Genomic DNA, 67,313 nt, shown 5'->3' with positions numbered 1-67,313 from the left:
TGGACTGCAAGAAGATCAAACCTATCCATTCTGAAGGAAATCAGCCCTGAGTGCTCACTGGAAGGACAGATCCTGAAGCTGAGGCTCCAATACTTTGGCCACCTCATGAGAAGAGAAGACTCCCTGGAAAAGACCCTGATGTTGGGAAAGATGGAGGGCACAAGGAGAAGGGGATGACAGAGGACGAGATGGTTGGACAGTGTTATAGAAGCGACCAGCATGAGTTTGACCAAACTGCGGGAGGCAGTGGAAGACAGAAGTGCCTGGCGTGCTCTGGTCCATGGGGTCACAAAGAGTCGGACACGACTAAACGACTAAACAACAACATTCTGACTTGCCCAGAATTAAGGTCCCAAGGAAACGACGGAGGCTGTGCTCGCACAAAGGACATAGCAAGAGGAAGAACCTTGCTGGATCAGGGCCCATTCATTACCCTTCCAATCTGGCATCCTGTTCTCCTGTGGGAAGCCTGCACCCTGGATGATGCCTCTGACAGGAATGGAAGCATTGTGGCTTTTGGCCATTGATCGCTTTGCCCACCATGAATTTGTCTAATCCTGTCTTAAAGTCAGTGCTTTTTTTTTTCTGGGGGCATTCAAGGGTACGCAGTACCAGCCCCATTTTCCCCCTAGAAGAAAAGCACTGCTTTAAGCCATCAAAGTTGGTGAACATCACTGCCTCCTGGGGAGGGAACAGGGGTGCCAACTCAATACAATATTCAATAAAATGACATGACACAGCACGCACACCATCTGAATGGCAATGCCCATCAACGGGGGGGGGGGGACACCTCAAGTATTTTACTGGAGGGCTGAAGGGACCTCTAGGAATTGGCTCCTATGTGGTGGGAGTTCCATGGTTCTGTAAGGGAAAAGGGCATATTTTTATTTATACAGTTCCAACAATGCAGTGCTTAATAATAATAATAACAATAATAATAAATTTTATTTATACCCCGCCCTCCCCAGCCAGAGCCATGCTCAGGCCAGCTAATATCAATAAAATTTCAGTAAAAACATAATAAGGAAAAAAAGAAAAAGGAAAAAAAAACCCCCAGTATAAATACAGGTTAAAATGCAATTTAAAATGCAGCCTCATTTTAAAAGTCGAAACCATAAGGGGAGGGAAACATAAGGGTCAGACTGAGTCCAAACCAAAGGCCAGGAGGAACAGCTCTGTCTTGCAGGCCCTGCGGAAAGATGTCAAGTCCCGCAGGGCCCTAGTCTCTTGTGACAGAGCTTCAATAAATGCTTACTCTTGTCTGCCCTGAATCTTATGGCATTTGGCTTCATTTGGGTCAGTGTTATGAGAGGGGTCGGGGGAACTTTTTCCCACTTTCTTCATGCCTTGCCCAATTTTATAAACTTTTATCGTGCTGCTGCTTACTCGCCTTTTCTCAAAACTTGAAAGCTCCCAGTGTGGGAACTGAGTTACTCCATCCCTTTGGTCATTTTGATTGGCATTCACTGCATTGTTGGGGGTTTTAACTGCATATTCACCTTCCATCCAAAATGCAAATGTATCCTATGCTTACGGTAGTTGTGAAATGCTATCATTTGATGTGCTCTTTTCTCAAACAAATGTCACACCCTGGGATGCCCTTCCTAGCTTGGCTCCAAGCAAAGTGTGAACACCTTTGTATGGGGCAAAAAATATTCCCACCCCTGGTATGTACACAAACAGAAATGACTCTGGTGCTAATTAAGCCATGTTCATGTGAACAGCTGGCGAAAACACTCTGAAACACAATGGAAATGATGGAGAATTCAGAAGTTTCTACAAACACCCAGCTATCCATCCCCCAAACATGTTCACAGTTCAAGGAATACTTCAGTCAGGCAAAAGTCCTGCATTTGGCTTCTGGGCCAGAGGCCGCCTTTAACTTCTCAGAACTGCGTTCAGAACTGGGCCTGAGGTCACCCAGAATTCCCCAGCACTCCAGTTACCAATAACTCTTCAGAACTGTGTGGCAAAGTGACAAAGTATTGGGCAAGCTTCCAGCCTCTGCAGCTCTTCATCAGGCTTGATTGATGGTTCCCAAAGTTGGTAATGGCACCCTTTGGGGGTGGGAATTACTGGGGGGTGCTAAGAGGCAAGGAGGCCACTAGAGGTCCAGAAGGTGTCAACATGAGAACAGAGGCTCCCCGTTTGTGGAATGCCATCCCCAGGAAAGTTCATCTGGCACCTTCATTATGCACCTTTAGGTGCCAGGCGAAAATAATAATAATAATAATAATAATAATAATAATAATAATAATAATAATTTATTTATACCCCGCCCATCTGGCTGAGTTTCCCCAGCCACTCTGGGTGGCTTCCAATCGAGTGTTAAAAACAATACAGCATTAAATATTAAAAACTTCCCTAAACAGGGCTGCCTTCAGATGTCATTTAAAGAGAAGATAGCTGCTTATTTCCTTCACATCTGAAGGGAGAGCGGGTGCCACTACTGAGACGGCCCTCTGTCTGGTTCCCTGTAACCTCACTTCTCACAGTGAGGGAACTGCCAGAAGGCCCTCGGTGCTGGATCTCAGTGTCCGGGGCTGAACGATGGGGATGGAGATGCTCCTTCAGGTATACAGGACCGAGGCGGTTTAGGGCTTTAAAGGTCAGCACCAACCCTTTGAATTGTGCTTGGAAACGAAATGGGAGCCAATGCAGATTGCACAGGACCGGTGTTATGTGGTTTTGACGGCTGCTCCCAGTCACCAGTCTAGCTGCTGCATTCTGGATTAATTGCAGTTTCCGGGTCACCTTCAAAGGTAGCCCCATGTAGAGCGCATTGCAGTTGAAAACCTTTCTCTTCAACCAGGCTTTTTCCTGATTAATATTCTATTGGCTTTTAAATGTGTCGGGGGTATTTTACTGTTTTAACTATTATTTTGTGCTTCTTTCCTGTATTCTTATTTTGTGAACCCCCCCAAAATTTTCAGATGAAGGGTGGTATATGAAATAATAATAATAATAATAATAATAATAATAATAATAATAATAATGTTTTTTTGCAGAGGGTGGGGGCTTACATGCCTTCTTTTGCTTACTTCAATATGTGACCAGGCAGCCCAGCTGAATTTGGGCCCTCGGATGTCTGCCCCAAAGCCGTTCCCAATGGCACCACCGTCTCAGAACATTCCTCTTGGTAAATCAGAGTGTTTAAGTATTTGGTAGTGACCGTAAAGCTTTCCTGGATGACACTTGAATTGCACAGATGTTGCAATATGTGGGAAATCTCTGGATTATTTCTACATTCCCTGTTCCTTTGCTTTATAATTCTGCAGCTCTTTCGGAATCTGGGAGAAAAGTCTGTTTCCATCTGACAGAGAAATCCTAGCAGAAATCAAGCAAAGTGTACTGCGAACAAAGACAACTTCCAGAACTCAAGCACTGAAGGTTGTGCAATTGGGGGAATTAAGATCAAATGCTTGAAGGCCAGATAAAGATTAAAATCTGATGGCCACACTCTACTCATGATGCGCTAGTAGAAAATGTTTTTCATTTCAAATTTATTTATTTATTGCCCTGCTCAGTGGAATCATGGGGCTGTGCAGTCTGAAAACAGAACATAGAAGTTCATTTATTTTTATTTACTTTAGTAAAATTTATACAGTGTCCTGAACCCCTGGCCTACTTGGCAGCAAGTCAGTATGCCAAGTTCAAAGTGGGGGGCACCGTGATCCACACAAGCAAAGTCCCAAGTCCAGGAAATGAGGTTCAGGGTCAATCCAAGTAGCCAAGTCTGAAGTCCAGCAATCAGGATTCAGTGTGGAGTCAAACCCAAAGCACAGTCCCGTGAAGGTCCAGGAACATCCAAGTCAAGATCCATCAACAAGTGCAGTTGAGCAGACACAGCATCTCAGCACTGCTTGGCTTTTGTACCAGCATGCACCTGGGCTCTGTAATAAACAAAATCTGTCCTTATTCCCTTATGGGGTATACAAGAGCCCTTTATAGAGTCCTTTGTAGGTTCTCCATCGGTAGGAGAAAACAACTGAGGCCGACCAGAGAATATTGAGAAGCAAAGCTAGTAAGCCTGATCTTTATTGAACTGTTGCAACAGGGTGCTCCCCCACAAGCAGGAGAGAGGAAGAGGACCCAGAACCAAGGTGTGCCTGCCCTTATATACATTTTAAATTCCCTGCCCTGGAGCTCCAGACCACCCCTCCATACATCATACATACATCTCAGAAAGGGAGTAGCCCAAGACCACCCCTCACAAACATCATACCTACATCACAGAAAAGGCAGTCTACAACAGAAATTTGAATGTTGTTGTTTATCCTGTCTGCCAGGTTATCTGATAATGCCTTATCTGATTGCCTTTCCTGGTAGTCTGGCCATTCCTTTGAGATGGTGATTTCCCAATTCCTGAGACAATGTGAAGGTTCCCTCACCCCCTCCCTCCTTGCAGAGAAAACATTTGGTCAGTTTGGGAGTCAAAATGGTTTCAGGATGGTCTTCCTGTGCTGCTCCAGACTTGTGGTCCACATATCTATGTATGTGCTTGGTTGGTACATTTATGAACATTTATTATATATATAAGACCTTAAATTTTTTATTTCAGCTTGATGAGGCATGTGACCCTCACCTGTCCTAAGCCTAATTCAGCTGAGTAATCGCACACCTCCTCTCAGAGTTGGTGAGCCCCACCTGGCCAGCTAGGGAGCTGGGCTGTGGGCCCTTGCCTGCCTCAACCTCCTAGAGCCCCCCTCCTACTACTCCCTACACCTCAGAGCCCGCTGTGTTTCTGGAGACAGGGGCCCCTTTGGCTCTGGTGATGCTCTGGTTCCTGTGCACTGACCCTCAATCCCCTTGCTATCTGTCACCCGTAGGGTACAGTGGTACCTCAGGTTAAGAACTTAATTCATTCTGGAGGTCTGTTCTTAACCCGAAACTGTTCTTAACCTGAAGCACCACTTTAGCTAATGGGCCCCCCCCACTGCCGCCGCTGCGTTAATTCTGTTCTCATCCTGAAGCAAAGTTCTTAACCCAAGGTACTATTTCTGGGTTAGCGGAGTCTGTAACCTGAAGCGTCTGTAACCTGAAGCGTCTGTAACCCGAGGTACCACTGTACTTCCTACACCAACCTCTCCTTCCTCAGCCCCAGCTTGCACTGGCGTGTCTCAGCTACACCCCTTGCCTGGATCCTTTTCCTCCTTCCCATTGTCCTGACAGTTCATGACATACAGTAAATATAAATCTAATAAGATTTAATAAAATTCTGCAGAGCTTATGTTCCAGGGATCGTGCCTAAAGCCAAAATTGTGTGTAGGCAAAACTCATTGGGTGTAATGGTGGGCGGGAATGCCCAAATCTCTTTTCCTAGATGTCGGTCCCCTTTTTATTTATTTTTTTGCCAAGTGCATAAAGTTAAATGTGTGAAAATTGTAGCATTTCCATATACTGTACAGTGGTACCTTGGTTCTCAAACAAACGCCTTGGTTCCCAAACACAAAAAACCTGGAAGTAAGTGATCCGGCTTTCAAATGTTCTTCGAAAGCTGAACGTCCGATGCGGCTGTTGGCTATTGTTTCCGGGGCGCCTGCACCAATCAGAAGCTGCGCCTTGGTTTTTGAACATTTCGGAAGTCAAACAAACTTTCAGAATGGATTAATTTTGGTGCTTTTGTTTTTGCTATTTATTTTGCGCTTCTGCTTTTGAGGCTTTTTTGCTTCATTTGTTTTTGTGACTGTGTGGAACCCAGTTCATCTTCTGATTAATTGATTGTGTGACTGGAAATGGATAAAAGCCCCCCATACAAACAATGACTATCATCAGTGCAGGTAAGAAAAAAAAAATAATTTTAATTTTTATCCTCTACAATACTGTCTTATTTATTTTATAGTACAGCACATTGATTATTGCTTTCATTTTATGGATCAATGGTCTCATTAGATAGTAAAATTCATGTTAAATTGCTTTTTAAGGGGTTGTTTTCAAAATTCTGGAACGTTTTGCATTACTTTCCATGGGAAAGCGTGCCTTGGTTTTGGATTAAGTTTGAGATCCAAGGTACCACTGTACTGCCCTTGGTCTCAAATTGCTTTCATTGTTGTAGGGCTTATTTTCTCAGAGAGACACCTGGGGTGGCTGAGAGCCAGTGCTGAGAGGTGCACTCTCATGTGAACCTCCAATTTCTGTGTTGCCTGAAGCAACTGCTTAATTCATTGCTCTTTTGGATTTCATACCTAATTTGCTTGATCGTGGCTACATGCCCACAACATTTTATTAGATTCAATGGAGACTACTTGGTTCCCCCCCCCCCTCCATAGTCCACATACATTTTAGGTATATTGCACTTTTTTTTGCCACTGAAAAGCACAGCTGTGATCATGGGAACATAGCTGTCAACCGTCCCTTACTTGGCGGGAAAGTCCCTTATCCCAGCGCTGTGTCCCGCTGCTGTCCCTTATTGATGATGTCCCTTAAATTTCCCCGGTTTCAAAGGAAGCAGCTCCTCTCCCTCTTTGCTTGCCGGCCAGGGACGAGGGAGGTTCCAACTGTGTTGCTTGTCTGCGTTGCTCATCCAATAAGGAGTCTAAGAACGACTGGGGGGTGGAGCTTCCATGCCTTGTGCCGATCAAATCGGCCGCGTTGCCTGGGGCCTCTCCTTTGCTCAGCGCTTCCCAGTGGAGAGGTGACGGTGGTTTTCCTTGCTGCATCCCCTTTGCCAGGTTGCTGCGCTGTGGGAACCACTGGTTGAGGCTTTGTTTGGCTGCTGGCTGGGCTTTCTGCCTTTGGCTTGGAGGGGCTCAGAAGTTGAACATACCTGTGCTGGGAAAATCCCTTATTTGGGCTGCTGATCCCTTATTTTCAAGGCTGCTGGTCCCTTATTTTCAAATCTGTAAGTTGACAGCTATGCATGGGAAGGAATCAAAGAATCATAGAATTATAGATTCGGAAGGGACCCTGGGGATCATCTAGCCTAACCCCTTGCAATGCAGAAATATGTCCCATAATGAGGATTGAACCTGCAACCTTGACATTATCAGCACCACACTCTGACCAATGGAGCTGATTTAAGTTACTTGTCCTTCTCACTATTGTTTCTCTTCCCACTTATGTCTCATGGCACTTGTTTCCAGAATAATAATAATAATAAAAATAAAATTTATTTATACCCAGCCCTCCCTGGCCAAAACCGTGCTCAGAGTGGCTAACATCAATTATATAACACATCAAGATAAAACCAAGCAATCAATTAAAATACATCCTAGAATCAAATCAAATCAGAACCAGAATAAACCCTAATCAGATGGCAACCTGCAGATTAGGTTTGGGGACCTTATTTATTTTTATTTTTTTAAAAATTTTTTATTGAATTTTCAAATTATAAGAACAAATTTTCCACAAATCTTAATTGAACAATTTATATATCTATATTTCTCCCCTCCCCCCTCCTTGGCTTCCCCCGTATTTCCGTATTGATTTATTAAACAAATTCTATATCCTGCTGGTTTTACCTCTTATATAATTGTGAAAGTTTAGTCAACACCTGCCAATGAGTCCAAATCTTTATACTGTCTTTTTATATAGTTTATAAATGGTTCCCACTCCTTTTTGAAATCAATGTTGTCTCTCTCATGTATCCTCTCTGTCAGTTTAGCCAGTTCCGCATAGTCCATAAGCTTAACTTGCCATTCTTCCTTTGTTGGCGTTTTCTCTGTTTTCCATACTTGTGCTAATAAAATTCTTGGGGCCGTTGTCGCATACATAAACAACCTCCAGTTTCCTTCTCTTATATCATGATCTAAAATTCAGAGCAGGAAAGTTTCTGGTTTTTTAACAAAGCTTTTTTTCAACATTTTTTCCAATTCATTATATATCATTTCCCAATATTCTTTAACCTTCTTGCATTCCCACCATACATGAAAAAAGTACCATCTTTCTCTTTGCATCTCCAACATATCTTAGATCCTGCTTTGTACATTTTTGCATACCATCTACATATCATTTCAAATAATTTTCTCTTAATAATATACCATTTGTTTCCCATAACCTTTCCCATTCCTCCAACTGTATATTATGCCCAACATCCTGAGCCCATTTGTGCCGATTGTACCATCTCATCTAAAGTCTCTCCATATAGCAAAATGTTATATGCTGTCTTCAATAATTTGGTGTTTCCCCCCACTTTGGTAGGTACCGTCGGTAAGTACCGTTTGTGTGAACCTACCTGTAAGCGGAACATAAATTACCATTGCGCATTGGAAAGAAATATCAGGATTGCTGAAAAGAAATGTCGAGATTCCTCCTTAGATAAACAGAGTGGGTCTGAGAGCTAAACCTGTTTCTTTGGCAGTAGCCTCTATGCAGCATAGAAAGCATTTTTTGGGTGTGTGGGTGTGTAAATCCCTGCTTTTGGAAGACGGATGGTGTACAGGGCATGAATGAGAAAATGTGTAACCCAGCCAATGAGAAGCCAGACAAGATGAGTACCACAGACTCTAGGCAGCTTGACTGAAAGAGATGATGGCTATAAATGAGACAAACAAGGAAAATAATCCTGGCAGAAGTGAAGCAATCATAAAGAAGTAGCAGAATGGGCTTAAAGCATGGGCCTCTAAGACTCTTAACTGCTTGCTACTTAGCAATTGATACAGTGGTACCTCGGGTTACATACACTTCAGGTTACAAACTCCACTAACCCAGAAATATTACCTCAGGTTAAGAACTTTGCTTCAGGCTGAGAACAGAAATCGTGCTCCGGCGGCGCAGCAGCAGCAGGAGGCCCCATTAGCTAAAGTGGTACCTCAGGTTAAGAACAGTTTCAGGTTAAGAACGGACCTCCGGAACCAATTAAGTACTTAACCCGAGGTACCACTGTACTGTTGTGTGGTACCCCAAATTCTAAGAGGTGATAGACTCCAGGGGTGCCTGAGCTTAACCCAGTGTTTGGTTTCCTTGGAATGAAGGCTGTGGATCTGTTTAGGATATATGGTTTTATTTACACATATATACAAGCTGAAGGGACGCGGGTGGCGCTGTGGGTTAAACTACAGAGCCTAGGGCTTGCCGATCAGAAGGTTGGCAGTTCGAATCCCCACGACGGGGCAAGCTCCCGTTGTTTGGTCCCAGCTCCTGCCAACCTAGCAGTTCGAAAGCACGTCAAAGTGCAAGTAGATAAGTAGGTACTGCTCCGGCAGGAAGGTAAACGGTGTTTCCATGCGCTGCTCTGGTTTGCCAGAAGTGGCTTAGTCATGCTGGCCACATGACCCGGAAGCTGTACGCCGGCTCCCTCGGCCAATAAAGTGAGATGAGCGCCGCAACCCCAGAGTCATCTGCGACTGGACCTAATGGTCAGGGGTCCCTTTACCTTTTACAAGCTGAGCATAGGACGGAGCAGTTCACAGCATTAACATGCCAACAGATCTAATGTCATACATGCAGGATAACAGCTCTGAAAGAGACCAGTTGATCATGGATTTATTGCATTACAGCAAAATTTGCCCTCAGAACTGGACAAATTTTGGAAACTACTGTAAAGCATTTCACTTCAGCTGGCTCCAGTTTTGCAGTCTAAACAGGCCAAAAACCCAAGTCTGAATGATATGAAGAAACGACTCCCAATAATTTAGCATATAAAAGAGAAATTGGACCCAAGCTACATTTTTTATACCAGACCCTGGGTTACGTCTATGCTGTAAGTGTAAAACAACTTGCTGGGCGTTTATCAATAAAAAGAGCCAGTAAATGCAAAAACCGTCCTTTCCAACTCACAAAGTCTGAGTGTAAAAGAGGAATAAAACGAATAAATTTGAAAAACATTAGGTTCAGTCAATTTTATGCCTTCACATTTCATTTACTGCTTCCCATATCCTCCTTATTTTACTTTAAGGTTAATCATCCACACAATCCTCTTCCCCATCTACAAAACAGTAAGATACCTCCCACATCAGGCAAAGCCTGTTAATTTTCCGTTTTTCTATTTTGGCACTTTATCTGAGTGTTCAGTGCAATTATTTTTAAATCATCGTTTTTTGAAAAGCCCTTTTTTAGGGACATTGAAAGGCGCTTGACAGATTGAGGAGGAGGAGCTCCCTGCTGGCTTTTAACACTGATGCAACATGGGCAAGGGCTGAAATGTAGAAGCTGAAGAGATGGAGGAGTTTGTTCATCAGTTTGAGGGGTCATGACAACCTGAGCCTGTGTTGAGTGTGAGTGGGTGGCATTTTTGAGCCAAATGAACAAAGTCAAGGGGTTGTGTTCAAGCAGCGCTAAGGCGAATGGTCTGTTACTGTAGCAATTGAATGTTCTCTCCTACCTTTCTTCCCTAGATCTGGGGAGAAGAGAGAGGAAATTGCCTGCACTTCATCCTTGAGCAAAAAGTCCATTGAAATGAACACCATGTATTTATAACATGAGTGCAAAAGGATTTAAAAACTTTACAAAGAATTAAGTCTATGGCCAACAGAGTACAGTGGTACCTTGGTTCTCAAACTTAATCCATTCTGGAAGTCTGTTCCAAAGCCAAAGCGTTCCAAAACCAAGGTGCGCTTTCCCATAGAAAGTAATGCAAAATGGATTAATCCGTTCCAGTATTTTAAAAACAACCCCTAAGAAAAGCAATTTAACATGAATTTTACTATCTGAATTTTACTATATGGGGGAGGAAGGGAAAGGAGATTGTTTGCCGCTTTGAGACTCCTTCGGGTAGTGATAAAGCAGGATATCAAATCCAAACTCTTCTTCTGATGAGACCATTGATCCATAAAATGAAAGCAAATATCAATATACTGTACTATAAGATAAATAAGACAGTATTGCAGATGATAAAAATTAGAATTATTATTTTTTCTTACCTGCACTGATGATAGTCATTGTTTGCAGGGGGGGAGGGCCTTTTATCTATTTCCGCAGTCACACAATCAATCTATCGGTAGCTGAACTGGGTTTCACACAGTCACAAAAACAAATGAACTGAAAAAGCCTCAAAAACAAAAAAGCAAAATAAATAGCAAAAACAAAAGCACCAAACTTAATCCATTCTGGAAGTCCGTTTGACTTCCGAAATGTTCGAAAACCAAGGTGCAGCTTCTGATTGGTGCAGGCGCCCCAGAAGCAATAGCTGATAGCTGCATTGGATGTTCGGCTTCCGAAAAACGTTTGAAAACTGGAACACTTGCAGGTTTTCGGCGTTTGGGAACCAAGGCGTTTGAGTACCAAGACATTTGAGAACCAAGGTAGCACTGTACTGTATACAATAACATCCAGCAATCATTTGTGACCAAAGCTGAAAAGCAGATTCTTTGTATAAGATCACATCAATGCACAGCAGAGCTTTACACACTTTTCCTGTTGGTGACACACTTCTTAGAGATACAGCATTTTGTGGCGCCATAATTCAGTTTTACTAGCAAACCAGAGGTTAAACTGACACCTTACAAGAGATACGGACACACATACATGAATTGTAATAACGAAATGTATGGGGACACAACATAACACATGAAAAGGTTACATTTGTATTTTTGAAAATATATGATTTGTAAGATAATATTAACATACATTTCCAAGATTGTTGTCATTTACCATTTTTGTGGTTCCAAAAAAATCGTGCTTTTTTTGCCGTGGTTCCCCCCTCTCTCACACAAACACAGAGAGAGAGAAGAGGGGAAAGAGGACATATGGTTTCTTTAACTTAAGCAAGAATGGCTTGGCTTGACTTCACACCAAAACTGTACTTTTTAGCACCTTTGCATGACACACACACACTGCAGGTGACACACTAACATGTCATGACATTCAGTTTGGAAAGCTCTGATGTACGGTATCCTAAAATATATCGCTCTGTTGCTTGGATGCATCTGTCAAATGCTTTTCAAGGAGTGTGTTTCAAATAACATGCCAGACACGTTTCGACTTATAAAATCATCTTCAGTGGCTTACAGCTGGAAAAGGGCATGGGCTCAGAGGGCAAATTCACATAATATATTATGCTACTGAAGATTTTTGTAGCTGAAGAAGAATTGTCTAAGGCTTTTCTGCAATATAGCAATGTCCAAGCCCCAGTGACCTCCAGTCCTCATTTTCTGTCCTGGCTGCTGCCCAAGACATGAAGACAGAGGCTCTTACTTGGAAGTAAGAAGGAGACCTTTGTTCAGGCAAGTAATAGCTCAGCAGACACAGTGCTTGGGGGTCATGGATTCAGGAGCTCGGGAGCAGAACAAGAAGTTCAGAGCTGGATGGAAGCGATGAAGATGTCGCAAGCTTCAATCTCATACATACTTTCCCTTAAAGTAAACCCAGTGGTCTCAGGGAGACTGGCTTATCAGCTTGTGCTTCTGGAATGGGAAAACAGCTGGCAGAAAAAAAGGTTATGTGTTCTCTTCTCGTCGCTGCCCCCCTCAGCTTACCCTTACAAAAAGCAGCAAGGGGTACTTCATTATACACAGTATGTCAAGTGTAGGCTTACCCAAATTTCCAACTTGGTTTTATGTTCAAGAGTGTGATGAAATATTAAAATGATGAAATATTGCCTTGGTAAAATCAAGGACTCTTGGCTGACTTCCTTTCATTGTGGAAGGATGATATATTTGCACAACGTGTTTTGAGAGGTAGATACCATTTCCTGGAGAATTTTCCCTGTAAAAGGAACTCTACTTCATCCTCGTTTCCTCAGACGTTATCCCCACTGAGTTAAATTAGGCTCAGGCTCTGTAAACACTGTACTTTTAAATAACATTCCCCCCTTCCAAAAGAATCATGGGAACTGTAGTTTACCCCCCCCCCAACAGAGCTACAGGAACCGTTAGCAAACTACAGTTCACATGATTATTTGGAGGGAAATGTGGCTTAAAAGTAGTGTATGTAAGCAGCCTCACTTACAGCACACATTTAAAGCATGTCCTGTCTCAACCAAGAATCCAGGGAACTGTAGTTTAATTTTGGGGGAGGGGGTGTCTCCTATCAATTCTCCACACTCATAGCAAACTACAGTTCCCAGGATTCTGACAGCAGGGGTGTGCTTTAATTGTATAGCATGTACACAGCCTGTTGTTGTTGTTTAGTCGTTTAGTCGTGTCCGACTCTTTGTGACCCCATGGACCAGGGCACACCAGGCACTCCTGTCTCCCACTGCCTCCCACTGCCTCCCGCAGTTTGGTCAGACTCATGCTGGTAGCTTCGATAACACTGTCCAACCATCTCGTCCTCTGTTGTCCCCTTCTCCTTGTGCCCTCCATCTTTCCCAACATCAGGGTCTTTTCCAGGGAGTCTTCTCTTCTCATGAGGGGGCCAAAGTATTGGAGCCTCAGCTTCAAGATCTGTCCTTCCAGTGAGCACTCCGGGCTGATTTCCTTATGAATGGATAGGTTTGATCTTCTTGCAGTCCATGGGACTCTCAAGAATCTCCTGCAGCACCATAATTCTAAAGCATCAATTCTTCAGCAATCAGTCGGCAACCTTCGGCAACCTTCTTTATGGTCCAGCTCTCACTTCCATACATCTCTACTGGGAAAACCATAGCTTTAACTATACGGACCTTTGATGGCAAGGTGATGTCTCTGCTTTTTAAGATGCTGTCTAGGTTTGTCATTGTACACAGCTTAAGCGGGATTTATTTCATGTAAACATGATTGGTTTATATAAACCTGCCCCTCATGATCATAGACAAGGGAAGTTTTGTTCTCTTTGGTATTCAGAGATGGGAGGAATGCATCGACTCCCCTGCTTAAATATACAGTGGTCTGCCCAAGAGGTACTGAATAGGAATGCATGATGGAATCATCCTGGAATTTCATGCATTTGTCCCAGAACCTTTTGATCTTGGGCTAATAAAGTTGACTCTGCAATCTTTGAAGCTATCATGTGAGTCTAATTGTGTAAGATTGTTAACAGATGGTGGCTGACAAGACAGAGCTAAAAGCCTTAGGATGCCATTGAGATGGGGGAGTGAGAGGATACAGCCAGCCAGAGTAGAGGTCAGTTTGCACCTCCAGTCATACAGGCCTCACATCTCCTGATTTCCTCACCTCAACATCTTGAGTCAGTATAAAACATATTTTCTCCTTGGCTTAAAGCTGGAAGAAGCAGCTTACCTGCTATGTGTTAATTCATTTAGTTTTTAGGAAACCCTATTGAATATTGTTGTATTTCTATTGTTTTCATGTAAACCATTTGCAGATTTTTATTATATTAAGCAGTATAACAAATAATACAAATAGACGAATAGTTAAAACACAAAGACTGCTGCTGTGCAGAAAGGTTAGGGCTCAACCAGGTGGGTGATCTCCAAATTGGGCCAGCTCTAGCAATGTAAATTTATGGGAAATTTGACCATTTAAAAAATCTGAACAAGAAAAAGATTTATTTTTGGAAAACTGAAATACAATCAGTACTTCCTTTCTTATCAGATATATTTTGCGGCTTTAACAACATAAAACATATCATTTTTAATTTAGGGTTGGCTTACAAGATAGCCCCCTGCTGTCTTAATTTGACCAGTGGCAAATGGGTGCCATTGACCTGGGGTTGAGCTGCAAGTGGTGTTCAGCCATTAAGACTGATGTTCCAGTTGCAACCCCTTGTGGACACTGCAATGTGGAAGAGAAGAAAGCCTAACCCTGCTAAATCAAAAACCTTAGCAGAAAAAGCTGGAACTGCAGCTTTCCAGTAAGAAATGAGTTTCTCTCACACTGAGAGCAAACATTCCTTGGGTGGGTCATGTTGAAACTGAGTAAATACACTGAGTCAATTTTCTATGCATGCTTCCTGTATATGATTCACAAGCTCATGCCAATGAGATACAGTCGGTCACATGCATGTATACTCAGAAGTAAGGTCTAGTTCTCACAGGCATTCCATTCTGGAGATGGGTTTCTGTCTGGAGTATTGCGATTTAGAATTTTAGATAACACCTTCCTGGCATCCTTTGCAAGACCGATAATGTGAGGTCTGACACTTTAGTTTAGAGAGGTGCTTGGTGTACAGTATGTGATGGCACTTTTTTTTAATGAGCCAACATACTTATAACTTTATTGAACAATGATTGCACAAACTTCTATTGTACTCCACAGGAAAGGTTAAGTGGTTGAAGGTATTGATCATAGTTGGATTTTGAAAACATTTCTTGAGGGTGTTCAAGAGATAGTTTGGGGGTGATATAAGTAAAAAAAACTGCTCCTTTTCCCTTATGGGGGTACCTGAGAGCCCATATAGAGTCCTTTCTTTCCCACTTTCTTAACCTGGAGGCCAGCCACTGAGGACATGGAGATGCACCTGGTAGACAGACTGACAATCATCTGGCCTTTCATTCACCACCATTTGGTATCCCCCCGTCAATTCAGTTGCACATTTCTTGCCCACAGTAATTAAGTGTCCAATAAGAGCTTCATCAGAATCTTGCACTTGAGATAACAGAGTGTTAACAGAGAAATCTGAGGGCTCCCTTGGACAAAAAACAAGGACACCGGACAGGAATACCAGAGCAAAACAGCAGGCAGTAGGCTTGGTCTTTATTGAAGACTGTTGCGAGAGGACTCCCACCTGCCACAAGGTGGAACAAGATGGAAGCCCTGAACAAAAGAGCCCCCAAACTTTTATTAGCTGCTAATCCCCATGTTACACCCCCCAACTACATCACTAATACATCATGGTTACATCATGAAAGGGGAGGTCTGGTGGCAGTAATCTGAGCATCCTGGACCCTGCCCCATGGTTCTCCTTGCCCTCCACCGAACACCCATCAAGTGTAACAAAAGAGATCTTTACATTTCCCTGTTTCCCAGCCAAGTTAATCACACCCTTTTGTCTTCATCTGGGTTTGTTATTTTGGAATGGCTACCTGTCTGGCACTCAGGTATCAGGATGCCAGGAATTATCAGGCAGAGGGGCTGCTGAGTAGCTAAGCTCACATGTCTATATGAATTTCTGAAGTTTTCCAGTGAGCCAGTACATAGATACATTTATCAGTGAATTCTTACATTTGGTATTGGGCAGCAAAGGCCCTTTGAATAGATAGGAAGAAACTGTGATGAAGTGTTTTGTGGGGACAAAAGTGATTGTGCTGGTTTTGGTAGTGGGCGGCATGTGCATGATATCTGCTGGAGGGGCCACCCTCCCCCCACCTATACATAAATTCCTGAAACAAGAGCAATGGGCTTCTTGGGAACCGCTAAGAAATGGGTTGGAGCTTGTGGGGAAATGTCATGGAGCACAAGGCACTTCTCGTCCTCAAAGAGAATTTTTGCGGGGATCTCTTTGCACATTATCTTCCCAAAGATGGTGTCCCTGCCCGGCTGCACCACCTGCGCTTTGCTGATCTCGTCGGCCATCGCTCCACAACCTGTCCATGTGATGACACATCTGAAGGATTATGGAGCCCTTGTTCCATTCATGGCATTTCAGAATGTGGTGCTTCCTTGCTTTGTTTCCTTGCCTTGTTATGGTGCTGGGAGCCCAGTACAGATATTTAGAAACCAGGGGCGTTTAGTATGCTTGCAGTACGAGCTCCTTTGCTCTGGAGGTATGGCTGTTGTCAAGTCTTCACAGTTTAGCATGCAAGCTCAGCAGGCCAACACTTCTGATGTGTTAGTTGGGTATCCCCCGCCTTTGTCCATATCTGGCATAAGCTTTTTTTTTTAAAAGGCAAAGAACAGCACCACCACTGTAGCATATACAGTTGGCAATGTTATGTACTGTAGTTCTCACCCTGGGCCATCAGGGGGATACTCTAGATAGTTTTCACTCAGGTCCACATATGCAAATAAGGGATTGAAAGTGACGTTCAGTGATTGGATAGTTACAGAAAGTGGTTACTGTTTGCATTGTAATGGAGCTCTATATAAGCAGGCTGGCTGAACCCTTCAGTTCAGTTCTGTCCTGGCCTGTGAATAAACAAGAGCTGTTTGAAGAATTGCTGTGTCGTCTGATATGTTCACCTACAATTTAACAAGCAGCATAATAATAAACACGCTTTTGTGTGCCTTCACAGCCTATATATCCTGAGATATACCGTATATCTGGCTTTGATCAGTTTAATGCATTTTGCTTTCATCTTGGTTTTAATGCATCTGTGTGGGGTTTATTGTTAAGTGCTTTGGGTCGCCCTGGGCAAGTTAAAGCGATTAACAAATTCTATTATTATTATTATTATTATTATTATTATTAAATATTAATATAATTAATAATTATGTTGAATTATTTTCCCCATTGCAACAGATCTTTCCTTTCTCCAAAGGAGGAGAGGGGGGGAAATGAGGGGATTAGATTTCTAAGGGAAGAATCGATTAGCGTCTGCTTTTCACTCTCCTCCTAAGACTTCAACTCCCAGGAATCCTCGCGTGGGAGGGTAAAGTAGGCGTGGTCAGGAGAAATGTTTTTAAATGTGCATACGTTCGCTTCAGATTTATTATTATTATGATTATGATTATTATCCGCAAGGGCAACCTTTTAGGGGAACAGTGGCGACATGGCAATATCCGGGCCCCTTCGCTCCACCACCCCCGCCCATTTAACAACCGTTTGAAAGAGTGAGCACGAGCGCGAGGGGGCGGAGACGACTCTTCCCCAAATCAGCCAATCCTCAGTCAAGCTCACCCCCCCTTCACGGCGGGGCTTAGGCGTAAACTGGGTACGGAGACCCGGCTCGGCCAATAGAAAACCGCCTTGTAGGTGGGCGGCGCCCAACCCAACGTTCGGAAACAAGCCGGTGAACCATGGAGACGCGCGCGAGAGGCAAACAGAAACTGAGGAGCTGAGCCCCTGTGACGTCACCCGCCCCGCCCCTCTGAAGGAGCCGCGCGCCAATAGGAGGCCGGCATCCCGGAGCATGAGCTTAGCGTCTGCCCACCCCGCCCCCCGGCGCGTCAGGGCAGCCAATGGGAAGCGGGCAGGGAGCGGACGCTCGCTTTTTTGAATTGGTGTGTGCGTCGCGGCAGGTCCCGGAATGGCGGCTTCCCTCTGAGCGGAGAGAGGCCTTGAGTCGCCCTGGAGGGTGAGGCGGAGGAGGGCGGAGCCTGTGAGAGAAGGCCGGGGGCTCCGGGGGTTAGTGAATGGGGGGGGGCGACTGAGAAGGGGGAGTTGGGCGAGCGTGGCTCCTGAAGGGGATAGTTGGGCAACGGTAGCAGGTGGAGAGGGATGGGGAAGCGAACTGGCTGAGAAATGGGGAAAAGGCCTCGAGTGGCGGCGGTGGTCGTAGTTGCAAGGGCAGCGAAGGGGGATTGGTTTTAGTAACTCCCCCCCACCCAAAAAATAAGAATTAAGAGGCAAAAATATCCTAGAGTCTGCCTGGAAGTCCCTCTTTTCCATCTCCAAACCCAGGCATATGGAGACTGGCCAGGGGTGAAAGAAATGCACTCTGTACTTGCTCAGAGGTGTCACCTTTTTTGCATTTAATTTTTTTACATTCAGGGCCTAAGCTCAGGGAATGGAAAAAAAAAAGATGGATGAGCCTTAGTGTGTGTATTATAATAAGGGGTCTGTTAAGGAAAATGGAAGTTCATTATTTTATATATGTAAAGGAAAGTCTTGGGTGTGTGTGCCTCTTGTTTTGCAAACTTTATCTCGGCACCTACCTGGAAAGGCAGGGTTTAGGCATTGTGGTGCCGTCTTGATGTTGCGGACAGCAACTCCCATCGTCCCTTACCAATGTCCATGTTGACTGGGGTTGATGGGAAGTGTAGTGCAAAACTCCCAGAGGGCACCATGTTGGCTACCCTTTGTAAGGTGTAGCGCAAATGCCACTTCACCTGTGCTTCTGTTTCACCCTTACGTCCAACGCTGTGCTGTAGCTAAGCCAAAGTACATGGAACTGAAACAGTCACAAACTTCACTTGTTTACTGCTGCCTCTATCCCCACCGTTTCCTCCTGTTATTCCCCTTGTTTCTGTTTCTGGATTATAAGGATTTTGGCTAAGGAACTTTCAGATCTGCACATTGGAAAGGACCAGAAGTATTTGGTTGGTTACTGGCAAATAGGATGCTGGACTAGATATGCCTTTGGTCTGATTCAGAAGGGATTATCTTCTATTCTTACAAGGTGTTCTAAAATAAGAGGTAGTCCTTAAATCACTATTTTGTAATATTGAATGTAACCTTGTTTTTGAGTTTTGCTTTAGAGATCTGGCAATCCTGCTCTGCGCCACAATTACAGTTCGTTAGTAATGGTTGTCACCTAATGTCAACACATGCTTTATTGTGTGTATAGGTGATATAAAACAGGTCAGATGGAAAAACATCACACTGGAGTACTATTGATTTATAGATGTGTTTTGAGTAAGGATGAAGTAATGATACTTAAAATACAGATTTGGGGGGTGGGAATCATGGGCCTGTATGTGATACAACAGATTAGATTTATTTCAGATGCATGCTTAAATTATTGATTCCATCTTCTATAAAATGTGTTGTTGCAGGAACTGAAACTTTGGAATGTGGTGGGCAGGGTTTATGAGCTGAAGTATCAGTGATCAGAGATGGAGCATGTGTGCATTTTCATCTATCCACATGAAGCTCTGGTTTTTCATGTTGGGTACTGCCTCACTTTGTTCCATTGCTCACTGATGTACGGAATAAGTCATTGGTAACTGCTGGGGGAAAATTGATTGCATATTAAGACTCCATGTTGCAACACTAATGCTTGGCATCTTGGCATCAGTCATGTGCTTCCTCACATGATTCCTTCCCGTACCAGCACTGCAAGTGCAGCAGGTCGCTGACCCAACTGTGGGAAATGACCACGTGAGCCCAAAGTTCATGGACGGCTTATGTATTGGGCCCACCTAGTGCTTGCTTCTTGCTTTCTTTTTGATTTCTAATAATTTGAAGACCTGTCTTATTCTTGTTCTCATATCTTAAAATGAAATAAAAACACTTTTAAATTCATGCTGGTTGTGCACTTGTTCCTCTTTGATTGGATATCTGCCTCAACACTCAGTGTTTAGGAAAACTGTAGATTACAATACTGCTCAAAGCATTTGCACTCATCTAAAATTAGATGTGTTGGGCAGGGCAGCACCTACTTTGTGTAGATGATTCCAATCTGTTCTGTGCTGAAATTATTCTGGAGCTAACAAAGGATATGCAGGGACAATTGTAAACCTGGGGTGGTCTTAACTTGTCTTGCATAGTCGATTCCCCCTTTTATTGTAGTCTATTGAGATGTTAAATGTTCTGAACACTACAAGCCTATCTAATATTCTAATCTGTGTTAAGCTGTTTTCAGTATGCATTCAAATTCAAAGTGCCTTGCTGGTTCAGATCAAGATCCAGTATTTGCACAAGAATCACAGCAACCAGCTAGGTGGTTCATTGGAAATTGTCCCATGCCTTCTGCTCCACCTGTCATCACACTACTATCACAGAGTATAGTTTATCTGATCTGCTCATATTTTGCCTTAGCTGTGTGTTCCTGTGTGTTTTGCCATTCACTCTCTTATGACAGTGTAGTTAAAAAAACCACATTCCAGCCTCACCCGTAACAGCTGTGAAGTTGTGTGTACAGTTGCATAATAAAAGGTAGCATATGAAAGGTGAAAGTTAAGCAAAGCTTGGAAATCAGAAAGAGGGCTATGAGCATTGATGGAGTGGCTGCAGAAGAAGCTGTAGATGCAACTACAGTTGTTCTGAAGTTACTAAAAGGGAGTAAGACAGACAGGAAGGCATATAAGACAGACTTTCAGTTGTCTGGGCTTCATCATACAAAATAAAAGGTCAGGTCTTATGTAATGAAGCATAATTTCTCTACACTCGGTACAAGCTTGAAAGACAGGTCTCCTCCCTTGAGACTTGACAGTTTAGAGAAAATGAGAGGCTTACTATTCCTCAGATTTTTTTCCTGTTCAAAATGTTTAATTGCTTCTACTTAATTTGATAATGTGAAAAGAGGTATGTTTATATGATGCATAAAGAATTCATATACCGTAGTTAAACACAGCCGGTTAGGTTGTGGGTGTTATTGTTAGTTGGATTTACGTAAATGTAGGTTTGATAGTGTCCTGTATCCTGTCAGCTTCCCCTGCTGATGTGCCAGGAGTTACTCTGGTACTTATAACACTTGCATGAGCATTTTACATAGCATGGCACACAAGTGAACTTCATCTCTTCCAGAAGTCTGTTCTTAAACTGAAACTGTTCTTGAACTGAGGCACGCTTTCCCTAATGAGGCCTCCTGCCGCCAGTTCCCTTCCACTGCTCGGATTCCATTCTTAGACCGAGGTAAAGTTTGCAAACCAGGACACTACTTCAGGTTTTACGGAGTTCGTAAACCGAATTGTTTGTAAGTAGGACTGTTCTTAAACCGAGGTACCACTGTACTAGAGAGTCATGGACGCCAGAATTCCATGAACACAGAGACAAGCACGAATGAATACTATAAATAAATAGCATGTTGAGAAAGTTGCTCATTTGGCTCCAGCAGATTTTGCAACATCTGGACAGCGCATATAGTTATAGAAAAATATGTTTTGCATAAACATCTTTAAGTATGATCTTATAGCCCAGGTATCTTCCACCCACTGACCCACCCAGAAAACCCCCCTTTCTCCCTGTAGTGTTTAGACCCTGCATATCTTAATGGCAAAACAGAACAGGAAGCAGCAGGAATTGGTAAATGCAAGAGGAAAAGTGAGGCTTTGACAATGTAGGTACAAGCTCTGGTACGATATTCAAATTGCAGAGTTGCTTTTGGAGTACGGTTAGGAACCTTACCTAGATTGCTAATAGTTTCCTAAACGGTGTGTTTCCTTAAAAATAATAATAACTTACTGGGTGATTCCCTTGCAGCCGTAGAAGTGACATACCCTTTTGACCATGGCTGACAACAGTACGCTCATGTCTGATACAGGGAGGAGTCTCTTGGCAGATTCTTCCATTCTTGACTCCAAAATTACAGAATCTTCAAAGGAGAACCTGTTCAGGGGATCAGCTTCAGATGATGAAGGTAATGGAGTGAATGGTTCTTATTTCAGAATGTGGATAAAAGTCACTTGCTATAGAAACTCTTGCAATCTAGCTATGAATCTAGTTATACTTCTCTTTGTATTCCTCTAGTTTTTTCAGATGGGAGCATTCACATGTGTGCTTTTATAGCAGTATTTATGTTATACTTAGCTAAAGCACAAAGCACAATGCAGACTCTTTCCTGTAGGCTTATTTTGTTTTTATTTACTAATTAAAGTATTTCTGTTTTGCCTTTGGCTTCACAATGGAACCCCAAGGCAACTGTCAACTTCATTAAAATAATAAAAGCAAGTAGAACACAAACAGCAGCAGCAATAGCAACTTTATAATGGGTAAATATCAAGACCGCAGATCTAAATAGTGAATATATTATTGAACAGTGTACAAACCTACAAAAAAATTCTTGTTGGCATATAATGAATAAGCTTGTGGGAATTTTTTAATGGATAGCAAGGTGTTCCATAATTTCTAAAGGCCCATTTTGCACATAATGCTAAGCTAAACCAGTGGCTTGGCGTGAACAAACTAACGTGTTTCTCCCCAAGCCTTGCTTCTGCTGCGCTACCTGGCACTAAGCAACGGTTTAGCTTAGCATTAAACCTGAGCCCAGACTTGTGGTTGGCTTCACTCTAGACCAGAGGTTTTGAACCTTTTTGAGTCCCTGGCTCCCTACATTCTTTCTGCGGCCCCCCTGTGGGGCTCAGGAGCTCAGTTATGTCACCCCTTACCTTCCGAGCTGGCAGCCTCTCGCCCTTTTTCAAACACCATCTGTTGTGGAGTGTTCCCTTGGCCTTCTCCTTGGGAGTCCCCTGGGCAGCTACTGCTACCGCCCCTGGTCTCTGAGCTGCTCCCCTGCCCAAAAGAGAAGTGCCTCCTCACACTGCCCTACTGGGGCATCGGAAGAGGATGCCCCTACAGAATTATCTGGATCCATTCCCAACCAAGATTCAGGCCTAGCTTCAGAACTAAGTCAGCCTTGGTTACCCTGACCCATGACCTTTATCAGGACAGGGATAGAGAGAATGTGATCCTGTTACTTCTCTTTGATCTCTCAGCATCACAGTACCATTAACCATATTGGCTGGATCAACTAAGCCAGTTAGCAGTAGGAAATATGGCAATTCTACAGGGCTGTTTTCAGAAAGTGACACTAGCAGACTCTGCCTTAGTGGCCCAACAGAGACTGGCCAAAGGTGAACGTGAGGGCAGCACCTTACCTTGGGAGATAGCAGTGGGCAATGCAGGGCCTGCATGGCGGAAAGGCTCCCCTTCGGCTCTGGGCACTCAGCTCCCAGGGAGGCCTTGCACACAGCCAGCACAAGAAAGGCCAGAGTGGTGCCTGCATGCCTGCCTGGCCTCCCACTTGTCTGTGTGTCCCAACAGCAAGGGCTGGTTGGACTCCCTTGCCTACTTGCTTGCCTACTCCAAGGCTGCCTCAGCTCCTGGCAACCAGCACCCCCTGGCCAGCCCCAGAGCCACCATTCACCTGGGGAGCTTGTAGCTAGAGCTGCTGCAACAGCTGTGCAAACCTTTGGGAGGAAGAGACGTGAGAGGGCATCAGAGGAAGGAAGGAAAGGAAAGAAGGACCGAGGCCAGTGTTGCCCACAGCACCCCTGACCATCATTCAAGGCACTCCAGGGGACCAGAAACAGAACCCCGGCGCTAAACGGTTGCCGCCTGTATAGCTGAATTACATGTATAAAAGGATGTTATTGGGAATATAAGCTTCTTTTACTTCCTCTCCCTTGTTGAGAGAGAAGATAGGTCGCTTTAATTCTGCAATCATATGTTTAGATACTGTTTGTTCTTTTTTCACCTCTCCCAAAAGAAGAAATGCCGCAGATTGAAACTAGGGTAGTCCTACCGAAAGAAGCTGCAAAATGTGAAGAACTTCTGAAAGCTTTGGAGGTAAGATTTATCAGGCCCCCAACATGATGCCCATGACTGAACTTGTGCCCTTGAAGATTTCTGGTGCTCTCAAAATTCTAAATGCCCATGATCCCAAAATGGTATGCAATCCCTCATGTTATTGAAAACTTGTAGTTGAGGCTTTGGATTATTTCGTTCTCATACTGAAGTTCTCCTCTTCTGCAGACCATTAAGATAATGGAAGTTCCCGTTATAAAGATAAAGGAAGCTAGTTCTGGTAAATCGGAAGAAAAACTTATTAAAAGTATTATCCATATGGTATGTTGGGGCAATTACGTGTACATATCTGCATGCAGTCTTTTGCACTACTGGGACAGAAGTGAGCAAAATCAACAATCTCATCACTTGGTATATGGATAATATAAAAGCACAATAGTAGTGAATGGTGCACAATGGAGCTAGCTGAATCGAAGCTTTGACACTTTGGGGTGTTGGCATTGGTTCTGAATTGATGTACACCTGTGATTGTTACGATGATGTATCTCATGCTCATGAATTAGAACTCAAATTTGATTTAACTATTAAAACTCTTTGCTTCTATCTGCAAAAAAGGAGTCTTGTTTCTGTTGAGCTAGCTTCAAATTTAATGGGCAGTTTCTAACTCATACTTATTTTTATTGAAATAATCCTGCTGTACAACTTATAGGCAGAAAAACATTTTTGTTAGCTTTACTATTGTAAATAATACTTGACTTTTTTGTAAACAATTGAAGGAAATTAAAGTGCCCTACATAAAGACGGATTCAGTGGAGGAGTATAAGAATTCCGATTCGCCAGAATTTGAGACCATTTTTGTGATAGCAGACTTTCAAGATCCCATTTTCAACGATTTGCATAAAGCTGACTGCAGAGTCCTTGGGCCCCCAATAGTACTGCATTGTGCCAGAAAAGGCGAGGTAAGAATATACATTGTAAGAGATCTTGAAATGGTGGCTAGCTTCTGTTTTAGACATGCATATATTTGGATACAATCGTGGCTTCCCCTCTAACTCCTAAAACTGGGACCTGTTTAAAAATGTATTTTATTCACTTGTCCTTTGGGATACACATTGGATTCTTGATCCATGTCTGTGTTAAATATCAGTCATAACCTTTGACAGATCTGTTTTCACTCATTTTTCCTCCTTACCATGTGGCTCTCTGATATCTGTAGTGCAACATTTGAATGAAGCACACTTCTATTGTGCATCTAATACTTGAAAAAAATAGAGTCTTGTGGTACCTTAAAGGCTAACAGGTTTATTAGGGCATAATAAAAAATACATCTATAATGAAAATGTACACTAAACAAAACATGTTAACAGGAGGTTCTGATCAGGTCTGTGGTCCTTTTCTTACATTGCTGTAACTGTTTTCTTCTTCCCACACAAATCTCTCCTCCTCCCTAGGGAGTCTTTAGCTGTAGCGTCCTTTGTCTTGTAAATGTGACTTCTTCATTTAGATGTTAACAAGAACAGTATAGGAAGAAACAACCAGGAAGTGACTTCTATAGAGCTGTAGGTTTGATTAAACCAGGCCCCTAGTTCCCTGAATGGGTGGCGGTTTATCCATCAAGTGCATGAATTTCACACAAGCTTACTTAATTGTCTTGGGGCGTCTTCGGTGACAACTAACCAGCTTACTTTTATTTCAGCCTCTGCCTTTCTCATGCCGCCCGTTGTACTGTGCCAGTATGTTGAATCTTGTGTTATGCTTCACAGGATTCAGAAAGAAAGAAGAATTGGTAAGTTTGTCTTTTTTCCATGAATACATGGAATAATAGTTGAAGAGGTTGTAATATTGAGTGGAGAACAAGTACTGGGAGATCCACATGGAGCTTGGTACTGACTGCTATAGCAGCACCACTTGAGGAATGTGCAAAGAAGTTTTTTTTTTTTTTTTTTAAATCACAAAGGGAATAGTGTGATGGACATGAAATGGGGACATCTGGATTCAAGCTTCCACTCAGCACTGAGTGATATTCAGCTGTGGGATGGTGACTGGCGCAACTTGAAGACTTGATGTGTATCTATTCCTGCAGGCATTTTAAGGGCGTTTGCTGATTTTATCTGCTGATTTTTATTTGTTATGTGCTTTCTGTAATTTTTATGCACACTGCTTGGAAATTTTTGTATATAAATAGTTGAAATAAACAGAATGGGCTTAACGCCATATACACCACCACATGGGGTCGTCCTATGGAAGACAGGAATACAATTATGAGACACAAGTTGGTTAAAAGTACCAAATGTTTGTGGGGTAATACTGTGATTAGTGGAGTTAACTCACTGCAGTCAGCAAGTAGTTAGCTTCTCTTTCTGCCTCTGGGTATCTTCACTAAACATTCCTTTAAAGTTTTGGATTTTAACCTATTCTTTCCATGTGGGGTAAGTAACTAGGCTTCGGACCGTTCCAACTTGTATACTGTTTTTTCAGTTACCCTCACAACATTGTAGCCAATTGGAAGTAGAGTGGACATCTGCTTCTGCTTCCCCTTAATTGCCAGGTTCATAGGATGAATTTTTGACTCTCCTGTGCAATGCACCCCTAAGCAAACCTTGCTCTGAACTCTTGACCCTCCTGTGCAGGAATGCCTTTATAGAGAGAAGTAACCATTTTACAACCCAAATGTTGCAACGTAAACTGAAAGGAGAATGGCTGGGAATACTGTTGCTTTGTACATTGAATTGCAGACAGCATATTACCTTGGTCCAATAGCAATTTTGTTTAAAAAATAAATAGAAAACTAACTGGAGCTCAATTTTGTTCATAGGTGAAGCTGGTGACTTTGGCTCATCATATGGGAGGGATTATTCGACGGGATTTCAATTCAAAAGTTACACATTTGGTGGCTAATTCTACGCAAGGAGGCAAATTCAGAGTATGTTCATTTCCCTTTCTATTCAGAGTTTGGGTGCAGAATATGGTTTTTTGCATATACCAGGCATACGATGCAAAGGGATGATAAGTATTGTATGTACACTAAGCTGTGGGCAGGAGTAAATGGATTTTGCATTTAAAGTTTTTGATTGTGCGTCTTTATTTTAAGAGGCATTTCAATATTTTGAAGGATGACTTGGAGGTGTATTAGAGTGGCATTTTGAAGTTGCATAACTTTAAATGTCAACTCCAAAGCAGTTGAAGATACAATTCATGTAGATAAGTATTCTGTTGCAAAGCCTATACTTGCAGCCTGGTGCTGTCAGCTGGAGGTCTAAGAATGCAGTACAGTAGTTCTTACGGAGCTACCTTACGACCCAGTGGCAGGAGATGTTTAATACTGTAACTGGACAGCAGTTTTGTTCTGGTTTTGTTGCATCCGGCCATATTAAAATGAAATCTCACTTGTGTCTACGTTTCCCACAGGAATGCAGCAAAGTATCCCATAGCTGTCTTCCATGAGCAAACATCTATTTTATCTAAATCATTTTAAACACAGTTGACCCTCCGTTTATGGCTTAGTAAAATAATGAATTGTCCATATTCATATATATGATGGATTTATTGAGGGCTGGATAATATGGCTCCCTTCCAAAATGTTGGGGTGGATAGACATAAATCATTGATTGAAAATCTGATTTACATTGGCTTCCCCCTCCTGCAAAAGGACTGTAGCTCAGTGGTAGAGTATCTGCTTTGCATGAAGAATGTCCCAGGTTCAGTCCCTGGCATCTCCAGGTGGGACCATATGTACCCAGTCTAGAATCCTGGGGAGGCTATGCCAATCAGTGTAGACAATACTGAGCTAGATGAGCCAATGATCTGGCTCCATTCCCCCTGTTATTTGAATCAAGGAAGCAATTCAATTGTTTTAATATTTCCTGAAGGAGCATGTATACTAATCAAGTTACGTAATTAAAGCTTGCCATTAAATAAAGCTTTTCTATTACATGGGAGCAGAATCTGACCCCCTCTGGTCATGAAGTCTGTGTGTAGTCAGGAATTTTTAATGCCTTCATGAAAAAGAAAGGTGGGAGGAAGGAATGTGCAAGCCTGAGTATTGCCAAACCATGTTTTGGTGTTGGAATATGAATATGTGGGTGCATGTTTCACTATTATAATGTTTGACTCCAAAGGCCAGATTTCACCTGCTTTGTTCTTTGAACTTTGTGTTTCAATAGGGGCCCATGGATTCAATTTTGTGAGCTTGCCACACTTCCACTAACATCCAGTGTTAAAGTACAGATTTTTTTTAAAAAAAATTAAAAAGCCCACTTTATCAAGCATAGATTTTTGTGATTTGTGAAATCCTATGATCTTTACTAAGTAAGCCTTTGCAAGGGCATTCTCTTTTTCAGTCTGCATAGGAACTGTACCTGTTAACCTCTTTCTCTGCTGATTTGCAGGCAGCTGTGAGTTTAGGCACACCCATCATGAAAGCAGACTGGATTTATAAGGCCTGGGAGAAAAGGAATGACATGTATGTATACATTGTTCAAAGTGGCATTGGTATTTGCACTTGCGTGCAGGGCAGTGAGCAGAAACCATTTTCTGCATAGGAAAACATGGTGCAACAAAGTTTAAATCCCTCATCCCATTTCCCCCCCACTCCTTAGTGACTTCTGTGCTGCTGCTGAGGAATTCAGGAAAGAATTTAAAGTTCCCCCATTTCAGGACTGCATGTTGAGTTTTCTTGGATTCTCTGATGAAGAAAAGAAGAGCATGGAAGAAATGACAGAAATGCAAGGTAAATGTGAAAAAACTATTGGACTAAAAGAGTCTATGTACATAAAATGCTTTAAACCTCCTCATGCCCCGGACAAAAACACTACTATCAATGTAAAAAGATACTTTTGGGGAGGGCACACATATTAAATAGCCAGCATGTTATTGTATTGCTGATACTACAGATTTTGATGCTCTGTTTTACTGAGAACGTGTTAGTGTTCATATTTGTAAATGCATTACAGTAGTTGATGACTTGTTTAATGAACTGTATAACTGTATAACTGTATACCCCTCTATTATACCTGTCTATGGAATCATGCTTTTCTACTGATTTGCACTTAAAAGAGGTTGGCGTCGCCATCTAAAGCAAGTCTAAATGCCGAGAATTCGTTACAGAAGAGATTTCAAATGCTTAAGCTGTATCTCAAATTGCATTTGTGCAGATTTGTGCTTTTTCTTTAATTCATGTACAGCTTCCTGAACGTAAAAATGTGGAGAGCCAGCTTTGCATCATGCATAATAACAAAAATCTGAAGCTGTGTGAAAGAAATCAGTGCTCTCTCCTTTAAGTATGTTATTCTAAGTATGGTTAGCGTTGTTTGTAGGTGCTCTACAGTTCTTGGAGCTCTCCATATCTTCATATCCCTTACGCTAACATTCAAAAAGGCCAGTATTATTCTCAAAGTACAGACAGAAGAAATAAGCAAGTTCCATGTAGTGAGTTCATAGTTGTGAGATTTCAAGTAGGGACATTTAGGTTTATCCTCTTAGCCAGTATGTAGCACCAACTAGAGATGCCCTTCTCCATTCTCTAAAATCTGCATCTGCTTGCCATTGAGACTCAGGTTTCTTCTATTCCTTCCTTTCTAAACTTCTATTCTGAATAAATAAGGGTTTGGGGGACCTATGGTCCTCTTCCTAATTTCATGTGTGTGGCAAGGGGGTGGGGGGTAAATGTTGAAGACGAATGGCAAAAAGAGATGTGCCCCAGCTAGGTTTGGCTGTGTCCCCTGACAGATTACATGTGAGGGACAGAGGAAAGTCTCCTCTCCTCCACCTTACATAATACGTTGAGAATAACTTTGCACATTTTTCACTGGGAAATAAGATTCCTGCCTCCCTTGGTGTTACTGCAGTGTGTTGGAATGAAAATTAAGTGTCGAATTTAGGAAGGAACAGATTAATCTTGGCAACCCTCTTTTGTCTTCAGGTGGACAACACCTGCCTGTTGGTGATGAAAGGTGTACTCATCTCATAGTTGAAGAAAATACAGTAAAAGACCTTCCATTTGAGCCATCACAGAACCTCTACGTTGTAAAGCAGGAGGTCAGTTTTAATAGAAAATCCTGGATTCTTAAAATGCATCCTAAGCCTAAACCCCTTGGCTTTTGCTTTTCAGTAGCTATTTTTAACATTGGCAATGATGGATTGTTGTATATGCTTGAGCAAATCACAGAAAATTTTTTTTTCTCCCTCTAGTGGTTTTGGGGAAGCATTCAGATGGATGCCAAAGCTGGAGAATCCATGTACCTTTTTGAAAAGGTGAGCTACTACAGAAGGAAATCGAGAATATTGAAAGCAATTTATAGAACCAGAATGGGATCTTTGAACTGGGCAATTCTTGGTATTAGCTTATTAATGAAATAGAAGATGGAATTTTGGGATGATATTTAAACACTTCAGTTCCATTAACTGTGTCAAAGCATTTTTTGTTTCTGTATTTATGTAAAACACGTATGGACACTTTTATGAGTAAAGCTCAATTAGGGCAGCTTACGCAGTGGCCCGGTTCACTAGTTGACTCAAACCATAGTTTAATACAAACAATGGTTTAATGTGAACAAGCAGCAGATCGCAGCTCAGAAGCTCTTGTGGCACTCCTCCTCCCCAAGTGCTGCGCCAGAGATGATACAAGGCAGAGTTGTGCTTGTCATGTCATCTGAACCAGAGCTTGTGGCTTCCTTCCCCTAAGCAAACCATGAGAGGTAAACCAAGAACAAAGCTTAGCTACTACTCATGGTTTGTTTGGAGAGAAAAAACCGTAAGCACAGGTTTTGACAGCGTAATGAGCCAGATTTTGGGTTGTTTAGTTTGTGGGAGCAGCAGTGCAAGAACATTTGAGCAGTGTGCACCACCATGCTATTTGTTCCCATTAAACCATAGTTCATATTAAACCATGGTTTAATCTGTCATGTGATCTAGACCAATAAGAGACTGAAGTGCAATTTCTAACAACAAAATAGAATAGAATACAAAGCCTCTTGTGAAAATTTGTGTAGTAGTAAATGCGCATCCAGCCCCAAAATAAAACACTTTTTCCCCCACAAGAAAGACCATCACCTCAAAGGAACTCAATAATAGCAGAAGATAATTACTAAAGAATCAGCTGGTGAAAACAATTGGGTTTTCAAGGCCTTCCTGAAGGGCTATAGTAAGCTTTACAGTGAAACCAATTTCAGTAGCCGGATTTTACAGCTTCCTGGGGTTCTAAGCTGTAGAGCAGGAGTACAGTTACCTATCTGAATGTTTATATTTCATTGCAGTTAGACAGTCCTGAACTGAAAACGTCTGTCTCGCAACTTTCACTGAATACTCCAAATAGCAACCGGAAGAAACGTCGCTTAAGAGAGACCCTTGCTCAGCTGACCAGAGAGGCAGACATGTCTCCCTTCCCACCTCGGAAGCGGCCATCAGCTGAGCATTCCCTTTCGATGGGATCCTTACTTGATATTTCCAATACTCCTGAATCGGGCATAACTAATGGAGGTAAAGCAAAACCAGCTCTGTGTCACTTCATACTTGTGGCAAAAATAAAACACTTCTGAATACTGACACCAGTAACTGATTTTTCCCTTCTCAATACTATACAGGGAGCAGGATAGAATTGAGGAACGTGGATATTGGTAGACAGAAGGGCAACTCTCATTTCTATAGACTTAGTCGGATGAGGAGGAAGTCATGCAGGCTTTCCAGATATATTCCTCTGGATAACGTTGCTCGTAAATGTTGCATAAACTCCTTAGAAAATCTGCAACAAACCATCAAGGCAGCTAGCAGTAAGCCACCTGAAAGCCTAGTTAATGAAGCACCTCAAATGAATCTTCAGAAATTCATTATTTTCCCAGTCGAAAGCAAGGAAACTTCTGTAAGCCTCCGTTCCATTCCAATTTTGAAAGATGTTGTCTTATGCGAACATCATCCAGTTAGAGATGTACCGAGAACATCGCAAGGTGATGATGAGCAAATTTCCTTAAATTTTTTAGATTGCAGTGACCATTTAGGTAATGCAGAACTTAATTTGGGGCATGAGTCGTGTACTAAAGGCGATTTCAAAATACAGATTGGATCCGTTTGTGGCACCTGACTTCCAAGGTGAACCAAATTTGTCCCAGCAAGAGTAGAGGTGGAGACATCTTACTGATGTAAATAAGGTTGCTTCAGCTGTGCCAACTTCAATGTTGAAGTGCAGGAAGTGAGTTGTGAGAGAAGCAACAAGGAACAAGATGAGTGTAGTTTTTATGATGGAACACTGACAATGATAGTTGGATAGGAAGACTTGAACCAACGTCTGAATTTAATTCAGATGTCGCTTGCACTGCTTCAGTGCTCATAAGAGGTAAATGAGGTGCTGTTCAGATTCCTGATAAATTCTGCACCTGAAATCCTTTGCAATTCTCTACAATAGAATACAAAAAAATTTACTTCTGGTATCAAAATATTCTGGGGATATTCCCTAATATTGCTAAAATAGTGGGCATTGGCTATTTTATAATAGTAGCGCAGAGAGAAAGTGGTAGATAGAACTTCACCTTGCATGGTGGCACAGAAAGTAAGGGCTTTTCCTGTTCAAGCAAGTTTTTATTTTGTGCGTGTTTAAAAAGTTGGAAGAGCACTCAAATCTTCATATTTAAAATGGATTAACACATCTAATGGAAACAGTTTTCTTAAATAGATCACCTGTTAAGAATCCATGGTAGTTTCCCTGCTTGTAAAAAAACAAAAAACCCCGCACAAATAAACACCCAAATAAATAATTTTTACATCTTGTGTCTCCATCCTTTACAGAAACTCCAAAATCATGTGCAAAGCCGTCCAAAAACTCGACTCCTTTTCTGCCAAAGCAATCTGCGAGATGGCAGGTTGCGAAGGAGCTGTATCAGACGGAGAGCAACTATGTTGATATCCTGACAACCGTAATCCAGGCAAGTCGATAGGTCCCCCCTGTACCTGATGAAAACTTGCTACAAATCAATAGCACCTCACTTTCCAAAAAGATCCATTATAAGGGGCCTCTGCTACAACTACTATTGCATTAACTGCCCTCTGAGGGCTGATGGGCACCTTACACGGCAGCCATGTTGTCTGTATGCTGTGCGTGTCTCATGCCAGATAAGGAGAGGTGTGTCTGCAAAGGATGTGATGTGGAGGCAGTCATGTGCCAGGAAACTATGGCTTGCCTGTGCTTCCTGGCACTTGTCTACCATGACTGAGGTTTAAATAGGCTTTTTTTTTTTTTTACATGGGGATCCTTCAGTTCTCCCATCCAGATGACTGATTGGTTTCATGCTTGCTCATCTTCACCAGTGCTTCAGCAGCAGGTGCTCCTATGCCGCTTGCTGGGCCCACTCATCTGCCGTATGTTAAAGACTAACCTGACAACCATGCCTAGTCAGCGGCTGTTTTTATTGGAGCCCCGTTGTGAGAAGGGGCTGAAGAGTGACAGGTCTGTGCCTGAACATGGCCTGCCAAGAAGTTATGTTAGTGCTGATGCAGTTACTGGAAATGCACAAAGTCTGAAACAATGCAGCTGCATTAGAACACGAATCATTTCCAAAATATAATTATAAATGCGTCTTCTCCAGCACTCTGTTCGAACAGCGTTTCTGGATCGCAACTAGGTTGTCCTCGGTATCACTGATGCTCTTCCTTTCATTTAGAAAAAGATAATGATCCGTTTTTTGCAAATAAGAATGTTTTAAAAATACTATACTGCTTCTTGGGAGAAAAGCAATGACCGACCTAGACAGCATCTTAAAAAGCAGAGACATCACCTTGCCAAAAAGGTCCGTATAGTTAAAGCTATGGTTTTCCCAGTAGTGATGTATGGAAGTGAAAGCTGGACCATAAAGAAAGCTGATTGCCGAAGAATTGATGCTTTTGAATTATGGTGCTGGAGGAGACTCCTGAGAGTCCCACGGACTACAAGAAGATCAAACCTCTCCATTCTTAAGGAAATCAGCCCTGAGTGCTCACTGGAAGGACAGATCCTGAAGCTGAGGCTCCAATACTTTGGCTACCTCATAAGAAGAGAAGACTCCCTGGAAAAGACCCTGATGTTGGGAAAGATGGAGGGCACAAGGAGAAGGGGAAGACAGAGGACGAGATGGTTGGACAGTGTTCTTGAAGCTACCAGCATGAGTTTGACCAAACTGTGGGAGGCAGTGGAAGACAGGAATGCCTGGTGTGCTCTGGTCCATGGGGTCACGAAGAGTCGGACGCGATTAAACGACTAAACAACAACAACAAAAATACTATACTATACTGAAATGTTTAAATGTTTCTTTGATTGTCCTTGAATCTTACCACCACCCTTGCCGTCCTCTCCTGTCACACCTCTGTGGTGTGCCACATCCTTTGAGAACCACTCCTTTAACTGTGGCACTTGGGGGTTGGTAATGCAGACAGCTGAACCAACATCAATTTATATGGGTACTAGGAAAGCCTTCATTTTTATTGTTTAGGGCAGGGGGGTAAGGGGAGTGACGACTAGGCGGCAGCATCTTGGCACGGTAAACCTGGCCCAGACCATAATTGCCAATAGGTGGCTTTAGGGAAATTGTTATCTACTGCAAAGAGCATGAATCTGCCTTGAGTGCAGCCTTCCAATTAAGATGACCCTGTGGTATTCAATGTATTTGCTGTTTTCATTTTTTCCAGGTCTTTCAAGTCCCCTTGGAAAAGGAAGGACAACTTGGAGGCCCCATCCTTGCACCAGAGGAAATTAAAACCATATTTGGCAGTATCCCTGACATCCTTGATGTACACACCAAGATAAAGGTTGTCTTCAAGACTTGTACAATGCAGATCTTTCATCTGTGTTGCTTTACTCCTGAGTTTTAACTTGCTTGTGCTGCCCTGGAAAGACATTAATGTTTGGAACAACTAAAGACAGAAAATGGAATTTGAAGTTGCAAGTTTAGCATTTGTTCTACACTCTTCAGCTCAATAGTTTATGAATAGATTCCCTGAAACTGACTCACATCAGGCATAATACCAAAAATAAGGGTGCTTATATTTTCCCTTGCTTCCAAATGTGGTATCAAATTGTTATTGTTATCATTAATTCCATTTGTATAGTACCCTTCACAGCAGAAAGAAACAAAATGAGAATTAAAAATACATAAGAAAAACAAACCAATAGCACCCCCCCCCATTTAAAAAGCCATAGAATGTTAATCTGCTGAATGCCTGCTTGAAGAGAAATGTTTATGCCTGGTGCCTAAATATATGTAATGACGTTGCTTATCTACACTCAGTGTATATAAGCACCTTCATTACGTATCTTTAAATTAAAGGCTATTTGGGAGCAGAAAAAATATCACAAGTTCAGGGTACTAATATAACTTTCTATCTTACAAATTGTAATTTTTTTTAAATAGGCAATATGTCATTTATGTTCTAGGAGGACCTTGAAGACCTTATGATAAACTGGACTGAAAGCGAAAGCATTGGTGATGTCATACTCAAATATGTAAGTCTTCAACACTAGCTGCATTACCATGAGTGCTTGCATAGCACATGGGGAAGAACCCCCTGGGCTTGGAGGAATTGGGGGAAGCCTCAAGCAATGCTAAAACACGTGGCTTGTTTTAGTAACACCAAGCAAAGTTTTGCATTGCACACTTGTACTGTTGCATTTGTATACTGCCCTACACCTGTAGATCTCAGAGATGTTGGGGAAGGCTGCTGTGGAGTGCCTCTTAGCTGGCTTAGTGGTGACTGAAAATACTTCAGGGCATGATGGTATATTTAAGCTGGTTACTGTAAAGGACCAATTTTTAAAATTACCTTTTTCCACTTCAGCTTTATGCTTGTTGTAAATGAAAGTTCTGCATTCTTTCAGTCAAAAGACTTACTGAAAACATACCCTCCTTTTGTGAACTTCTTTGAAATGAGCAAGGAGATGATTACTAAGTGCGAAAAACAGAAGCCAAGGTTTCACGCTTTCCTGAAGGTAATTACCTTCCCCCCCTTTTCCTTACTTCCCCACTCTGTGTGTGTGTGTGTATGTATATGTGTGTGTGTGTGTGTGTGTGTGTGTGTGTATATATATATATATATATGGAAGGGATTTCATCTGTGTATTGACTTGGAGTATGTTTTTGACTTCTGTGTAATAAGTTAGCAGTGTCTGACTTCAATGCCCTTAGAACAGGTGTGGACCGAAGGTGGATTAGGATCTTACCAGTAGATTGGCAGGGGTTTTACACTCCTACTTGCTGAAGCATTTAAAATATTGCTTACCTGCTCTTCATTGCCAAGGTAATCCCAGAGCAGGTTGCCTAAAAAGTCACATATGTGCTACTACATTTTATAAGACAAAGTAAGTGAGTAATAGTAGCACTAACAAACAGTCCACAAGATAGTAATCAAACAGATTCAAGTTTCCTATCAAGCTATAGTCTAGATGAATGAAGTCAGAGTTGCCACCATATTGAGAGCCCTTCTTGGCATTGCCACATAGGGAGGTTGGTCCAAATGCATCACAGTGAGCAGGGCCTCCTGTTATTTATTTATGATTTGTACCCCGCCCATTTGACTGGTGCCTCCAGCCAATGATAGATCTAAGAGCACCACCAGATTGCACATCTGTTTGTTTTGGAGGGAGGGCAGCTCCATCCAGAGTAGAAAACCTGCCCAATTCTTTGGCCTGACTATCCACAGGATCTCCATCTTGTTAAGACGTAGCTTCAACTTGGCCCTCATCCAGCCCACCACTTGTCTAAGAACCAGGGTTTGCACCTTCCTTTCTGATTTGGATATACAGAGAAACTAGCGTTGGGTGTCATCAGCATACTGAGGTCATGTCAGTCCATACACTCCACACAGTTCCCAATGGATTCATAGAGATATTCAGTAGTCTTGGGAGCAAGATGGAAGCCTGCAGACCACCACAGAATAATTGCTATAAGGCTGAGTTTCTTAGTGTCATTTTCTGAAAGCACCCCTGTAGAATTGCCATATTTCCTACTGCCAACCCATTTAGTCGATCCAGCCAATATGGTCGATGGTACTGAGTGCTGCTGAGAGATCATAGAATCATAGAGTTGGAAGAGACCACAAGGGCCATCGAGTCCAACCCCCTGCCAAGCAGGAAACACCATCAGAGCACTCCTGACATATGGTTGTCAAGCCTCTGCTTAAAGACCTCCAAAGAAGGAGACTCCACCACACTCCTTGGCAGCAAATTCCACTGTCGAACAGCTCTTACTGTCAGGAAGTTCTTCCTAATGTTTAGGTGGAATCTTCTTTCGTGTAGTTTGGATCCATTGCTCCGTGTCCGCTTCTCTGGAGCAGCAGAAAACAACCTTTCTCCCTCCTCTATGTGACATCCTTTTATATATTTGAACATGGCTATCATATCACCCCTTAACCTCCTCTTCTCCAGGCTAAACATGCCCAGGCAACAGGATCACATTCCCTCTAGTCCTGTCCTGATAAAGGTCATTGGTCAGGGTAACTAAGGCTGGCTCATTTATGAAGCTAGGCCTGAAATTTGGTTGAGAATGGATCCAGATAATGCAGTGGGGGCATCTTCTTCCCAGGCCCCTGTGGGGCAGCGTGAGGCGGCACCTCTCTTTGGGGTGTGGGGTGGGGCAGCTCAGAGACCAGGGATGGCGATGGTGGCTGCTCGGAGGACTCCCAAGGAATCAAGAGAGGACTGAAGGAATAGTCCACAAGGGAAGGTGTTCAACAAGGGGCGAGGGGCTGCTGGCTCTGCAGGCAAGGGGTAACATAGCTGGGCTTTTGAGACTCAGAGCATTTTCCCACAAGGGAGCCGCAGAAAGAACGTAGTTGGTCAGGGGAGCCGTGGACTCAAAAAGGCTGAAAACCTCTGCAGATAATGCCTTTTGTCCAAGAGCATCTGGCCACTACACCTCCCTTAGAAAGGGGATGCTTGTGACTGGGTGGTAGTTGTTACAAACCTCTGAGTCTGGTGCAGGCTTACTGAGGAATAGCTGCACTACTACATCTTTAAAGACAGCAAGCATCGACCCCTCATGCAAAGAAAATAAGAATTTCACACTTAGCAATGGCAAGGATTGAGTCGGTACTTTGCTTTCAATAGATAAATCAAGCTAAACCAGAGTGTGGTCGACAGAGTTTGGCAGAACTCCTCATCCGACCTGTTCAGAGGCTGCCTAGTGTTGCCCTTCTTCTAAATGGTAAGTGAGGGCTGGTTTTGCATCGCTTGTTTTTGTAGAGCAAGTGAGCTGCTGCCTTATTTTAGTTGCTTTGAATTGGGAGAGCTAAACGCTCTGTAACTGAAACGGGCTCCATCTGACTCCATGCCCTTTTCTGCAAATGTACATGACAGAGCTGTTCTAGGGATGGTGGATACTTAAGCATTACTATGTTTTAAACTTTCCAATCAATTTGTTTAAGTCTCTAACACTACGGAGATCTTTAAACATGCTTTCAATTCAGAGGAATAATGGAATGCAATTGGGCAGTGACTGACAATTCCCATCCTCCCAAAACACTCTGGAGGTTATTTATGTCACTAAAACATATGCAGTTCTTAAATCCGTTTGCCACCTACTGTTAAGTATAGTCATACAGACCTAACCTGCATAATTTACGTTAGGCCTTGAAATAGGTGTGGATCAGCTGTTTGGGAGTCTTTCTAGGTGAGTAACGATGAGAAATCCATGTTTTGTAAATAAGAGCTTCGGCGATCACAGAAAAGAACCTCCATCTGTATTGGGTGAAAAGGTGATTGAAAACCAGTCTCTCCCCCCCTCCCCCAATTCTCAAACATAGTCAACATTATCTTGGCATGATTTTAAAAAGTTGCACTTTTCGCACTTCCCTGTTGTAGACATAAAGAAACATACGGCAGAAGACAATCCTGACAAGGCAACTCTAGAGAGAGCCATTGAGTCGCTAAAGGAAGTGATGACGTAAGTGGTGATACTCATTACCAGGAGATAGTCTCTGGTTTTGATATTAGTATGGTAGACTAGCTTGGCAGAAAGGCATACTGCCTATTGAGCAGACAAGTATTCTACATATCTCTCTCTCCCTACCTACCATACTTGTCTGCTCAATAGGCAGCATGTATTATATATAGTTGTATTTATAAGAATGGTACCTTGGTTTTTGAACGTAATCTGTTCCGGAAGACTGTTTGGGTTCGAAAACTGAGGCGCAAAGGGTCTTGCAGAGGCGGCCTGCAATTTCAATGGAGAAAATTGAAAAAAAGCAGTGCAAGCTGTTCAACTTCTGAGGCACATTCGAAAACGGAAGCATTTACTTTGGGTTTTCGGTGTTTGAAAGCCGAAACGTTCAGTTTTCGAGACGCTCGGAAACCAAGGTAGCACTGTACATGTAACTGTTCTGTGCTCTTATATTGTAAATTTGTTTGGCATGCCTCATGGGAAGCTATCAGCAAATGAAATAACTGCATTGCAGGGGGTTGGACTCTCCAATTCTACTATTCTATGTTTCTGTGAAATATATAACAATGGTATGGTTTATCCTGTGGTATATTGCCGGCCTGTATTTTCCAGTTGCCAAAAAATAAAAGAGAAAACAGAAAGCCATGGCAGCGCTGCTGTTGTGATTAGGTAGCTAGGTTCCCAGCTGAACTGTGGGTTCCATCTCAAAAGCCACACATTGAATAGTACTCATTGGAAAAAAGTTATGAGTGTTTAATTCTCCTCAAAACTGGGAGGCCCTGCTTTGGCACTGCTATCCATTTGATACATCGTTTTGTAATGAGAAAGGGACACGGGTGGTGCTGTGGTCTTAAATCACTGAGCCTCTTGTGCTTGCTGATCAGAAGGTCGGCGGTTCAAATCCCTGTGACGGGGTGAGCTCCCGTTGCTTGGTCCCAGCTCCTGCCAACCTAACAGTTCGAAAGCATGCCAAAAATTGCCTGTAAAGTGAGATGAGCGCCGCAACCCCAGAGTCGTCTGCGACCGGACTTAACTGTCAGGGGTCCTTTACCTTTACCTTTGTAATGAGAGGTGTCTTACTTCAAAGATAAGTTAACTGTTGCTTTTCAGAACCTTTTTGTGGAAAGGAATTGGTGCTTCTTCTTGTTACAAGAACTTTTCTTTAGGGTGATGGGATATATTGTGAATCCTTTCCCTTACTCCCGAAGCCAGTGAAAATTAAAATGACGATAGGAATTCTGTAGGAATTACTTGTACTTCAGGAGACTCCCATGACTGCTGTCAGTGTGAAGGGTCAGCACTGTAGCAGCTGCCTGGTACGTAGCTATGCAGCGCTTTAAGGGAGGAAAATTCAGCAAATCTGTTTCGATGAACCCCTGCCCCCTTTGGGCCATCCTCAAGTGGAAAACACTTCTCCTTAGTCTTCAACTGCTGACACGGCTGCTCGTCGCAGTCTTTTCACACTTCCCAAGTCTGTGCGAGAAATTAATGCGGGCAGATTTTAAAAACGGAACTCTCATAAAAGGTGGTGTTTTTGTTTGTGTTTAGCTTTGTATTTTTAGCATGGTGTTGATATGCATATAGCATAATTCCCCTGTGGTAGTCTTGGTTTCTGGGTAGACGACTTAACGTTCTGCAGATGAAGAGGCTGTTCAGCTGTAGATGTGTCTATACACACATGTTTGGGGGGTGTGTGTGTGTGATTGTGTGTGCACACACTCGCACTCCCCATCCATAATAGTCGCTGAGCACAAGCTTATGTCAATAACATAAAGTGGTGGATCTGACCTTCACGTGCCATGAAGCAGATACCTAGATGCCCTGTCTGTATTGGACCTAAACCCTAACAACTGAAAAGTCTTTTTTTGCTCTTTTCCCCAGGCATATTAATGAAGATAAAAGGAAAACGGAAGCCCAAAGGCAGATTTTTGATGTTGTCTATGAAGTAGATGGCTGCCCGGTAAGTAATAGTGCAGCTGAGCCTGATGATGTGTGGGGTGGAGTCCTTTTGTTAGACAGATATGACCTCTTGGTAGGGGGAGGAGGAGAAGAATAAATGTTAATTGGAGAGTCTTCTCACGTAACACTCCCAGGCCAGTGGGGTTGCTGTGGGCCCCAGTGCCTGTTTGAAATATTGGTCCAGTTTTTCTCTAGCAAACCTGAGCTGCTTCATGCTCTACGTGCTTCTCAACAATTGTGAGGTCAGCTGTCCTGTGCTGTTTCATCTCTCTCTGCTTCAGGTTTTCAAAAAAATTATGTTTAACTTGCTACATGTTCAGGGTTTTTATTGAGATGAATGGGAGAATGAAGCTGCCCAACCTCTAATTGAACTGGATTATATGCTCGATGACTTCTTAAAAATAGGGTAGAGAAAATTAATTTAGAATTTTGATTGTACCATAAATTCCACCCTTTTTGGTTCTGCCACTTCAAGAGTGCTAGAATATTTTTCCTGTTTTTGTAACTTGCAGCAGATTCCTGTATGTAATCAAAAACCACTGCAAGGCTTTATTGGACCCTAGGAGTAAGTTTTACTCTATGAGGTTAATTCTGCCTCAGGCTGGCTTTATATTGGTACAGGAACTATAGTTTTCATAGTGCAAACTTCTAACACGGATTTCTTGCTTGCAATATTCTGTTGAGCTCCCCAACCCCATTAGGTTATCGGGGTACTTTGGATTCCTTCTATTATGAGTTCAGTACATCTCCTATGCTTTTTGTTTTGCTTTCTTGTCTCCTTCTTCCAAGGCTTCCACATCTCCCAATGAGTTAATGCTGTGAAACCTATGTTTTTGTGTTCTATGTTTTTGGAATGTGGTACCATGCTAAACTGGAGTAATTTTGAAATTGATCATTAACTTTATTTCCAGATACAGTTTTTGAAAGCATCTGCTGACCCTAATAATGCTGTAGAAAAGAAATGTGGGGTAACAGTAACAATAAGCTGATGTACTGGAGAAGTATTCTGTTGTTGGGCAATGAAAAGACTCCTGTATGTGAGCTTTTGAAAGGGTTCAGTAAGGCAATGTTAAAAAAGGTAAAGGACCCCTGACAGTTAAGTCCAGTTTGCAAACGACTCTGGGGTTGCGGCGCTCATCTCACTTTACTGGCCGAGGGAGCCGACGTTTGTCCGCAGACAGTTTTTCCAGGTCATGTGGCCAGCATGACTAAGCCGCTTCTGGCAAAGCCAGAGCAGTGCATGGAAACGCCATTTACCTTCCCACCGGAGCGGTACCTATTTATCTACTTGCACTTTTTGGGGTGCTTTCGAACTGCTAGGTTGGCAGGAGCAGGGACCGAGCAACTGGAGCTCACCCAGTCGCGGGGATTCAAACCACCGACCTTCCGATCAGCAAGCCCTAGGCTCAGTGGTTTAGACCACCGCGCCACCCGCAATGTTACCTGCTGTGAAATCTAATCTGCAGAATAGCATAAATATTACCGTCCAGCAGGTTTTTGAATGTTATACAGATCTTTTAGGTTAAAAGTCTGCTCTGTTTAATTTTATTTCTTGGTGACAAAGCACCTTCCTGAACTATTCTGTTCTGTTTTTTAAATGAGCTTCTCCTATACCCCACAGGCCAATCTCTTGTCATCTCACCGAAGTCTAATTCAGCGGCTGGAAACAGTTGCGCTTGGTGACGACCTCTGTGACAGAGGGGAGCAGGTCACCCTGTTCCTTTTTAACGACTGCCTGGAGGTAAGTCTATAGATATTCATTTGGCTGTGACATTCTGGAATGACTTGCAACCCAGAGGAATAAATAGTAATCCAAATACTTGCAACCTACGAAGGACGTCTGGAACACTCTTTTTTTTTGTCTTGACAGAAAGCTTTACGCTATATGTGCCACTCAGTCAGTTGGTAAGAACCACTGCACAAACTGTCAACAAGGAACACTTTATTTCTGCGGACTTAATGGTTGGTAGCTCGATACGGGGATTAGTGGAGAAGACAGAACAACTTTCTGCTGCCATGTCTTACTATTAGTAGTGAAATATTTGCTGCAGGAGAGATGCTGCCACTGAGAAGCAAGCAGAGAGGCCTTTGAGTAATTCCTCCCCCGACATGAATTCTTGCAGAAATGTAGTACGCAGGCATCGTACGGGTTATTGACTTACGACCAGAGCTGTACCCTAGAAAATTCTTCCGCAGGAGGCTGAATTTTGTAACCTGTATAAATTAGACAAGTTGAATAAACTTGCATCTCAAGTCCCTTCTAACTCTACCATTCTTTGATTCGAACTACAACCTCATCTGACTGGTCTTCCCCTCATAGTTAATCCAGAGCTCTTTAAAATTGCAGTATTACAACCAAGGCAGTTTTATTGGTCTGTTGCATGTAGGAGCAGCACCTCCGACATCTTATTTACAAAACTCAGCATGATCCCATGCATATTTAGATAGAAATACAGTGGTGCCTCGCAAGATGAAAAGAATCCGTTCCCCGAGTCTCCTCGTCTTGCGGTTTTTTTCGTCTTGCGAAGCAAGCCCATTAGCGGATTAGCGCTATTAGCGGTTTAGCGGCTATTAAAGGTTTAAGGGATTAGCGGATTAGCTGCTAAAAGGCTATTAGCGGCTATTAAAGGTTTAAGGGATTAGCGGATTAGCTGCTAAAAGGCTATTAGCGGCTTAGATCAGCTGATAAGCGGCTTAGATCAGCTGTTCAGCGGCTTAGCGAACGGCTGTTAAGCGGCTTAGGGGCTTGGGAAAAAGGCTGGGAGGGGAAAAAAACCCCCAGGAATCGCAAGACATTTTCGTCTTGCGAAGCAAGCCCATAGCAAATTCGTTTTGCGAAGCACCTCCAAAACGGAAAACCCTTTCGTCTAGCGGGTTTTCCGTCTTGCGAGGCATTCGTCTTGCGGGGCACCACTGTACAACCCACTGTGTTCAATGGGGCTTTACTCCTAGGTAAGCATACGTAAGGTTACAATCTGTGTCAACTGAGGAAACTTGCTGGGTTCATTGTTTCCTCCAGTCTAGTTGGCCAATGCTTTTGTCAAGTGTTGGCTTCTTGCACCTTCGTATTTGCATTAAACCAGTGCCTCATTTCTGTAGCTGAGTACTTGTTGACCTGAAAAAGAGAGCTGCTTTAAATCTCCCCCGCAGCCTTCTTTTTGCCGTCCTTCTCTGCTGTCTTCCCATCCCTAATGTCCACTTGATGCGATGCAAGCAAAAGAAGATTGCTTTTCACATCTTTGGGATTGATGCATCTTGGTTACTCTAGTGGTAGCTCATCAAAATCGGTTGGTCTCTTGGCGCCGCTTAGAATCCTGGCATTTGTTTCAAGTTCTCAAGACAGTGGCTCAGCGGCGCACAAAGTTATCGTGGGGCTTATTTATATTTAATGTGAATAAATAACATGGCTGTGCCAGGTAAGTCTGTTTTGCTTCTGCTTAAGCTATACAAAATGTGTGCGTAAAGTGTCCACACAAGCAGTATAACCTGTAATTGCTGTTGGAAAGATACTGAGCTAGGGGAAAAGAAACTAATCAAGTTTCAGAGGCTTGAGTCTAGCATGGGGGAAGCCATAAAGTACACAGTTCATTGTAGTCTGTACAATTTGCAGCACCAGGGATGTGGAACTCTGCTTAAAAATCTGCCTTCAGTAGCCACAAATTAGCTTGAACCTCGCCCTTGACCAGTGGGTTTAAACAACAACAACTTTAAAGACTTCAACCGTGGCCCATGGAGCTGCAGTTGTCAAGATTGTAGCTGGGCTGTGTATAATGTGTTGTTTGGTTGCAGAATCCAGTTTTCTAAATCTGCTTTTACTTTGTGTCAAACAAAATCAGTCAATCAATCCTTGCCTATCCCGTATGCTAAGGTGTAAAAATATTTTTATCTTGCCCTTTTCTGCTTTTTGAGAAGGAGCTTCACGAAGGCTAACTATAGTAAAAGGCAATATCAATAAAATCTCAAAAACACAAAGCAGCAACAAGTTTAGCAAATCAGCAAGCAGATGCCAGGTACAGATAGTGTCCAACTGAAATGTATGTGTCTATATTGGGGATGATTAACCTTTTTTGGGGGTGCTGGAGAGCCACATTCATCTTTGGCCAGCTTTCTGGGGGCTGTATGGCTCTAGTGGGTGTAGCTACCCCATACTCTTGTGTATGCACACACAGCTGTGCACATTAGATGGGAGTTGTCACCCTTGCCCCACTCATGAAATGGTTGCTCTGTTGATTGAGTTGTGGGTGTTTTGCATCCCAACCCAGTACTCTGATGGAGAGCTTTAAATCTCTCTACCCACCTCAGTGCTATGTCTACTCCCCCCCCCCCCAGTTGCCAAAATTGGTGGACCCAAAGCTGAGGTTTAGACACCCAACATCTAGACAGTATGAGCTTGGAGGACTCAAAGTGAAAGAACTAGACATAGTCTCAGGATAGGAAGTTTTGCAGCCAGGATGCCTATATCAGAAATGCCAAGGCTTTCATATTCTCCAGCCGTGTGAGATGCAATAATGGGGCCTCCCATGAAGACATACGACATACGGAGGCAGACCTTAAAGTTCTCCAGGTTTTGGATCTATATTTGGCATGCCTAGATGTGCTAATGTAATGATGCTGCTCTTAATTTGGAAGCTGGTCTACGTTCTTTGATCTGCCTGGCTTGCATGTGTTCCATTTACTTTTGGCTTCCTTGTTGCCGTTTGCTTGCTCCCAGTTCCTTTGTATTTTAGGCTGATGATCTGTTCTTATTAAGTCTCCCTCCCCGGATGAAGGAATTGCTGCAAAAAAGTTGTTTCAGTTGGGCTCTCTCCTTATTTGTTGTCTATAAACTTGTTCACATTAAACCCTAGTTGTTTTATTATTATTATTATTACTATTATTTATTTATCCTCCACCCATCTGGCTGGGTTTTCCCAGCCACTCTGGGTGGCTTACAACATATTGTGCAATAGTGCAGTGCCTGAACTGGGTTCATAGCTTCACAGCAGCATATATGCTTGCTTGCAAGTTCTTTTCACAATTTAGGGGACTTAATTCAAAATGTATCTACTTGTGGGTGGAAGCGAGTCCCCTTTATTTAGAAGTGCCTGGTACAACGCGCCTTTACTATCCATATGCAATTCTGGATCATTTTACAAGTACAAGACAAAAGAAGAATGCAGAATTCAGCATGTGGTTTTTCAAGTGAATATAAAAACTGTCTCTCAGGGAAAAATAGTGAACATTTTGCAATAGAAACATGAATCTGTATGTTGGAATTGCTTTGGATTTTCAGAAGCTGTCACCCAACTTTCAGTTTAAATGTTTCTGGGCATATAGGAGATGGTTCTTTTCATGCTTCCTTTTCTTTTCTTTTCTTTTTCCCCAACAGATTGCAAGGAAGCGGCACAAAGTCATTGGTGGCTTCAAGAGTCCTCATGGCCATACCAGGCCACCAGCCTGTCTCAAGCACATCATCCTCATGCCCCTGTCTCAGATCAAGAAAGTACTAGACATCCGAGAGACAGAAGGTATGAACATTGGCAGTGGAATGTGGATTTTTGAGGACTAATAATGCAGAGTGATGGACTTCAAATGCTGATATGTTTTGGCACAGCTGAATAACAAGATACCTTCCAAAGAGGTTTCACCTGGGGGCCAGGGAGCTGGAAGTAACCATTAAAAGGAGCAGTGAGAGAAGACGGTCAAATGTCAGGAGTTGCAGAAAATCACTCAAGGCTTTCAGAGCTCACAGCCCTTCAACGGGTGTTTCCATGTGCCTTGGCAGAAAGCTTTGTCTAAAAATAAAGCTTCACATGGGGGCGTATTAACCTTTTAAGAACAAAGATTGATACGACTGGCGCTTGAAACTTAAACAGGAGTTAAACCCACAGTTCTGTCTTAAGATCCTTCAGCAGGCTTGTGTAACTTTCTCTAGACTATCATTTATACGGCTGCATGTTTCACTGAAATCAGTGTGGCTTCCTTCTGTAGAGAGCATTGTAATCTTCTTAATTTCCTGCAATGATGTGGGGCAGAGCATCATTCTAGGGTGCTGTATTTCTGTAACTTCAGAAATAGTGTTCTGCATCAAAGTCAGACCTGCTTGGTACAAACTTAAAGCTACCTAAAATTAAGGAGGAAGCTAAGGGTTATGTACACTTTCTCTATCTGCAAATACCCACTCTGCCTGGTTTGACATGAAACCTCAGCAGTTGCCATCCTGGATAAGAATGAGCCTTGTTTTCATCATCTCGACAATGCTGTTTTAAATCAGGGTTGCAAAGTGGGTTTAAGAGCATTCCCAGGTTCATTTTAACTTAGCTTGGTGACTGCATGTAAAATTGCCAGCATGGTATAGAGGAGGTATCGGAAATCACTGGCTCTCCTTTCTCCTGAACTTCTGCTCCCGTCATCCCCGCCAATTGATATTGTTTGCTGAGACTCATGGGAGCTGTAGTCTTTTAACACTTGGAGTGCCAAATGTTCCCCACACCTGGTAGAGAGTATTGGCCTAGCGAGAGGAAGAACTTGGTTCAAGTCCCTGTTAGGCCATGAAGGCTGGTGGGTGATCTTGGGCCAGACACTCGCTCTTGCACTCCAAGCCAAACCTTCATGACCTGGCTTTGATTGAGGGAGAGGGAAATAAGGTGGAGAGGCAACTTTAGTTCAAAGGCAGTGGAAAGTTATGCACAAAATCCTATGGCTCTTTCCTTTTTCCGTAAATAATTTTTATTCATTTTCCATTTTTTTAAAAAAAACTTTCATATTAATAACAAATCAAACCAAATATTTCCACATTCAAAAACAAAAAACAATATAGCCAATTATATAATCCAAATTAATTATTTACAATGGGACTTCTGTGTTTTGGATTTCAAGAGCTAAATGGCCATCTTTGTTATCTTCACAAATTACTTCACAATTTTCCAATCCTGATATTGACAATCTCCTCTCTCGATCAGTCAGTCACTGGTATAACTCTCTATCTTGTTTTATTTGACCATTCTTTTTTCTATAATCACACAGGGGGCTTTTTCCACATTGTTCTCAGTCTTAATATTTTGAAGCACAGTCCTCCTCAATGACCCCTCCTTTTTCTGCTGATTGTTCTAACAGGCTCTGGCTCTTTCCTGATCCCTAAATTTCATTTTGTTCTACGTTTACCACACCATTCAAATACCTTGATTTACCCTCTCTTCACTCTAAGGTCCTTCAGAAAATTAGAACAATTTGTATTTAAAATGTTATGTGAGTTGTCGAAAGAAATAATCCCTGAATACAAGCAATAGCAGGCAGCCTAATTTCACTAGGCATTCTCCCATGCCCGAGCAGTAACAGTGCTTAAAAGCCAGGGCATAACTGCAAAACACAGGGTCTTTTAAAAGCATCATACACTACTGTGGTTATATGGTGAGGTTGAAAGGTTTGGACCTTTGTCACTGAAGGTGTGGCCATGCCATTCGCCTCTTGCTTCTGAATTTTGTGCAGTGTCTTGTTTGTTGTGGCTGAATGTGGATATTTATCTTCTGGATCTTTATTCTGCTCACACGGCTTTGTAGACTTCACTGTCCCCCGAGATGCTGTACCTTGTTTTGGTGACGGCAGACTTGTAATGGTTACAAGTCTTGCAGCTTCACTACTGCTTAAAGACCTTTGTTGAACCTCATCCCCTTGTTTTCTATGGATGGGAAAACTGACCCACCTTATGTCCAACATGTGGTGTTTTCTCAAGTATTAGAAGTCCTGTGCACTGGTTCTCCATCGCAATGTGCAGGATGTGTTTTTAGACTTCCTTCTGTAGCCCACACACATGGCAGCTGAAATGGGGAGACGCTGCTGAGATGAATGTATGAAGAGTCAGTTCTGTGCGGAGATGGCCTGCCCGCTTCTTTGATATTCAGGCTTCTAAACTTTGGTTCTTGTGCTGACCCTAGGACAATACTCAGTCGTCCATGCTCCCTTCTTCCTCTAATAGCGAGTTGCTCAGATTGTTGACTGATCTGTTGCTGTTGTTTGCAGAGTGCCACAAAGCATTTGCGTTAGTTGTGCGACCACCGACCGAGCAGAGCAACTTGTTGTTCAGCTTCCAGATAACGACTGAGGAACCTCCCAAGGAGAACTGGCTGAAGATGCTGTGCCGGCACGTAGCCAACACGATATGCAAAGCAGATGCTGTAAGTTGTTGATATCAGAGCTGACGAGAGGGTTGTACCTTGAATCTGTTTAAAATGTGTAGAGGTTTAAGAGATCTATGTCAGATGGCTATGCCAGAACTAACAAGCCCACTGGAAGCATGTCTTGTGGCAAAGGTCTGCAAGACGGGACAGCTTCTCAGAAGGGCTTGCTGCCAGTTCATCAAGGCTGTAATCTCTTGGAGACTCTATCTGTACTCAGTGAGCTTAAAGCTCATCCTGTTCTCATAGTTGGCAAAGCAATGGTGTCAGCAGCATCAGTGAGCACATCAGTATATGCAAGTCAATCATAGAGCCAAGTGAGGGTGTGAAACCGGATGTAGAGGAACAGGGTGTTTGCGGGCTTTTTCAATGGTGTTTCAAATAAATGTGGCTTTGCTTAAATGTGCAGAGCCTTGGAACGTAACTCCTGCATAAATGGGGAGTCGCCTGCATTTATAATTTATTTACAGCATTTTTACCCTACTCTTCAGCCAAGAAAGGCGCTCAAAGTGGGTTACATACAGTCAGAACAAAGCAGTCCCTACTTGCAGGCTTACAATCTAAAAACATGCAGCACAAACGGGGAAAGGGGCAGGGACGGAAGAGGAAAATAAAAATCAAAACTCGGGCACCAGTTATTAAACAGTTGTTCCTAGAACATCCCCCTGGCACAGTTCAGGGGCAGGAGGTCCCTGATGGAGCTGAGCACAGAGCCACAACTCAGCATGTTTGGATTCAGAAAAGACCCCTTGTGAGTTAAATGGCACTTAACTTCCAGGTAAGAACCAAAACCGTACGAAGAAGAGCAATGCTCTTGTTTGCATGGCATGCTTGCCTGGAGTTATTGCTGTAACAGGTGCAGCACATCTGTGTTTGGAGTGCACTGTTGCACTTAAATAGGGGTGTGTAGCAGCTCTGTGCATACTCCAAATAAGGAGGTGAATTGGAGTGATGTGGCCCATGATTTCATGTTTCCAAGTTGGGTCGTGCTGTTAACAAGCTATATTTTTGGGGTCAGGGACCTGCTAAGCTGATTCCCTTTGGGGCTTCTCTCCCCTGCCCTACAAGATGAAGCCTGATAAACCTCAGAAAAATAGGTGCACAGGGCCCTTTTTTTCTTTTATGAGAAACGAAACCAAGCTGCCCAGAGCTTTGGAAGGTTGGGGTAGGGTGCGGGGATATCTTGTTTTGCTAGACAGGCCAAGCTTTTAATCAAAGTGAATTCTTTTTCTGAATCACTCCAGTCGGTGATTGGGAGGGGGGAATGATGTTGAAGTAAATAAACCTCTCCATGTGGGTCATCTTTCTCTGAGCTTTGGCTATAATAGCAGGACATATGGAGTTAGGTTATTGTGTCAGCCTGCTTCTTTCCCAGTTAGTCTTTTTCATAACAAGTAACCTGCTTGTCTGCACTTCTGCTGGTTTCCCACCCAGGGGCAGCTTCCTCATGCCTCCCAGCTTTCAAACTTGATTTCCCACAAAAAATAAAATAAAAAATAAAATAGAAAAATGATTTGTATTTCCCCACTCCAAAATGGGAAAGTCTGCTCCTGTGCACCTATTTTTTCTGAGATTTGGCAGGCTTCATGCTCTCAGAAGGGGCATTCATGCCTGCAATTCGCAGCTAATTCTGGCAGAAAATAAAGCTTAAGAGGTCTTTATTTATTTAAGGGGTCCCTGCAAAAAACCACTGGATGGCTCTGCCTGAAATTTGGCAGGCTTAATGCACTCTGAAGGGGCTCCCTTGCCTACAAATTTCACCCACTTATGTGAAGTGGTTTTTTTTAGAATGCTACAACAGTTTTTAGATTCCCCATATAGTCAGTGGGTATGAAACAGAACTTGGGATCTAACAGATCAGATTTGAAAACCTGAAATAATGAATCCAATTATTCATTGTGGATTCAGAGCAGATTGGGTTGCTTGCAGACGCTGCCAATACAAGGTGAATTTTGTTGCCATTAATCACCCCTAATAAATAGTGTTATATAGAGATCTGCTTTGCCTGCCCACCTGTTTAGTATGAGGTAGCATACATTAAATGGCATAGTAAGTCATCTTTTCCAGGAAGCCTGTTGGGCCGTGAATGTTAACTATCTCTATTGTTTTATAAAATCTCTAAAACAGCAAAATAAAAAGTACCATTAAAATAATTTAATCAAATAGCTTTGAGCAAAGCAATCATTCTTTTAATTTGTTGTTGATGGCTGCCTTGATGTCTCTTGGGAGAAGACAGAATGTGTGTGTGTTAAACAATTATTTTATTTCCAGCAGATCCTGCATGTTCACCATTAGGCTTTGGGTGATCACTTGATTGATTCATTCTTCTAGGGAAAGACGATTGTCTAATGTCAGTTTTGCATGTCTATGCTTACAAAAGTAAAAGACTGTGGCACAGGGACTCTGTCACTCAGTGGTTCCATAGAATAAACCTATCATAAGGTGCCGTTTGGTTTGCCTATTACTCACAACACACCCCAATTCTAAACATTCTGTATTTCAGTGGAGCTGATTTAGGGTTGCAAGTGCTCCAAGGGAATTTATTCAACGAAAGGCATTGTTTTATATAGTATTCTATGTGTCTACTGCTTTGGTGTAGGACAATGTCTTATTCACTGGTTTGTGTTTTTAGCCTTGCCCGATTCCTTTAACAACTGCATTTTTTGCAGTTGTCTGAAGATGCACAAGTTCTTGCTCGTGTGTAAGAGTTCTCTGTGGTCAGGACACCCAGCTGTCCTGGTGTGATGTTGGGGATGGGGCTAAAAGCACAGCATTGCCCTACGTATGAAAAACACACAGTTGTTGTCAAGCTGAAACCATGTACAAGTCCATTATATCGGATTCTTCTGACTGTACTTAGGATTCGACTCCTAAATGTACAAAAGAGCTGTCTTTGAATAGGCTTTTCCCTGGCAGAGCTAAATACAGTGGTACCTTGGTTCTCGAACTGAATCTGTTCAGGGAGTCCATTTGACTCCCGAAACTGTTCGAAAACCAAGGCACGGCTTCCGATTGGCTGCAGGAGCTTCCTGCACTCAATCGGAAGCCGCGTCAGGTGTTCGGCTTCCAAAAAACATTCGCAAACCCAAACACTCACTTCTGGGTTTACGGCGTTTGGGAGCTGATTTGTTTGGGAGCCAAGCTGTTTGACTACCCAGGTACCACTATATCTTTTAAGACCTCTTAAAAACATGGAACATTTCATGGTTGAAAGTGTGCTGCTGTTGAAAAAGGAAGTGGTGTGTATTTTAGCTGCTGTAATAAACTCTGAATGTTGAGGGATCCCCATCACTAGGTAAGACTGGACTTAGGAATTGTTGCCACCTTGTCAGTTGAAGTCACAAACTTCCCCTTTTCCAGACTAAAGGGACTTCGCTTTTTCATAGCGATGTGTACACTGACTTCCATGCCCCACATGGTGGCAGTAAAGCCTTTAATTTTGCTCTTTGTTTTTCCTACCTGCTGGCTAAGCAGTAGAGTTCTGAAGGTTTGCAACTCCTATCTGGAAAGTTTTGTCTTTGGTAGTGAGAATCTGAGGACGGTGTCTGAGGATTTGAAGTCTGCTGTTGATTTTTGAAACGTGAATCTTTTACTCTCACGGTGGCTTCGCCTTCGAGTAAGTTCTCAAGCCTTCTTTCCTTTGCAGGAAGATCTCATTTACGCTACTGATCCGGATTCCATTGAAGTAAGCACGAAGGATGTGGACAGCACACTGAGCAGGGCATCCCGGGCCATTAAAAAAACATCCAAAAAGGTACGAGGTTTAACTAATAAAGAAATGCTATTCTGAAGCTATCTCCTCGCACCAAGCTTTTTCATTTGGGGGCAAAACCCATTCAGTTCCCTTCCTGGTGACAAGTTTTATTGCACTGGAATATTTGAGCCTAAATGTGACGCTTGCAGATGCTCCGTGCATCAGGAGAGAATGAATGTAAACCACTGACAGATGTTTCCAGAGGTATATTGTGCAGTAGCCCTCAATTGTGTAAGGAGCTTTTAGCTGATGTATGTTGTCTTCTCTCACTCTTTTACGTGTTACTATTCCAGCACAGAGTTTGAGAGTTTGGCACCAGTAAAAAGATCATAACTTTTTCATGTTGAAACAAATTGTGACAAATCTGAGGGGGGTAGGGCCTTGTTAGTTTTGGGTTTTTGTTTTTGACAGGGGCCTTTTATGTCACTTCCACTATTTGGCATTTGATTCCACTATTTACAGTTCCCCCACCTCTCTATATCCAGAATGTCTGTTTCTTGATGTATGATTCCTCCCCCCTCATTCCTCTCAATATAGATGTTGATTCTGCATCCGAGGAAGCGAGCTCTAGTCCGCAGAAGCTTACACCATAATAAACGTGTTAGTCTTTTAAGTGCATTAAGAATCTTGGTTGGTTTGTGTTGGGGGAAAAAAAAGTAATATAATGTTGTTTGGCTAGCAAATCTATAGCAATATGAAGTGTGAGGCTGGAATATGCATGAATGAGAACAAGATGGTTGGATGGCTTTAAAGGAACATTAGGCAAATTCATGGAGGGTAAGGCTGCATTATTAGGCTCCATGGCTATATTGCCAGAGGCAGTATGTCTCTGAGTACCAGTTGCCAGGAAGCACAAATGGGGTGAGCGCTGTTGGACTGCAGATGTGTTGGACACATCTGGCTGGCCGCTGTGAGGAGAGGATGCTAGACTAGATGGGAATCTGGCTTGATCCACCAGGGATGTTATGTTGTTATCAAATACAGTGGTGCCTCGCAAGACAAAAAGAATCCGTTCCGCGAGTCTTTTCGTCTAGCGGTTTTTTCGTCTTGCGAAGCAAGCCCATTAGCGGATTAGCGCTATTAGCGGTTTAGCGGCTATTAGTGGCTATTAAAGGCTTAAGGGATTAGCGGATTAGCTGCTAAAAGGCTATTAGCAGCTTAGTGCCTTAGAAAAAGGCGGTGGGGAGCGAAAAAACCCCCCCAGGAATCGCAAGACATTTTCGTCTTGCAAAGCAAGCCCATAGCAAATTCGTCCTGCGAAGCACCTCCAAAACGGAAAACCCTTTCGTCTAGCGGGTTTTCCGTCTTGCGAGGCATTCGTCTTACGGGGCACCACTGTATATCGAATATATTTAATCCTTGCTGCTTTGGCTAGTGGTAAGCAAAATGCAACAAAATGTATCAGCGTAGAACAGCAGAAGAAGCCTTACTGAAAAATGTGGAATCGATTTCCCCGTATTTTAAATAAGGGTAGCACTGTAGTCTTTCCTGCAGTTTACTTAACGTGGTTCTTAAAACTCTGCAGGTCACACGCGCCTTCTCATTCTCCAAGACACCAAAGAGAGCGCTCCGGAGAGCACTGATGGCGCACAGCAGCGTCGAAGGAAGGACTTTCTTCCCAGCTAGTGAGAATTACTTAGGAGGACGTGTTGCCAGTACTTCATCGCTAGCTGTAAGTGACTTTTCCCAGAGAAGTCTTGAATAATATAAAAGCCCCGAGTGGGGAGGCTGGCTCCTGCACTGTTCTTATTTCAATAATGAAGCTTATTGTAATCATGTCTGTTAATCTCTCTCCGGAAGTCATAACACCTGTGTGGTCAATGTAATTAAAAGATCTCAACTGTAGTAGAGAAATCCACTCTAAATGTCAGGCAGAAGTGAGCATGCCTGGAGGAGATAGTGAGGAATGTATCTTGCAGAAGAAAATCTGCTCTCTTGTGACCAATTAAAGACATTTGAGAAAACAAAACGTTTCAGAAACTGAGCTACGAAGGTGCTCAGAGGTTCTGCAGCCATGAAAGAGAGAACAGTCTGAGCGCAGGAAATTTCCTTTTTGGTAGATAAAAGTTGGGTTGTGGGCTAGGGTGCATGGGAAGCTGCCTTATGCTGAGTCAGGCGATTGAGCCCAACTCAGTATAGCCTACACTGACTGGCAGCAGCTCTTCAGGGTTTCAGATGTGGTCTGTCCCAGCCCTATCTGGAGATGCCAGGGTCTGAACGTAGAACCTTCTGCACCCTGAGCAGATTCTCGAACACTGAGCTATGGCCTTCCTTTTGGGGAATTTGGATCTTATTAAATGTCTTGTAAGGGATGTGGGTGGCGCTGTGGGTTAAACCACAGAGTCTAGGACTTGCCGATCAGAAGGTTGGCGGTTCGAATCCCTGCGATGGGGTGAGCTCCCGTTGCTTGGTCCCTGCTCCTGCCAACCTAGCAGTTCGAAAGCACGTCAAAGTGCAAGTAGATAAATAGGTACCGCTCTGGCGGGAAGGTAAACGGCATTTCCGTGCTCTGCTCTGGTTCGCCAGAAGCGGCTTAGTCATGCTGGCCACATGACCCGGAAGCTGTACGCCGGCTCCCTCGGCCAATAAAGCGAGATGAGCGCCGCAACCCCAGAGTCGGCCATGACTGGACCTAATGGTCAGGGGTCCCTTTACCTTTAAATGTCTTGTGGTTATGCGTTCTGGCAAAAAAGGGCTTCCCAGAAAAGAAGAAAGAAAGAAAAAAAGAAAAGTGACAAGGGGTAGTTAAAAATATTACAGCTATAAAGATTAATCAAAAGCATGGGATGGAATGACACTCTTGAATCATATAGATAAATGTACATTTGTACTGTTAGTCCCTTTGGAGGAGTTGCGTTCAATGTTTTGTGATGGCGCCTAGCAGTGCTAGGTGAATGAAGCCAATGAAGGGTGGCTGGCCTTGTCTCCACAACAGGGCTGCTTGCTCCTCTGATGAACTGTTCAGCTAACCACAACAAGCACGGCCAAGTTTTCCTTTTCTACATCAGGCCGTAAGGGAAATAACCTTAAGAGGGTGTCCTTGCACCGTAACAGCACTTGAAATGGGAATGCTCAATATCTCTTGAAAACACAATTTGGTGCTGCCATCCTGCCAGGCAGTGTCTACCATTCTAAACTGGATAGATAGCCCTCATTCCCAGAACATACATAGTTCTCCAGCTGTTGTGAGCGGGAAATTTCTTTTCTCTGCTCCATTGCATCAAAACCCATAAAATGTCACAGTTCTCTACTTAGTTTACCTGATCCCAACCCACTTTTACTGATATTATGATGTTGGTATTCTGGGTGAGCCTCTTGGAGCAGAGAGTGCTGCAAGCCTTTGAATAGAATTTTTGCAGACTCTACTCCAAAATATTTTTTTTTCTCAGTGGAGGAAAGGGTGCAGATGTTAGCTTTGTAGATGTTAAGAAAAGGGGGCTATTGTTAGATGAGTAACTAGTTCTTTCCTAAAAGTGCAGGCAATTTGTTGGACTGAACCTGTCTCTGAACTGGGAGATAAGGCTCAATACAGCCATGATGGATATGCTGGGTGGTTTTGAACATGTTCCTATGTCATCCCTGAAATGGCAGTGTTGACCAAATCATTTAATGGCTCCTATCGCAGGGGTTGGGATGCGGGTGGCGCTGTGGGTTAAACCTCAGCGCCTAGGGCTTGCCGATCGCATGGTTGGCGGTTCGAATCCCCGCGGCGGGGTGATCTCCCGTCTTTCGGTCCCAGCTCCTGCCCACCTAGCAGTCGAAAGCACCCTTAAGTGCAAGTAGATAAATAGGTACCACTTTATAACGGTGTTTCCTTGTGCTGTGCTGGTGCTGGCTCGCCAGAGCAGCTTTGTCACGCTGGCCACGTGACCCGGAAGTGTCTTCGGACAGCGCTGGCTCCCGGCCTCTTAAGTGAGATGAGCGCACAACCCTAGAGTCGGACACGACTGGCCCGTACGGGCAGGGGTACCTTTACTTTTACCTTTATTGCAGGGGTAGCATAGAGACCGATTAAGACTGACCTTTAAGCCCAGTAATCTCCAGTTCAGTCCTTGTCCCTGCAATGTGCTCACCCAATGACCTTTGCCAAACTGGTCAATTTTATTGGCTTTTGGTCCACTCATAGACACTTCACTTGTAATATTGGCATTTATTGTTGCAATGATGACTGTAATGAAGTATGCAACTTATTCCACGTACTGCTAAGTATTTTCATGGAAGATGAATGAGCAAACATGGAGATAGCCACTGAAGATCTAGGCCATATCGTGCCATTTTTTAAAAAATCTACTCTTGCAATTTAAGCACAGTGAGCGCTTTATAATTTGGATGTACTTTGATATATAAACTAGGTCTGAAGGCTTAAACTAGGTGGTGTCATACACCCGCAGATCTCTTCTTAGAGCCAGAATTGCTTTAGTGCCCCCCCCCCTTCTCCCACTCTACAACACAACAGGCATTTCCCAGCAGTAGAATGTCCTTGGGTTGAAAGAGACTTTTGTTTTGGAAGGTATAAATTACTGAAATACAGAACAGAGGGATTAGTCATACAGGTGGAGCATCGTAATCTCTGAAAGGTAAATCTAGTACAAGCACATCTTGGACTGAAGGGCTCAAAGGAAGCAGTTAGTACGTTGTCCTTGGCTTGTCAGCCTAGCCAGGCTCTTCCTTAATCTAAAATAAAATGGTACGGGGAGAAGCACAATGGGAGATCGTGATAGATCTGGACTGAATGCGATGTGTGGATTAACTCTCCGTTCCCCTCTTCCCACAATGTTTTTAGATTACTCGCTGCGCTTCTACGTACAGTTTATGTGAACCAGTTAAGCACATTGTTAGTGTGCAGCGTTCCAACTCCGTTGATGGGAACTCCCCGAGCTCTAGGCCTCGGCCTCTGATAGCTGCTTCCCATGGTGTAGAAGGGAGAGTTGCTTCCAGCTCTGACAGCCTAAACACCTGTTCCCTGCCCAGTCCTTGCCCAGTCATCAGCACCACCAGAGAGGAAGCGACTGATGACCAGAGGGCCGCCTAAAGTGAGCTCTGCCACCTCCTTGTTGGGCACTTCTCGGAGGCAAAGAGACTGGCCTTAAATAAGGCCTACAGTCTAATATTTTCCAGGTGCTGGGCCTCTCTTAAGCACTCTTTCACTTCTGTCCCAAAATGCTTGAATTCCTCCATTCAAATTAATGGTGTTTGCATGGTCACCACTGATACTGATCTTGCTCTGGGTTTCTTTCCATGTTTTCTGGCATTTTAAGGTACATATGCTTTTTTATAAAACAAAACTATGTGGCTGTTTACTTGAGAAAAAGGCAGCTTTGACATTTGGAAGTTCTGTCCATTCCTTCAATCTCTTGCAGTAGGTATGTAGCAGAATTACTAAGATAACCGGACATCCTAAAAGAAGTCATTTGGCTAAAGTGACCTGCAGGGCACTATTTTTGGGGGGTTAGGAGCTCCTATAAAATATATTCTTGCACCAATTACAATACCCTTTGCCTGCTGCAAGCTGTCAATATTTTTAAATGACCTTGAAGCTTGCCCTGTACAAAAACAAAACCTTTGAGTTGTATAGCGATTGTGGTTAATTGTAAAATGTATAACAATCTTATAATAGTCCGAGAGGGTTTTTCTATCTTTCTTGCCCTTCTTTTAGACACCACTTTGAAGGCACGAAAATGCAGCGAGGGCAGAACTGCTCTTGCATACGTTTAAGTAGAAAGCAATGCCTCATCTTTATTTCTCTTGAGGCTTGGCTACATTAGAAAACCTTACATGTCGAAAGGCTGAGTTGGAGAAGCTGCTGCTTAATAGAAATGCAACACACACACAACCTCTCAATAGTGTTTCTGAAGACGTATGTCCGCCTAACTTGCTGACACTTTGAAAACCTGGATTTTAAAGCGGGGAAGATCTCTGCTTCCTTGTGATCCCCTTGAATCCCCCCTCCTTTCCCAGGCACACATTAGAAGTATTTCTTCCACGGGAGATGTATACACTTAATATTTCTTCTTTTCTTTGAACAGGGCATCCACTCTCCGTCCTTGATCAACCTGCCATCCGTGTTTGAAAAGAGGAGTCATACTTTAAGTCGGTCAACTACTCACTTAATATGACACAGACAGGAAATGGAGTTGCAACTTACAATTTTGACTGACGGAAAGTGGTCTCGCTTTTTGAAGTGACCATTTACTGACATGAACGGCGGTACTTAGTTAGCACTTAGTGGGAATTAGTAAGCGTTTTAGATAACACTAAATTAATCACCAAGAGTTGTCTGATGTGCCTACTAAACAACTGAAGAACTCAACCTTGGCTTGGAGAGAACATATTCCTTTGCACAAATCATCCTATTGGCATAATGGAAATATTCTGCTTAGTGTAAACATTGCGCAGTGACTTTATGAATAAACCAGTGTTGGACCTGCCTGCGGATATTTAGACGTTGCTCACTGATGCCCGCACTGGCTGAGGATGGCGGACTTTGCTTTTAAAATAGTGTTTGTACATTTAGAGGCTGACGGTTCGAATTAACCATTGCATAGACCAATATCCAAAGTGAAACACTTGCTTACTGTTTAAAGTATAAATCTGTTTTTTTAAAGCCTAAGTTATACTTCAAGCATGATGAAAGTGCATCGGTGGCGGTGGTTTAGTGGAAATATGCAAATGGTTGACCCACATGTCTGATGGTCTGAGGCTCTTTAGCTGCTAGGTTTTACTGTTGCCCAACAAAATGCAAAATCACCTGAAGTGGAAGCCCCTAGAAAAATCACTGTACTAAATTCTATTTATAATTTTTGAATGGGGACCATTTTTTTAATATAAAAAAAGCTATATCTAAAACTTAAGTGTAACACTTCAATTTCTTAATATACTTAGTTTTTGTGCACAGATTTCATATGGAGATGAAAATGTAGATCTGATTTCAATATCTACAGCTGCTATTTTTTATTATTCAAAGGCTTTCATATAAAAATGTTCACCTTGTTTTCTTTAGGGGTTTTTAATACAGTATTTTCTCACATCTTAAACTTTTTAAATATCAAGTTTTCAGACTATACTTCTAAACTCCCTCTGACAATTAAGTTTCTGCATACAATAAACTTGGTTTGTTGTTGTCCATTTATGGGGGTTGGAGTGGGTGGGATTTCTAATTTCCCATTTTCTCTTAACCACTGACTGCTACTAATAAGTGTAACCTGTGCCACTTTTTTTTTACTACTTGTATCTTTTAAAATTCTATACTGGCAGAAACTTGTGTAAATAAATAGAGTGGTTTGTGTCGCTTATCTTTAATTTTTCATGTTTACCCCTGCAGATCATACCCTCCCAAGTTCATTGAATAATTTTTGCAATATCCTAGCAACGCAAACAACGTGCATCCTATTCATCTGCTTTTGAGCATTTCTTAGAGTGGAAAATTCACCAAGGACATGTCTATTACTACTTACTTTGAACAATGAAATCCTCTCCCTGTTGAATTGCTCCTTAAACTTCATTCCTTCTTCAAAGAGAGAGAAGAATGAGGGTCTGGAGACAACAGTGCGGCAGAGATGACAATACGCAGAATCTACTGGGTGGGAATGGAAAAGCTTTTGTGGCATTATGGGTGTTTGACCAGTAATTGTGATTGCCAAAGCTTTTCTATGTCACAATTCTAAAATGCCCAAATGTGAAGGGGTGGGGCCTTCAAAGTGCACAGAAACAAGCAAAGTCCATGAGACCATGGGATTGCCGTCACCCAGCCCACTTGGTCCGTGTGCTGTTTGAGGAACGGCAGTTCCTGGTTAGTAGAGTGTACCCCTCTGTTCAGCCGACCATTCTATCCTTTAAGTACTTGCTACCACCAGACATCCTGCCAACCTAGCAGTTTGAAAGCACGTCAAAGTGCAAGTAGATAAATAGGTACCGCTCCAGCGGGAAGGTAAATGGTGTTTCCGTGCGCTGCTCTGGTTCGCCAGAAGCGGCCTAGTCATGCTGGCCACATGACCCGGAAGCTGTACCCCTGTTCCCTTGGCCAGTAAAGTGAGATGAACGTTGCAACCCCCAAGTCGTCTGCGACTGGACCTAATGGTCAGGGGTCCCTTTACTTACCACCAGACAAGGTTAATTATTTCCCATTATCAGTCAGCCTCCCAATTTCCCCGGGGTCTCTCTGAAGTCCCATAATGTAGCATAGGACACTCATAATGTAGCACCCATCTGGCTGGGTTTCCCCAGCCACTCTTGGCGGCTTCTAACAAAAGATTAAAAATACATTAAGACATCAGTCATTAAAAACAGGGCTGCCTTCTGGTGTCTTCTAAAAGTCAGATAGTTGTTTATTTCCTTGACATCTGATGGGAGGGCATTCCACAGGGCAGGCGCCACTATGGAGAAGGCCTTCTGCCTGGTTCCCTGTAACTTGGCTTATCGCAGAGAGGGAACCGCCAGAAGGCCCTTGGAGTTGAACCTCAGTTTCTGGGCTTAACAATGGGGGTGAAGACCCTGGGCTATACTAGGTTAGGGCTTTAAAGGTCAGCACCAACACTTTGAACTGTGCTCGGAAATGTACTGGGAGCCAATGTAGGTCTTGCAGAACTGGTCTTATGTGGTCTCGGCGGCTTCCAGGGTGTTAAAATAAGAGGGCACACCAAGATGATGAAACTTGGGAAGAGCTTACCATGATGGAGAAGATGTGAAATGCATAAGCCCAAACCCAAGTTATAAGAAAGGATATTCTGACTAAACATCAGAAAGACTAAGAGCTGTTCAACAGTGAAGCAAACTCAAAAGGTGGTGGACTCTCCTTGTAGGTTTTTAAGCAGAGATTGGGTGGCCATCTGTCATGGATTCTTTAGTTGAGATCCCTGCATTGCAGGGGGTTGAGCTAGAAGACCCTTGTGGAATCTGATTTTATGAAAGGAAGAAATGGAGCTAAGAGAAAGAGATGCAAAAATTACAGAAAACAAGTACATCCATTTTGAGCAAGATAAAATAGGTTAAATCCAGGGAAAGTAGGTGGTGTTTTAAACAGACCCTCATCTTACCAGATTCTCGGAGGATTCTTGCTGTTAAGTAACAGCCCCATCACAAAGATCCTCCTTGATCTAAAAAGAAAAAATATAGTATGGCTACTTGTTAAAGTCTCCCTTTGTCAATCACATGCAGCCCCTTTAGGTATGGAGTTCTCAAGTATGGAGCTTTTAATTTTCCCACTCTCAGACAAGAGATGTTCCATTTCTTATATCCACTACAGAGTTTCACTGCTGTAATTTTTGAGCTGGTCCAAAGCTAATTAGCCTCGTAATCTCCAATGGACAAACCAGCAAGATCTGCAACAAACAGGAAAAGCAAGCACATCCACATATAATAAGCAACAGTCCAAACAAGTAGACCAGGAAAATGGAGTCCAAGTCTTTCACAACCCGAAAGCTAATATTAAAAATAATTAATGCTAACAAAAATAAAAGCTATTGCAAAAAATGTGCATTAAAACACGTGAAATAAGCCTGCATAGTAATATTATTAGGTACTGTTGTTGCAATGTATTGTACTTTGCACCAACTACTTCTTATCTTCTTTTCAGCTCCCATGGACTTGGTTTGCGGTTCTTGTGCAATTCTAAAATAACCTATTTAAAAACAGCATGGCTCCGGTGAAAGAATAGTACGCAAGGCAACGATAGGTTGGATAGACAGGCAGCTTTCTAAAGGCAGGAGCCACCAAAAAGAAGAGGACTATTTGTTTCTTGGCTCCACAAAGTGGCACAAAAGTTTTAACTTCAAGCTTTACATTCTAACAATAGGTTGTGCGGTGCTGGGAGACAAGAAATGAAGACTTATATAGCAGTAGTTTTTTGTGGGTTTTTTTTTTTTAAAAAGAAACCTGCTAATGATGTGCAAACTGTGGCTTGTCCCACGATGAGCAGTCTTCTTAATGCTGAAATAGTTTGCCCACCCACAGTCTGGCAGTGTAACAAATTCTGCTATTGAAATTGTCACCTTTTTAGGGTTAGGAACCCTCCTGATGAAATGGGTGAGATTTGTTGAAGGGTGGAATTAGTTACGACCTTAAAGGCAAACATCTTTCTCCCTATGTCAGCACTGTACTCTACTGTTCCAGTCACTCGGTTCTATTTAAAGTTCCTAGTGCTGTTTGAAGAGGCATATATTCTCACTGCAAGCTATTAAAGCATTTATGGACTATGATGATTAATCTGTGTTCTTTTCTGAACAGAGGTGGTGGAACAGTTGTGTGAGTACCTGTTGCTTATAAGTTATCCCCAGGAGTTAAGAGAGCTGCCCTTTGCTATGCGTTAAAAGGGCTCTTACACTGCAATTTCTTTTTCCTTTTCCTTGTTTATTAAGCATTTCAACATCTAAAGACAGAAGCAGAAAACTGAACTAGCTGGAAACGACTGGCTTGCACACCCCTTATGCAGAGGGCCTCCTTGGTAGTGGCACCCTCCCTGTGGAATGCCATTTCACCAGATGTCAAGGAAATAAACTATCTGACTTTTAGAAGACATCTGAAGGCAGCCCTGTTTAGGGAAGTTTTTAATGTTTGATGTTTTATCGCATTATATTATTATTATTATTCAGTTGGGAGCCACCCAGAGTGGATGGGAAAACCCAGTCAGATGAGTGGGGTATAAAGAATAATAATAATTATAATAATTATAACCAACAACCTCTCCAAAGCTCGAAATGATTCAGTTTGGCCCTACTTGGCTAGCTGGCTTTCCTTTCCTTACCCCTCCCTCTCTCAAAGGCACAAATGTAACTGGGAATCGCAGACATTTATTCTACACTGGCTCTCAAAACAGAGTGTTTACAAAATATAAGACTGGAAGAACCTTTGGTCTCATTCCTTCAATCCAAAATCAACAATCTCTTGCGACTGAGAAGTGCAGCGCTTATATGGAGCACTCTGGTCTCACGAGGAAAAGGCTGGGATTGTTTGTTTCATAAAATGTATATTCCGCTTGATTGTAGGGAAAACAAAGCGGCTTGCAAAAAATAAAATAAAAAAATAACACCATAGAATTATCACTAAAATAATTTTACAGCCATAATTTAAAACGTACAGAAAATGGCAACCACAGTAGAACAGACTAAAACAAATTAAAACTACTTGTTCTTAACTCTTCCCCCTATAAAAACTTCCTTCTGGGCAGGGGGTTGTTAGCCTTCTCTTGGCTGGGTAGTCAATTCCAATAGGGATGCATTTGATCGATGAAAGATAGTTCTGATACAACATTAGGTTCTCATTGAAGGAATTTCCTTATGTGAAGGTTTAGGTCAGGGGTCAGCAACCCGCGGCTCCGGAGCTGCATGTGGCTCTTTTACACCTTTGCCGCGGCTCCGGGGCGGATACTAGCGAGGGGAGGAGGCGCATTGTGCGCCCCGACACTCCCTACTGTGGCGGGCGCTGTACTGGCTGTGACGTCGCATGGGGGTGATGCGTGCATTAGTCACGCACCGTCCTGACGTCACCTTCCCGCCCGCCCGCTACATTGTAAGGGGCATGTACGCTGGTCACTGCATTGAAAGGGGACATGTACGCTGGTCACTGTTTTGAAGGGGAGTGAAAAACACACACACACACACACACACACACAAAAAGGTAACTTGTTAATTTAACGTTTATTTCTATGAGGAGGAGTAATTCTGAGGGGTCAAACAAAGAAATAATAAAAAAGTGACAAAAAAAGTTATTTTTATAATGACAAGTTTTGCGGCTCCCAGTTTTTTTTCCTTCCGAAACGGGTCCAGGTGGCTCTTTTTGTCTTAAAGGTTGCAGACCCCTGGTTTAGGTAGTACAGTGGTGCCTCGCAAGACGAAAAGAATCCGTTCCGCGAGTCTCTTCGTCTTGCGTTTTTTTTCGTCTTGCGAAGCAAGCCCATTAGCGGATTAGCGCTATTAGCGCTATTAGCGGTTTAGCAGCTATTAGCGGCTATTAAAGGCTTAAGGGATTAGTGGGTTAGCTGCTAAAAGGCTATTAGCGTCTTAGATCAGATGATAAGCGGCTTAGCGAACAGCTGTTAAGCGGCTTAGAGGCTTGGGAAAAAGGCTGGGAGGGAAAAAAACCCCCCAGGAATCGCAAGGCATTTTCGTCTTGCGAAGCAAGCCCATAGCAAATTCGTCCTGTGAAGCACCTCCAAAATGGAAAACCCTTTCGTCTAGTGGGTTTTGCGTCTTGCGAGGCATTCGTCTTGTGGGGCACCACTGTATTTCAAAGAGAACTGCACTACTGTGTTTGAGCATGACTATTACGTGCATGTGATCTGGGGCAACCTATTTTTATTATTTTTTTGCCCAAAGATTATTTGTTCCAAATTATCACATGATTTCCCCTCTGGAGAGTGCTGCATGCAGAAAAAAACCCAGCTCTCGATATTCTGCTCTCTGTGTTGTGTGTATGTGTGAGAGAGGCCTGTAGATCCATCCTGGTATTAGGAATCTTCCAGAGTTGGTGAAGCTTAATTTGCAAAACAGGAGGTGGCAGACCTCCAAGCTTGATCTACTCTGTTGAGAATGTGAGATCAGTGGTTATAAACAAAATGTGCTTCTTTAATAACACTTCATTTAAATTTAGCATGCACAACACACATTGCAAGGGCCGTTTATGCTGAACAAATATATGGAAATTGAATATTTGTTTGCTTCCATGGTGCTTTAAAGGGGTAAGTGCTAAGCAATGGATGTGTGCTCTTGTGACATGGCACACTTGGTGGTATATGAACCTCGATGACAAGCTGATGAATGAGAGTCCTCTTGTGATGGAAGAGACGCTCTTGAGTTAGAAACGCTATTCCAGCAGAAATGGAAAATGGCTAAAAGCATGAACTGTTGTGCTTTGGTCTCCCATCAATGTCAGAGTTTGCTCATCTGTTCACTCCTGCTTAAGCCTCCCAGTGTACAAAGCATGTGGCACCAATCTGGTGGTCAGGATCACATGCATGGGGAAAGCACTAAAAGCAGCATTTGGTACAGAATCCAGCTTTCTGAGAATCTTGACTTCAATGTTTTAAAAAGGCAAGTTTCTACCTTGTGTGGTTGAAAGGGTATGGGCGATACCTAGTGGAATCGTGGAAGCCAGCAAGATGACTCACTTAAGATTTCATTGTCCTCCTCCCACTCCTAACTAGCAAAACTAAAGGATGCCAATCAAGTATTTGTTTAGGTTGGGCAGCCTGCATAATCCTTCATTTTGCACAATCAACACACAGTGGTACCCAACTAAGTCTTACTCAGTATGGACCCACTTAAGTAAGTGGACAAAAGAAGGTTGTTTACTTCAGTGGCTGTACGTTGAGAATGACAAACATTGGATATCACCCATAATTTATTTTGGTTGTAGAACGAAATTTCCCCAAGACTCCACAAGCATGAAAAGAAAGTGCCAGAGCTGTTTGCATATTCCTCGCTGACGCCTTCCAATCATACATGAAGTGGCTTTCACTTAGATCCCTTTAGCTAAAGGATGTTTGTCCTTGAGAACAGGCCAAGGGAAAAATGGAGCTGCAAGTATGAAATATTGTAAATGCTACTCCAGCTACACAAAGCCAAGCAGCTTCATTTAAATCACCTGAGCTATACTTGATCCAAACAGGGCATACACTATGCTACAGATGTGTATAGGTGTTTTACTAATTTATTTCCCTTCCTGTTCAAGTTTTAATTTTGTGGTGTAGATAAGACTCTAAATTCCATAATATAATCCAGTCCTCTTTGCCCCTATTTCTCTCCCTGCGTAACCTGAGGAACTGAAGGCTCAAAGGCCCCTCCATCATTGCCCTGTTCTGCTTAGTACAGAGCTGAGTCGGAAGAACCAAGGAAAGCTTACTTTTTCAGAATATTGTGGGGTGGTTTTTTTTGTTCTCTTATAAGTCCTGGCGAGCTGCTGTGTGCACTTGTCTTGTCCTTTTCCTCATCCGGAAAGCATAGCATGCTCAGCATTAACCTAGTTATAGAGTCTTCTAGACTGGAGTGGAGTGGAATATAAATCATACGGCTCGGGAGTTTTGTTTCGTGCACCTTTTCAAAATGACGGAGCCTGCTTGCTGCTTGTTGCCGTTCAGAGTGGCGGGGAGGGGGGAGGGAAAGAGAAGATACTAACTACCTCTCAGCATCAGTGTCCTTATAAATATGCAAACTCTCCCTTTCTTTGCCTAAAGAGGAAGTGATTTATTGACTATATTGGATGGGAAGTGCCTCCATTGCTTTCTGCTGCTCTGCGATGGCAAAGATAATATTTCGGTTACTTCTGCAGCGTCTCAGCCTGGGGTGAAAGTAAACATGAGCACAATTGATTTCCAAAAGAGTCCTGGGTCCCCCACTTTTCTCTCTCCTCTGCACTGCACTGTGTTACAAGTGGAACGGCGAACGAATCAGGCTCCCAATTAAAAAAGTAGTGGAGGCTCACACCTTCTCAGATCAGAACTTTCTGCTAGGCTGTGAACACTAGCAAAGCTCTATGGGTAACAGTCTAATTATTTGATTTTTTTGTTGGTGCTGCTGTGGACTTGAAACAGTTCACAGCTATGGGAGCAATGGCTGGTAGCCTATTAAGGACATAAGACGAGCCCAGCCAGACCAAAAGCTGATCTAGTCTGGGATCCTGTTGGGTGGCCAATTGGATGTTTCTAGGAAGCCCCCAAGCAGGACATAAAGGCAATAGTCCTATCCTGCTGCTGTTCCCAAGAAACTGGTACCCAGGATGCTGCTGACTGCACCTGGAGGTTGCATATAGGCATCCTGACGAGTGATGGATTTGTCCTAATCCCCCTTTTAAAGCCATCTAAGC

At 42.9% G+C, this 67,313-nt stretch overlaps 2 protein-coding genes across 6 annotated transcripts; one reads left to right on the top strand and one right to left on the bottom strand.

Moving 5' to 3' along the window:
* Window positions 1-14,959: 14,959 nt before the first annotated feature.
* On the bottom strand, window positions 14,960-16,586 carry LOC310678487 (adenosine 5'-monophosphoramidase HINT1-like). The gene is made up of 2 exons (XM_083442491.1): window positions 16,086-16,586; window positions 14,960-15,354 (listed from the first exon to the last, which is right to left on the bottom strand). The coding sequence occupies exons 1-2, from the start codon at window positions 16,269-16,271 to the stop codon at window positions 15,178-15,180; spliced, it is 363 nt and encodes a 120-aa protein (XP_083298617.1). The 5' UTR covers window positions 16,272-16,586; the 3' UTR covers window positions 14,960-15,177.
* A 1,130-nt stretch (window positions 16,587-17,716) lies between these two features.
* Window positions 17,717-59,812, top strand: ECT2 (epithelial cell transforming 2). 5 transcript variants are annotated; one of them, XM_083441994.1, is made up of 26 exons: window positions 17,793-17,932; window positions 21,721-21,877; window positions 23,726-23,805; window positions 23,992-24,084; window positions 24,540-24,722; window positions 25,460-25,549; window positions 26,579-26,686; window positions 28,152-28,225; window positions 28,362-28,492; window positions 29,684-29,799; window positions 29,953-30,015; window positions 31,017-31,239; window positions 32,539-32,675; window positions 34,411-34,530; window positions 35,156-35,224; window positions 35,597-35,707; window positions 37,823-37,919; window positions 38,576-38,657; window positions 40,536-40,614; window positions 42,235-42,354; window positions 45,982-46,120; window positions 48,612-48,766; window positions 52,413-52,520; window positions 54,046-54,192; window positions 57,304-57,553; window positions 58,547-59,812. In XM_083441994.1, the coding sequence occupies exons 2-25, from the start codon at window positions 21,748-21,750 to the stop codon at window positions 57,550-57,552; spliced, it is 2,904 nt and encodes a 967-aa protein (XP_083298120.1). In that variant the 5' UTR covers window positions 17,793-17,932; window positions 21,721-21,747; the 3' UTR covers window position 57,553; window positions 58,547-59,812. The 5 variants fall into 5 exon arrangements, with proteins under 5 accessions (XP_083298117.1, XP_083298116.1, XP_083298120.1 ...); XM_083441991.1 differs by lacking the exons at window positions 23,992-24,084; window positions 57,304-57,553 and adding an exon at window positions 31,344-31,703 and having other exon boundaries at window positions 17,717-17,932; window positions 23,729-23,805; XM_083441990.1 differs by lacking the exons at window positions 23,992-24,084; window positions 57,304-57,553 and adding an exon at window positions 31,344-31,703 and having other exon boundaries at window positions 17,717-17,932.
* The last annotated feature ends 7,501 nt before the right edge of the window (window positions 59,813-67,313 follow it).

This window comes from Podarcis tiliguerta (assembly GCF_965153285.1).
Source record: "Podarcis tiliguerta genome assembly, chromosome: 5".
NCBI lineage: Eukaryota > Metazoa > Chordata > Lepidosauria > Squamata > Lacertidae > Podarcis > Podarcis tiliguerta.
This window is presented reverse-complemented; position numbering and strand designations above follow the sequence as displayed.

Bases quoted from the DNA above. Each gene is read 5' to 3' on its own strand.
- LOC310678487 (XM_083442491.1), bottom strand. From the start codon at position 16,271: ATGGCCGACGAGATCAGCAAAGCGCAGGTGGTGCAGCCGGGCAGGGAC. The intron at 15,355-16,085 runs GTTTCAGGAATT...GTTAACACTCTG, and splicing joins CCAAGAAGCCCATTGCTCTT to TTATCTCAAGTGCAAGATTC.
- ECT2 (XM_083441990.1), top strand. From the start codon at position 21,748: ATGGCTGACAACAGTACGCTCATGTCTGATACAGGGAGGAGTCTCTTG. The intron at 26,687-28,151 runs GTATGTTCATTT...GCTGATTTGCAG, and splicing joins CGCAAGGAGGCAAATTCAGA to GCAGCTGTGAGTTTAGGCAC. The intron at 37,920-38,575 runs GTAAGTGAGGGC...TCCCTGTTGTAG, and splicing joins TGTTGCCCTTCTTCTAAATG to ACATAAAGAAACATACGGCA.